This window comes from Oreochromis aureus, linkage group 23 (genome assembly GCF_013358895.1).
Source record: "Oreochromis aureus strain Israel breed Guangdong linkage group 23, ZZ_aureus, whole genome shotgun sequence".
Taxonomy (NCBI): Eukaryota; Metazoa; Chordata; class Actinopteri; order Cichliformes; family Cichlidae; genus Oreochromis; species Oreochromis aureus.
Window position 1 is genome coordinate 28,662,061 of NC_052963.1, and position 72,089 is coordinate 28,734,149.

Genomic DNA, 72,089 nt, shown 5'->3' on the forward strand with positions numbered 1-72,089 from the left:
GTGCCCAAGTGTTGTTGTAAAGCAAGCAAGTGATGAATAACTGTTTTCCAATTTGGTCTTGTTTTGTTGTGCAGCTATGTTTTTAACAAAATGAAATAATAATGCACAACGGTATATTATTTTGCCTTTGTCCTGTAAGCTTCGATAGTAACATGTAAAACTTGTCAGTTATAAATAAAGACAGTCCTGATGAATGACTTGTGCAACACTTACTTTATTTGTATTGGTTCTGACACTGTATATTAGTACAGTCTGAAAAGAAAGATTGCGTATGGACATAAAGAGATAATAATTTACAGCACAGCTGTAGAGTGCAGTGGTGTGAGACACATTTATTGCAATTTTAACACGTTATAATAATTCACTGTGCGTAACAGAACAACAGATAACAAACCATAAAGTGCAGAGTACAGGAAGATGTGTCCACCTTAATGTGACACTAAACATGAAATCACAAGAAAGTCCTTCAATATAAGAGTTGTCTCAGAATGTGTGTAACTGAAATACTTTGATTAGTTTTCTATGCAAGCTTTTGTCTTTCTTTTTTTTTTGTCACGGTGACATCCATGTAATGTGGCCCTTGTGAAACACTGGTTTCTGGATCACTGTAGTGATTGGCCAAGAGCTCAGGCATCACAACTTTGTAGAAAAAATCCTGAGCGACAGGCAACATTTTAGTCCACAAGTCTATATCTGGCATCACACGTGTAACAACACAAGCTTTTGTTGTCCACACAACAATGTCACAAAAGTGTGACTTTGTAACATAGATCTGTGTTTGTACCTGCTTGTAGTAAATGTGTGTCTTTTTCAACTCAACCTTCCATCTTTTAACCCCAAACAAAACCTGTCATCTTCACAGGCCTGCAGGAGGTTGTTGTTGCGGTGTTTATATGGGCACTTAATTTCCACATCCTTCACCACAACATTCACATTTTACGAGCGCATCAGGGTGGCACCTAATTCTGGGAATGCGGGGTTGATTATGAAACCACACTTATCAACTTTAAGTTCTCTATGCTGCACCTTTCCTGTGAGGTGTACCACTCGCGTGCTGTGTTTTCATTGTCTCTTCCCACTTGAATTGTTGCGGTTCTTGGTTGGAGAGCTGATGTGACAGTTTTGTGGGTAGCACACTTTCTTTACAGTTGACAACGCAGGACTGGCAGTGGAGGTGGACACAACCGCATGTATGTTTGACGCAGTGATTCTTCCTGCTCGTGCTGTGTGCCAAAGGTCACATTTGTGCTGCTCCCTGGTTTTCTCCTCCAGTGCCTCTGCCTCAGCCTTTGAGACAACGACACAGTGCTTCAGACGTTCACAGTGCTGCAGAAGGACAGATAGCTGACAGCCCTTCAACTGTGGGTCAAAGATGCGTAGCAGTGATTTGGGAGGACACGAGGCTGGACAGGGTCAGCATATAGGTGGCAGAAGTCCTCCATAACAGCGCATAGGCCTGACCGGTTTTCATGCATGAGATCTGTGAGAGACTTTAAATCGGCCAGTGTGCGCACTTGTAGTGAGCTGCCACCAGTGCGAGTCCGGATTTTGGGTTTAGGAGAACAGTCACTTTGTCCAGCACTACATGATTGGTCGAGTGCCCTTTTTCTTGCTGCACTGGTGGTGTAGTCAATTGTGTGGCCTGGTACTCCTTGCACTCTCTTGATGTTGGAGGGCATAATCCAGTAAGCTTTGACATCTGTCGGCGTGATATTACCTCGTGAGCGCACAGTAGTGTCAACTTTGTAAAGGAGAGCCGCTACATGCACACACTTCTCTGCCACACCAGCCATGCATGTGCAATGTGCACTTTCAACGTCCCCATTAGATTGCAGAATAACCCAGGGCTGAAGAGGCTTTTGGCTGAGGCGCATGGAGTGATTTACCTGAAACAGTCAATGCAGAAAAACATGTTTGTGAGGACAGAATGTACAGTAAATGTGTAGCTTTGCATAAATGGTAAATTGTCCTGGCAGAATATTGCGTATCGCTTCTGTTATTACCATGGTACATAGACAACAACATATACTTTTATTCACAGGATATATGACAGATTTTTGTCTCAGTGATTGCCCAGTACGATTACAGCATACAATATTATTATCACTGCTACATTTCTGTAATGCATACCATATATTCTTTGCACTACTAATTAATTACCGTGAGCTAAAAGGTCCTATTTATAAACGGTTCACGAATGTGTATTTATGAAGACGATTTGTGAGACAGGTAAACTTACCGTTGTGCGTCACGATGGTCTTGTGCTCAACACGGTGCATTTCAGGTCCTGTACCCATCCGTCCGTGAACTGCACCTGGGCCTGTTGCAGTGACCTGAAGTTACTAAAAACTTCATGAGTGTATGCACTCACTCCAAGAACCATGTAATTATAAATCTGAGCGTGGTTAAAGTTGGGCAGCACGCTGATGTCTTTTGTCCAGTCTGTGTGCTCGTAAGGGTCTAACCCTTTCACTCCTTTGATTTTTTCCAAGTACCTTTTCTTTGCCTTTTCCTCGAGTCTGTCTTTGTACGGACCGGCATTGTTCTCCTTCGTTTTGTACATTATTTTTTGGTGAGAAAAGAAAAAGCAAGACGGTATTGGAACGTGAGAAAAAACGTTTTGCGGTGCTGCAAATGCTTGCATTTGATGCGGTAATTTAAATGTCCTGCCTTCACCTCCCGGCATGCAATGCGCGAAAGTCACGTGGTCTGTCAATCTCTATAGCCTGGGAGCTGCTGAATTTGAATCCACCAATCAGAGAGGCTGTATACTTTTTCCCGCCAAAACAGGTGCAGCTGTTTTTACACACATGCAGCACAGAGACAGGATTTGTGCTGTCTATTTTTCATAGTGAGGATTCCCCTCAAACAAATGGCTATAATTTCCTAACCGTAGGGGCTAGAACAGTCATTCTTACACCGTTTTGTTCAGAAGAGATGGGGGGATCTTAACGTATTGACAATTTATCATTACAATATGAATTATTGAAGATATTTGACTTCTAATGTACCATAACTGAGTAGAGGCAAAGCGAAAACTGCCTTGACATGCCCTCAAACAATGCTTTCTAACTCTAAATCTATTTGGAGTATCGATATCATTCTTTCACCGTAAGAGACAGCAGGCTTTGGTGAACAATCATGGAAATTTTCAGGTCTGTGTGGAAATCCATCAAAAAGATATGACGAGAGAAAAAAAAGTGCCTCATTTCCAGAGTTTGAAATCTGAAGAAATCTGAGCGAGGGATGAATTTCCTACCCTCAAACAAACCCAATTCATGGCCAAATGGTAATAGGTGAGAAAGAAATTCTTGAATTGTGAGCGTCAGGAGTGTCTGAAGATATATTGGCACAAGCCTCATGTCTTAACTTTGCTGCGTTGAGATATGACGATTTGAAAATGCCTCTCATTAGAGAAATCCAGCGGTGATTTTGAACAAGCTCTCCATTGACTTTCTATGCAGTTTTCAGACTTTGTGTTGGTGTGAGGAGATTTGCCAAAATTCTATTATATAGAAATACTGTAATCAGCACATATACTGTAACATTTTTAGAAATTCCTCCACTTAGTAGTAATACTATAACATAACACAAATGTTATGATGAGTTGAGCGGCTGGTACTCTGGTGCAGTCAGCACAATCTGGAGCTGAACACTCTTAAAACTGTAGAGATGACAGTGGACTTCAGGAGACATCCCTCAACTCTGCCACCCTCATCATATCAGACAGCCCTGTGTCGACTGTGGAGATCTTCAAGTTGCTGGGTACCACCATCTCCCAGGACCTGAAGTGGGAGACCAACATCACCTCCATCCTCAAAAGACCCAGCAGAGGATGTACTTCCTGAGACAACTGGGAAGTACAGTCTTCCACAGGAGCTGCTGATCCAGTTCTACACTGCAGTCATTGAGTCTGTCCTGTGCTCCTCCATCACAGTCTGGTATGGTGCAGCCACTAAACAGGACAGGTGCAGACTGCAGCGGACTGTACGGGCAGCAGAAAGGATCATCGGCGGCCCCTGCCCTCCATCCAGGATCTGTACCTCTCAAGAACCAGGAAACGGGCAGGGAAAATCATCACAGACCCCTCACACCCTGGACACAGACTTTTTGATCTGCTGCCCTCTGGCAGACGGTACAGAAGCCTGCAGACCAGGACCACCCGACACAGGAACAGTTTCTTTCCCTCGCCATCTCCCTTCTAAACAGTTGAACTGTCACACTGCTCCCCACTGCCAGACTGCAACTGCACCTTATGTACATTCTGTAGTATTCATTCCACCTCATTTCATTTCTGTATTTTATGTATATACGTTTAGATTAGTTATTTATAGTTGGTTTACACAGCTTTGTGTATGTATGTGTATGCATGTGTAATGTATATATAGATACGTGTGTGTGTGGGTGCGTGTGTGTGTGTGTGTGTGTGAGATTTACATTGCTGTGCTCGAGAGCCACCATCTACCGAGAACGAAATTCCTTGTATTTGTCTGCACATATACTTGGCCAATAAACACGATTCTGATGATTTGGCACAAAAACCATGATTTGGCAAAAATACTATGATTGAGCAGAAATACTATGATTGAGCAGAAGTACTAAGATGTAGTAAAAGTACTTTGATTTAAGAGAAATCAATTATGGAGGAGTAATACTTTAAAATGGGAGAAATATTGATACACACACATATTCACAGAGCCTAAAGGGAAGAGTATTTGTGCCATGGAGTGTTAAGAAGAATCTGAGGTCCATATTAGAAAAGCTGGTAAAAGTTTGCAGAATTGTAATAAATGATGAATATGAATTAGTGGTCTGTGATAGTGTATTAATTTGTAGGGCAAAAACATATTGTCCAAGGTGGAGTTGAACCCCGACCTTTGTGTTGCAGACCTGTGTCATTACCAGCTGCGCCACTGGGAAAGACAGTGGGCTCTTGGGAAACAGGGTGATGAGCAGTCAGAATTAGATCGCAGTGAGAGGCAAAGAGCGCCGTTTTTGGAGTTACAAAACGTCGTGTAACTCAAAAACTAGGTGGACTAGAAGCATAATTCTTGTACTGGGTGAATCAGCGGACTTTGGTGTACTTTGACTGCGATTTTCATTGCTCTTTGTACATCCGTCGCTGAGATATGACGAGAGAAGAAACGGCAGACCTCAGATATGATTGGCTGGGGAGCTGGCAGAAATATATAGTAATAGTGTGATTAAGCATAAATACTACATTTAGCAGAAATACTATATTAAGCACAAATCCTATAAAAGCAGAAATACTATATTAAGCACAAATCCTATAAAAAGCAGAAATACTATATTAAGCAATATAAATATCCTATAAAAATCCTATAAAAAGCAAAAATACTGTAATATGATTTGGTAGAAAACTATAATTAATCAGAAATACTATATTGGGCAGAAATACTATATTTAGCACAAATCTTATAAAATAGCAGAAATAGTATGATTCAGCACAATAGTAATAACTTAAACAGAAAAATTGGAAAAGCAAAATGGACAGCTGAAAAAATGCTGAACATGCTAAGGGTCCTTCAAATGTACTTGTTAAATGAAAAAAAAACTCAGAAAAAAAGTGTAACAGTCACACAATCACAAATATGGACACATATGGAAACACACATGCACAGAGAGACACACACAGGATCAAATTCAGTCAACCAGTCTAAATATATTGAATTTAAATCATACAATAAGATGCTCCCATAAAAACTCTGTCTCGCCCTCTCTTTCTCTCTCTCTGTCACACACACACACACACACACACACACACACACACACACACACACACACACACACACACAGGGAGAGAGGAGCAAGTTTCTAGGTCATTCAAGCAGCCTGGGAGCTGCTAAATTTGAATCCACCAATCAGAGAGGCTGTGTACTTTTTCCCGCCAAAACAGGTGCAGCCGTTTTTACACACACTCAGAACAGAGAGAGGCAGGATTTTTGCAGTCTATTTCTCATAGTGAGGATTCCTCTCAAACAAATGGCCATAATTTCCTAACCGTAGGGGCTAGAACGGTCATTCTTACACCGTTTTGTTCAGAAGAGATGGGGGAATCTTCAAGTGTTGACAATTTATCATTAAAATATGAATTATTGAAGATATTTGACTTGTAATGCACCATAACTGAGTAGAGGCAAGCGAAAACTGCCTTGACTTGCCCTCAAACAACGCTTTCTAACTCTAAATCTATTTGGAGTATCGATATCATTCTTTCACCGTGAAGAGACAGCAGGCTTTGGTGAACAGTCATGGAAATTTTCAGGTCTCTGTGGAAATCCAAAAAAAAGATATGATGAGAGAAAAAAGTTGTTCATTTCAGAGTTTGAAATCTGAAGAAATCTGAGCGAAGGACAATTTCCTACCCTCAAACAAGTCTAACTCATTTCAGAACGGTAATAGGTGAGAAAAAATTCTTGAATTGTGAGCGTCAGGAGTGTCTGAAGATATACGGGGACAAGCCTCATGTTTTAACTTCGCTTCGTTAAGGAGATATGACGATTCGAATATGCCTGTCATTACAGAAATCAAGCGATGATTTTGAACAAACTCTCCATTGACTTTCTATGGAGAGTTTTCCGACTTTGTGTTGGTCTGAGGAGATTCGCCAAAATTCTATAAATCTCACAACAATGATGGTGACATTTTCTGAAAGCCAGCAAAAATACCTACGTTTTGATGTATAATTTGTGGAAGTTGAGTGAAAATTGAGCAAGTAGCAAGAAGTTGTTCGGACATGAAGAGAAGACTCATGAAACCTACAGTGGCACACTGGAAGCCAAGTGCATAGCAACCATAACAACGCATGTATTTTGTGAAAAATCACAAAAATGAAACTCAAAACTTAAAGAGGGATAAGATGAAAACGGTAACAGATATGAAAAAGCTGAATCATTCATGAATAGCCCAATAATTTGTGAACATTTTAAAATTTGAATGGTTGTTCTAGGCGAAAGTATGAGAATGTAGTTAAGTTTCAAAAATAAGCAAGTTTTAGCAGAATTGTGGAAGTTTCCCATTCATTTCAATGGGACAAATTAAAGGAAAAAAGCTTAATATTTTAAAAAGTATAATAGCATAAAATACCAAAAGTCATAGCCATCATTAGCAGAAATAGCAGAATAGTTTAAAATTTGAACGGTGAAAATCGGCTGAAAATTGTTAAAGTAGTTAAGTGCCAAAAACGTACAAAAGTGGCAACTAGAATAATAAAGTATAAAGAATAAAGAGAAACAGGAACTCAATAGTGTGGATGCTTAAAGCATCCACACAATAAAGTATAAAGAATAAAGAGAAACAGGAACTCAATAGTGTGGATGCATAAAGCATCCACACAATAAAGTATAAAGAATAAAGAGAAACAGGAACTCAATAGTGTGGATGCATAAAGCATCCACACAATAATAAAGTAGGATAATAAAGAATAAAGAGAAACAGGAACTCAATAGTGTGGATGCATAAAGCATCCACACAATTAAATCTTACATCACATGATATCTGATACAAGGTTGATATATAACAGTCCTGATTTCTGGGTCAGCTGGTAAGTGGAAAAAATGACCTAGTAATACCAAACATGTTGGAGGATCTCCACCTGTTTGCAGTTTCCTCTCAGCATGTTTGGAGCGTGATAATCTTTTAAAATGGAGTCAGCAGGACATCATATCCTTCCTGCTGTGACAAACTTGCCTTATTATTGTGTTTCTGGTGCATGTCAGCTTCAGGCATTCGTGATCTTGTGAGTTGCCTGGTGTGTGACAGTAGCTGTAACAGCTGGTCCATGTCTTGGGATCTTATTGACCTTTTGTTTTAAAGTGTTTGAGGTCTGGTTCCTGTTTTGATGGAATTTTTCTTCTTGTGATGTTACTGGTGTTTTTGTTCTTCTGATTGAGTTCTGGCTCGTACACTATTTCTACTAATATCACTGAGATTATTAAAGATGTAACAATGTGGTCTACCTGAACTCTTGCTGGACAATCTAAAAGTGGTCTTAATTGTGTTTTTGCTTTCGTTATTTTTTTCAAGACACTCTAAAATTAGTTATGGAGTTCCCCTGAGTTCAGCTTAGAGCTGCTAGATTTTTAGGTTTTCCTGTATTATTCAGGAGAAAGGGGAGGTCTTTTCTGTTTATTTTTGTGATAACACAGGAGCACTTGATGCTGTTTTTTAAAATTTAGTTTTCTTGTGCTTATGAGTTTCTGATTATGTTGTTTATTCGGCTGGTTAGGGTTAGGGTTTGCAAGTCTTTAAATAAATTGCTGCATTTTCCTAGAAAAATATATTGAAATGAAGGTGGACTCAAGACTTTTGCACAGTACTTTACATGTTTTACAACATGGTAGTAAGCCCTATTATGATCTGTGGCTAGCAGATAGTGGCACTGACAAAAAGACAGGAGGTTGAGCTGAAGATGCTCAGATTTTCACTGGGAATGACCAGAATGGATTAGAAATTAGTACATCTGCGGGACAGCTCACACTGAGAGAAAAAAAAAGTCAGAGAGACAAGGCTGAGATGGTTTGGACATGTGCAGAAGATGGAGAGTGGTTAAACTGGACAATGGATGTTTAACATCGGAAGGAAAATTAAGTCCAGAAGAGGGGGCTTAAACTGAAGTGATGGTAGGCTCATATTGGTGATATGCTAGCCCTGAAAGTACCTAAAAGGGCTGATCCAGTGCAGAAACATGACCCATGACTTAAGCATAAAACTGGAGTAAACTCTGTGACTGATTTGACCTGCAGGATAAATGAAGAAAAAGAGCTGCTGGTTTCTTGAACCAGGTTTAGAAAATTTCTTAAACATTTCTTCTATAAATGTATTCCTTTTTTGTTGGATTTTGGAGATTTATTCTGATTTATTTATTTTTTTAATCAGTACGTTGCTGAAGCCAATCAGTGTCTGTGTGTCGAGTAATGTGTAACTCGAGGGTTTTCCTCTGGATGAGTGACACTTTATTTTGAGGTAAACTGCTCCTTTAGTTTAAATGAAGATTAATGGCAGCCTCCAGCTTGCGGCTCCGTAAACCTGATTTACTGCCTAGTTTCTACTTTATTAAAACTCGCGTTCAGCCCGAGATGGATGTATTTATTTCTCCGCCAGCTTCATCGCTCTGATGGATGTTCTTTCTCCGTCTGAACGACTGGCTCCGAGTCACCACCGAGTTTAATAAAGCAGAAAGTCGAAGGAAAATGATTATCTCTGCAGCTTGCCCCATCATCACCATCAGCTTTGAAACATTTCACAAACTTATTTTCATTTTTATTTAACATATTAAACCCGCTCCGGCTTCAGCCGAACACATGTAACACATTTCTTCCACCGTGGCTCAGCGCACGTGCAACGCTGTTTGCTTCAGGCTCTTCCTTAAAGGATGATTTCACAAAGTTTTGGCCTTCAAATTTTTTAATATTTAATTTCTCTTAAATTCTATTTGCAAGTAGAAAAAAAGCTCCAGCAATAGAATAACTGTTGAATGCATAGAACTTTTTACTCAATTTGAACCATCGAAGCAGTTTCTACTAAACACTTCATACATCCAAGCACATACACACACATATTTATATGGTTCCTTTATCAGTGTTTAAGCACTTTTGACCTCTCTGCATTGAATCATACCTGTTATTAATCTCTGTCTCTCTTCCACAGCATGTCTTTATACTGTTTTCCCTCTCTCACCCCAACCGGTCGCAGCAGATGGCCGCCCCTCCCTGAGCCTGGTTCTGCTGGAGGTTTCTTCCTGTTAAAAGGGAGTTTTTCCTTCCCACTGTTGCCAAAGTGCTCATAGGGGGTCATATGATTGTTGGGTTTTTCTCTGTATCTATTATTGTACGATCTACTGTGCAATATAAAGCGCCTTGAGGCGACTGTTGTTGTGATTTGGCGCTATATAAATAAAATTGAATTGAAATTGAATTGAATTATTCACACTGACACTTTGATGGATGCATCTGGGGAAACTTGGAGTTTAGCATGTTGTCCAAGTATGCTTCAACACACGCATTGTTGGACGTTCTGACTGGTAGAAGACCCACTCTATCACCTGAGCCACAGCAACCCCCCCTAAAAAATTTGGTCCAAGGAAAATATGGAAAATACTAACATACTCATCATCCCTATGATTACACTTCAAATATGCTCTGAAGGTAAAATAAAAGCACTCCACCCCGAACTTACACTCCACAAAATTAAGTTTGACAAGCTGAATTAGTTCATGTGTAAAAGTAAACTAATATACAATCACTTGACTGAAGCAATGTGTAACCACTTTCTGCACTGCTGTGGCACGTGTGTAACCTGATCCTCCACCACTGCTAATACTCCTAAATCTCATCAAGCTGATCTGTTGTGTGTGCATGATGTTATGCACGGCACCAAAATGCTGCACATTTTAGTTGCATTCAGCTAATTAATGAAAACCAACCATCTGTTTTCTTCCACTTATCCAGTTCTTAATCATGGTAGGCCGGAGCCTATCCCAGCTGTTATGGGCTGATCAGTGGAGTTCAAAGAGACATACAATCATTCACACCCACAGCTAATTTAGAATCACTGATTAAAATAATCCAGCCCACCAATTTTCCTGTGGCACTGGAATATGACCACAAGAAATATGACTGCCATATACTCAAGGTGTTCATGCAGTGCAATTAGCTTCTTTAGCCAGTAGGTGTAAATCATATCAGGGCCTGGTGCTGTTCAACTCTTCATATTTGAGACTCTTTCCTAGATGTCGGCTACTGTGATGGTTACTAGAGCCTGGTCAGGGAGTTTTGCCGTGGTCTGCTCTTAGATCCACTAATATACAATCACTTGACTGCATTCTTCTTCCATATGCTCTTCTAGTGTTGCTCCATTGCCAGCCTTGGTGGAATTGTTCTGGTATTGTTCTCCTGCCACTGAAAGTACACCTTGGATGGTTGAGTGGAGAACATCTGGTTTATTCTCCTGGCTTGTATCTCTCTGGTGTACTTCTTCAACCAGTTAGCCAAGTCTGTGAGTCTTTGCGTGGCAGTTTCCAAGGTCACAAGTGTGGACAGCTTTTTGTACTTCTTAGGTATTCCTTTCTTTCTCTACACCGGGTTGAGTTGGGAATACTTATATATAATATGATTAATTTAAATGGCTCTAAAATTTTGTTAATTCTGTGAAATCAGACTCAGTCTGAGCTGTTTTCTGTGTGGTTTTTAGATCAGTCTTATTTTCTTTTTTCCTGTGTAGTTTTCTGCAGTTGGATGTCAAAGAGTTAGCAGGTGGAGTAAGTCACAAGTTTGTGTTTATCTCCTCTTTGGAGGCAATTTGTTTTGCTTTTTTTTTTTTTTTTTTAGCTTTGTTAAGCTTTTGGGATACCTGGACTCAAGGGTAGAGCAAAGTGGTAAGGTATGAAGGTGTTTATTGTAAAAATATTTCATGGCACGGTTTCTTTGTATGGCTGGCAGCAAGCTCCACAACTGTTTCACTATCCTTCCAGAGGAGGACCAACCTCTACACTTTCACTCTACAGCTACTGTCATTCTGGACAAAGAAGACTAATGTAAGTAAGTATGCATAACCAACAATTCTTGCAGTCACAAATTAGAATGTCAAATTTGTTTTACCAAATGCATTTCAACAATCTGGTATTGGCTGAGGAGAAACTCCAGCCTTTTGTTGTCAGGACCAAATCAACTCAACAGTGTGCAAGTGGGTGAGTAACAGCGCGGACCGATGAAACAGAGGACACAGACATGTCCGACAAAACAATACACTGTGTTTTTTACTTCCTGGAAGCAAGATGACGCCAGTGTGCTTGGCAAGCCATCTCTTTGAGCTTTGTCTACTGTTTGCTATCCTATTTTCTCAGTGTTATCCTGACGCCTTTGCACTTCTTACCTATGATCGTCATACTCTTCTGAATCTCCGGCCATTGAGTCATAAAACGCCTGATTTAAAGTGGCAATCAGAAAGGTTTTTTTTCGATTCCAACGGACATCCCTGATTACATACGTCGCCTCCCAGTTACCCTTCCACCTAGGAAACGCCAAAGGAGACGGGGCGGGTGGTATTCGTGTTCTCCTAAAGGCTTACTTAAACTGACTGGATGTGACCAGCTATCATGTATTTTTAAATACCCTACCTCCTTCCCATGCTCTCTGGGGCTGCTTCTGCTATATATTGCCTCGCCATCGCTGGATATGGCCTGTTGGACATTATGCTCACCTGGATTCCCCGGCTGAGTTTCCACATGTTTGGAGCTGGGTGTGGCCTTCCGGAGGTGGCACGAACTACAGCAATCTTCGCCTGCTGAGATCTGCTCCAATCAGCAACAATCTGATTATACTCCGGATGGCCTTGCTAAATATTAGCTCGCTGGCTAACAAGACTTTTATTTTAAACAACTTTTTCCTCTCATATGGACTGGATTTCCTATTTCTGACGGGGAGTCTTCTTCTTTTTCAGAACTTCTCCCCCCGGATTGTGCCTTCGCCAGCTCCCCTAGGACCTCTGGCAGAGGTGGAGGATTAGCTTTGATTTTTAAACATAAATTTCGGTGCCGGGAACTACCACCCGTCTTTTACACCAGCTTCGAGGTGCAGCTACTGGAACTGAACCGTGCCCCCTCGATTCTTTGTGCCGTGGTGTATCGACTCCCGAAATTTGTTAAGGATTTTATTCTCCAATTTACTGACTTACTTGGGAGCCTGATTCTACGCTATGACCGTGTTTTAATTGTTGGTGATTTTAATATACATGCCTGTTGTGAGGCAAATGCACTAACAAAGGATTTGCTTGCTCTTATTGATACGTTCAATCTCACTCAGTGGGTAAGTGAACCAACACACTCAAAAGGTCACTCGCTTGATTTAGTTTTGTCTTATGGTCTGGATATTCGTATTATGGATATCAAGGAATCTGGGATTTCAGATCATTTTTCGGTTATGTTTGATGTTACGCTACGACATAGGGAGCTGAACGGTGAGGGCTCCTTGCGTCAGATGCGCTCGATTAATTCTGTTACCACTGCTAATTTCTCCGCTCTTTTTACCAACTGTGCCCTTTATGACTCCAACCGTCCTGTGGATTTATGGGTTGATGGGCTTACCAATCTTTTTAATTCCACATGCTCTTATATTTTGGACACTGTGGCTCCTATAAAGACTAAACGTACTAAGTTGTTATGTCAACCTTGGCTGAATGAAACTACCCGTGCTCTCAGGCGCGAATGCCGTCGCGGTGAAAGGAAACAGAAAAAGGACAAACTTCATGTGTCACTGGAAATTCTTCGTAATTGTTTAGCAAAATATCAGAAGACTGAAAGCTGCTAAAGCTGCCTTCCTGTCAGGTCTTATTTTGACCAATTGTCACAAGCCTCGTGCCCTTTTAAACATTTTTAACTGTGATTAATCCTGATTAAGGAGGCCTCTCCGGCCCTTTGTGAAAATTTCGTAAGGTATTTTATTGATAAAATTACAACTTTAAGGGCCCCGTTTTCATCGGCTGACATCCAGCTCCAGCTTTTAAATGCTCTGCTGTTTTTCAGCAGATTGAGCCTGTGTCTCTTTTGGATGTAAAGGAAATAATTGATCACTTAACAATCTCCAACTCCCCACATAATATTCTTCCAGCCCACATTTTCAAGGAAGCGCCAAACACTATTGGACCTTGTATTTTATTCATATTGAATGCATCACTGTCTTCAGGCTGTGTACCGTCTGCCTTCAAGCATGTGTTGTACAACCTGCTATTAAGAAGACTAATCTTGACTCCAGTGTTCTCTCCAATTATAGGCCGATTTCTAAATTTCCCTTTAAGTCAAAAATCCTGGAAAAAGTAGTCTGTAAACAACTTCAGACCTTCTTAGATACCAATGGTATTAGTGAAAAGTTCCAGTCTGGCTTTAAGCCTCGACATAGTACTGAGACTGCTTTGCTAAGAGTTTTTAACGATCTCCTTTTAACTGCTGTTTCAGGTAGCTCTGTGGTGTTAGTATTACTGGATCTGACTTCTGCTTTTGACACGGTAAATCATAACATCCTTTTATCAAGATTAGATCAAGTAGTTGGTCTTAAGGGCAGAGCTTTGTCTTGGTTTGTCTTATCTCTCAGAGAGGTCATTCTCTGTCGCTGTGGGGCAATATTCCTCCTCTTCTGCCCCCTTTCACTGTGGGGTGCCTCAGGGGTCTGTTTTGGGCCCCCTGTTATTCTCTCTGTACATCTTGCCCTTGAAAATCAATTGTTTAATTGTCTTCATGATGTCAAAGTCTGGTTATCCCAAAATTCTCTTACTTTGAATGAGATTAAAACCGAAGTTATTGTCTTTGATAGCCATATCCCTCTGAACTGACTAATTGATACCCTCGCCCCTTGTGTTACTGTTGTCTTGATGTTGGTAAATGATTTTACTCGCTCCTAATTTGTGAAGCACTTTGACATTGTTGTTTTTAAATGTGCTATATAAATAAATTTTGATTTTGATTTGATTTGACTGACAGAGGGGCAGAGAGAAAGAGTGAAAAGTTGCCCAGAAAGGACCATGACAGCTTTGCTTTCACTCACGTTTTACTTTTGCTTAGCTTGATGACATTTAGGCACTAAAACAGTTTGGTTAGAGTTTGGAAAACGCTTGTCTATCATGTTTAAAGATGAATCCAAAAAATTCCTTTACAAGCTTCCATGTGGCATCAGATGGCAACGAGATCCATCTCACTATTATTTTATAGATGGAACACCAAAAACCAAAGGTCTTGTTTTGTGTAACCTTTAGATGTTACCGGTTTTGACAAAACATCAGTTTCTGATAATCAGGGAACAAGAGAGGACAAGGTCGAACTTCACAAATTGATTACTTGTGCAAATACTTACCAACCTGATTTTGTTTCATTCAATTGCATAAAATTGTAATAATCCAGAAGAAAATGCATCCATCATGGTGGTCGGCTGCTTGCACACACAATAAAATAATTCATTTTAATTTCAGTTTTATTTATGTTGTGCCAACAGTTGCCTCAAGATGCTGGATATTAAAAGGTGGAAACCCTAAACCCCAACAATCAGTGAATCAAAGATATGTATAAAAAAAACCCCACTGCTGTCAGTCCCATCAGGACCATGAAGTGCTCCTGCACTTTTCTTTTCTGATTAATTTATAGCCTTGCAAAAGAAATACAAAAAAAACCCTTCACCCATGTAAAACACTTAAGCAACACGAAGGCCACCAATGAAAACACACTAAAATACTTCCCCCATTAAGATTTGCTCTGATGCTTAAAAGATGTTGACCCTACAAAAATGTTCCCTATCAATCCGATAAAACTCTGCCACTAAAAACACATTTTCACAATCCAGCATTACGATCACTCTTTCCATTAAAGTGATCTCCATCTCTAAAAGTACATTTAACCCACACATGCATATGCACCTGCCAAACAAAGCATTTGACCTATAAAAGCACACCAAATATAATTCAATTCAGTTTTATTTTTATAGTACCAATCACAGCAGCTGCCTCAAAGCACCTTATATTACAAAAATACAGAGAAAACAGAGAAAACACCAACATTCAGACGACCTCCTTTGAGCAAGTGTTTTTGCGACAATGGGAAGGAAAACCTCCATTTTAACAGGAAGAAACCTCCAGCTGAACCAGCCTCAAGGAGGGTCGGCCATCTGCCGAGACTGGTTGGGGTTAGGAAAGGAAGACAGGACAACGACATAAATTTTAGTGTTTACTCATGTAGAAAAACATGACTTGTTACGTTTTTCTACAAAAATGTTTGATTTTAGAAGGTGAGAATGCTAATTTTTAAGAAAAAAAATCCTTTGTCCTCACTACAGCGCCTCTTAAGTATAAATCAAAGTTCATTTATTTGTCAGTGTGCTGGTTTCACAGCTTAGTGAGGCCTTGTTGTGTCAGGAAAGATGAAACCCAGAAAAATAAGTTTGTGTGTTTGAAAGCTGTGTAAAATGTGAGCAAACGGCTTCAGTTTTTCCAGCGAGGCCTCAGAGGAAATCAGTGAATCACATCGGATCCTTTTCACCTGCTTTATGTGGAAAAATGTGCTGAAACCCTCCCGCTGAGTCTGGATGTGAAGCTCGGAGCTCAGGACCAGTTTCTTTAACCTCAGTTTGCAGGTTATGTAATGCCGCCGTGAGGCTGATTCCTAGGATTTATCGATGTGGGGATGCTCTGAGATCGCTGGCAAGGCTGATGGGAGGTTTGGACTCTATGGCCAAAGGAGAGATTTGTAGAAAAGCTGTGATCCAACGCCTCAGGCTTCGTTTTGTCATGTAGAGTTGAAGGTAGGAGGTAAAGAGCCAGCAGCTCAGTGCCTTCAAGTTTGTCAGATATTTCACCTGGAGACGCATAACATTTCTGCCCACTGCATGCTCTACGTGTTTGCACATTGCGCAAGTTAAAATACCTTTAGCATGTGAGGCCTCAGACCACACACAGCTGTGTGAATATATGTTTGTACAGCTGATAGAGACACTTCAGGTTCTGATTGTTCAGATTCTTGCTCAGATACCCTGCCTGTGGGTCTTCTTCCTCCGTCTTCTTGAGAAATATCACAGCGAAGTGCCAGCTTTTAACCTCTAACCTGACCTACATCCCTGCGTTCTTCAGTCAAGAGTTACTGAGTTGGGAAGCCATTCTCTTCACTACTCTTTATGTGGGTTTTAAGTTTGAATCTTTACCTTACAACATAAAGTGCCTGGAGGTGACTGTTGTTGAGATTTTGTTGTGTTTTTCCACCATATAAAGAATTGAATTGAAATGTAATTTAAGGTTTTTAGGTTTTATGTGCATTGAGAAATAGTCATCACATGACAGCTGATGTGATCTGATCCATTTCAGACTGCATACAGTCTGTTTACCTGCATGCATCTGATTGGTTAAAAGAACAACAAATGGACACCTGAAAGTGTTGTATATCAACAGTTTCCTCCTCCCAGATTCTACATATTCATATGCAAGAAATTCTACAAAAGATTTAATACATGCATCTTTTCTAGAATCATTTAAATTGAACTTTAAGGCCATAAGCATTTAATCACTGGTTAAGAAGTTTTTCAGTTCTTATTTCAGCATCTAAAAATAAGTCTGTATTCCAAGGAAAAACAATATTCATTATTATTATTATTTTTAATATTACTATTATCAATTTTTGTGGGGACCCACAGCTTCAGTCTGGGAAGCTGGATCATTCTCATCCCACCACAGACTCCTGTTAGTGTACAATCTGCCTGGATGGATGACCCAGTCAGATTACACTTTACAGACAGATTGATTATTTGTAAGGCCTGGTGATATTAGTCCGTATTAGAAGCTTTTGGACCTTATTGATGGTTATTGTTACACTCTACACTGTTAAAAAAAAAATCCTAGAAAAACAGTAATATTCCGGCAGCTGGGGCGCCAAAATAATACCATAAAATAACAGAAAATAACTTTCTCATAAAAATACGGTTATTTTCAGTAATGACAATACAGTTTGTTGCCCTAATTTTACATGGGATTTTGCCTTTTTCAAGTGCTTTTAGACATTAAATTAGGAACATGTTAATGTGATTAAACAATGAAATTACCTATAAACAAGGTCAATGAATGTGGCAATATGAATAATAATACTTAAATGTACAGAAATATACAGTTAACAGTTGGTTTAAATAATAATGGATTGCATGCCCTGGGACAGACTGACAGAGGCGAGGCTGCCATATCGCACCATCAGCCCCTCTGGCCATCACCAGTAGGCGGTAGGTGAAGTGTTTTCACCAAGGACACAACGACCGAGAGTGTCCGAGCCGGGACTCGAACCGGCAACCTTCTGATTACAAGGCGAACTGCCAACTCTTGAGCCACGATCGCCCTAAATTTATGTAAATTTAATGATATTCTAGAAGAACAGAACAAAACTGTAAAATACACAGTAAAATACTTTTATATTAGGATTTTCTTTTACAGTGTAACCCTGTTACACGGTGACATGTGAGTGTCATTCATTTAATACTGATGGCGTCTCCAACACTGGGGTTGGTATTGAACCATTAAACTGCAGCTGCCTTTAAACAGCCTCAATAAAGTTCCTTCTCCATTTTTGATTGTTGGGTTTTTGCAACATATTGTCAGGGGTCGTGTGCGGAGGCGAGGAAGAGATGACCCACACGCAGGACTCTTGGTGCAGAATGAGGAGGTTTATTGGAAACGGAGACAAAAGATGACAGGATGGCTGGCTGAACTTAATGGACTGGTAGACTAGCTGGCTTACTGAACTGGACACGCGACAGGAACAACATCACAGGAACATCAATAACACGACACTGGACTGGTTGAACTGAGGAACATAAATACACAGGCTGAGTGAGGAGTGATTAGAAACTGGTGAGTACACAGCTGAACATAATGAACTAATCATAAATGGGAAGAGGACTGAACATAATGCACATGGACCAAGGTTAACACAATAAAACAGGAAGTGAAACAGGCAGAAGATAAACAATGAGGACGAACTGAAAATACTGGGTCAACGACCCAGAAACCCTGACACATATTGTGAAATTATTTTTTCACCAAATAAAATTTGTTTAAAATCACAACATTTCATAAACTTTCTATGTAGCTGTGAAATGTGTGCATGTCTTGCTTAACTTTTGGTGTGAACGCAGCAAACCTAAAGTTTTGTCGCAGAATCTGAACCTATAACGCTGCTCTAGAGTTGGTGAAATTACAGAGTGAGTGCTTGTGCAAACAAAACAGATGTGCAAATGGAATATGATGAATGACAAAGCTGCAGCAATGCAAATGTTTGCTTCAGTTTCAGCCAATCAGCAATTAGTCCTGTCCAGCAGTTTAGTTATGTCCATATGAAGTACCCACCACGATGTAAGAACTTTGCTTAGAAAACATTCTAAGAATAGAACAAATCATAAAACTTTGAAAATGTATAAGACTTCACTCAGTCATGGTGCTGCAGTTGTAGATGGTTGAGATGTGTTTTGTTTCCAGACTCCTCAGTGTTCTCAGATAGAAACATTTGACACTGATGAGATAAAAAAACAATTTGTCACTGTGAAAGAAGAAAGTGACTTAACAAAGATGTTGAGCATAATGACGTACCTTACTATGACTCTTTGCTCAGAGAGCAGTGTGTTTTTGTTGTCAGTCTTTATTTTCATGGACAGTTCCCCCTCTCATCACTCTTCCCTGCACATGTTTCCAATCTGCTGCTCTCATCACTGTCATTAGAGAGAAAATTAGATTACAGCTCCGAGCTCTGTGCAGACTGGGAGGCCACCGCCGAGCTCGGTCCTGGTCCAAACCGCTGGGATCAGCCTGGAAAATGCCACCGCCGATTGGCCCTCACATATATTAGCCACAGAATTGATTGGCTGAGAGTCTGGAGTTGGGGGTATAGGACACACAGGAACGCGTATGAAGATTCCCACATACCAAGCAAGGCACACATCGTTAATCAGTGGAAACGGCGACCAGCAGCAGGCTGGAGGAGGAGAACGCTGAAGCACATCACCCTCTTGAAAACCCATCAGCATTGATCTGCTGAAACGCATTTTATCTGAGTGTAGAGCAGTCAGCAGCTCAGGAGTGCAAATAGAGCTAAAATACACTACTTTGGTGACCTCTTGGCTAAATTTGTGTCATGTCATGTTTAGCTTCTGTGTCACTTTCACTTTTGAAGAGATAACCATCTCTCATGTACATCCAAAATAAACCTTAAGAAATACACCTACTGTAGAATATGGAGTAACTTTCCTAAGAATCTGTCTTTTTCTTTCAGTATCAGTGATCTAGGGATACTTAAGCTGTACATCCATGAAACAGTACAGAGAGGAGATGCTAACAGCAAGATAACTGTTGCAAATTGATGCCATCTTACCTTTTTGGAAGCACTGTAGGAAGTCAAAGCTAACATTAAGCTATGAATATATATTTGGAGTGAACACTGTCGTACTCTAGTTTAGCCATCTGTTAGCAAACGCCTTCTCTGGGGCGCGTTAAAGCCTAAAAAGTCAGGCCCGTTGATCCCAGCTTTTCCCTGGTGTAAATCCTACATGTTCAGTTTCCAAAAGCAGCGATGAACCTCGTAAAAAGATTTATGGCACTCGCTTGAAGACTGGAACTGAACTGTTAGCGATTTTACAAACAATAAATCAAGAATATTGTCTGGAGACTTTTAAATAAAAGAACTAATGAGCCCCTAGTTATTATTAAACTCCTTATTGGACTGGTGACCTGTGTTCCTCCAAAAGCTTGATAGGCTAGACTCCATTGCAGATGAAAGGAGTTTAATGAGACGCAGAAGAAGAACACAAGGTGCTAAATGTGCTGTTTGACAGTAAACAACATGTTCTCATATAAAATTGAAGAGCATCGTTTGTCCCGCTGGATTTACATCCCAGTTTGTATCAGACGTCTCTGAGCTTCAACAGAGCCACACATTAGTGGAAACTTGAGTAAAACCACCAGACAGATGAGAAGATCTGACTCTGAGCTCAGAGTGTGTGTGTGTGTGTGTGCTTGCTTTCTATGCGGTTAAATTCTGCTTCGAGAAAACGGCCTCAGTGCTCAGTGTGATCCGACTCCACACACAAACAAGTTCACGTCCAGCACTGGAGGAAAACCCCGCGAACAGGACTCATGAAGTCACCCAACCGCACATCTGCTTCCAGTCAGAGGAGGTCCGATCTGATCCCCCAGACTGTTTCTATGGAGGAGGTTTTAATCTGCTCCAGATTGCCCCACCCGCCCTGCCTGCTCACCCCCACAAAAGGAAACAAACCACCCTGCAACAGAGGGGTCACATCAGGATGGATTATGAAGCAGAGATGTCACAGATCTGAAGAGGTGTGCTTGTGTGAATCTACAGGTACACGACGTAAAGAATGGGATTTTAGGGATGAAATCTGGGACTAAATGTTCCCTCTTGTTTGTTGTTTACATTAAACGTCACCTCTGCTGATTTTATTGGGCCATGTGGAGCTTCATATGGCTCGTATAAAGAGCAATGACGCACTTTACAGACCCGATGAAGTTACATAACCACCATAAAGACCTGTTGTATTTTCCTTTGTAATGTACACTCTGTGCACTCTCAGTCTGTGGGGCTCAGTGTTTACAGAAGTCAGAGGTCAGAAACAGAACCAGAATTTCTTTCTTTGCGCGTACATGAGGTTGGAAGTGTTGATTTGAACTAAACTGAATATAAAGAAGACAACTTTAGTCATATTTTAGTCAAATTTAGCCAATAACACTTTATTTTTTAGTGAATAGACCATCTTTTTATTTCTGTTAAAGGAAACACAAAACATCAAGCGGGATGATTTTGATGTTTGGTGCCTCGCTTCTCTGTAGTTGGTCCCTTTTTGCCTTTTTGTGTTTGTACTGTGATTCTGGCGTGTCTGCGGTTGTTTTGTGCACCTTCTTTGTGGTAGATTGATGCCTCTTTGTGGTCGGGTCATGCCTCCTTGAGGTCTTCCGGTACCTCTTTAATTGGATCATGTTCCTTTGTGACGGCCTGGTGACTTTTTGTGATTTTGCATGCCTCTTCTTTTTAGTTGCAGTTACTTTGTATCTCTGCGCTTTTTTCTGTTTTTTTTCTGTTTTTTGGTTTTTTTTTAAGCTGAGTTCTCTCAGATCCCAGTGTCCTTACCTTACAAGCATCTAATAAGGCAGATTGAAATTCTCAAAACATTTTCTTTTAATTGTGAGCTGTTTATAAGTATTAGCTTTGCATCCAGGTAGATGCTTCTCAGCTTCCCTTTGACATTTGATGCTTTTAAATACTTTTGAGCTACTCAACAGATGTTGATGGACCTCTATAATGTTTAAAGACTAGCAGATGATTGGAAGAGAAATTAAATTCTTTGTATCTGTTTTTCACTGAATAATAAGAAATAAAAACATCATTTTTGAGTACTTTAGACATCTCAAGATTGAAGCTGCTGATGACAAAAACAAACTCAGATAAAATGTGCTCCAAACCTGCAAATACTTTGGGGTGAAATCAGCCACAGATTTGTCTTTTGGCTGATGAGCCCGTAGTGAGAAATGTCGGCTAAGGCTGCTGTGAAATTTCAGCCTCAGACCTCCTTCAGCTTTCACAGTTTGGTGGTAAAAATGTCGGCACGTGGCCTCTGTGTGCAGTCACGTGGGGAAGTGGGTTGGAGGCATGTGTGGTGAGAAAACAAAATAACTTCAAACATTTCTCACCTCGAAGGAGACATCTGTGTAATGTCAGAGCTGCTGCTGCCTTCACGGAACACGGCAGACTCTGGAGAAATCAGTTACCAATCGGAGATTCAAACAGGAAGCGAAAAGCTTTTTAAATCATCTGTTTCTCCTCCTTACTATAAATATCTAACACTAATTTCATAATATTCAGATATTTCAGATTTTTAAAAATGTTTTACTGTTAACCAGACATCTACCTCACCATTATCCCAATGCTAAATTCAACCCAAATCAGACACAGGCAGAAGGCAAAGGGGATCCACACTGAAGAGGCAAATGAAATGTGTGTCATAAAATACTCAGCAGCTGCTTAAGGTATTTTCATTTCATGCCAAGATTTATTCATTACAAAACATATAAACTGCTCGTATAATGTAATGCCTTATTATAAATTAACATCAGCAGGGAATGTGCGTGGAGCAAAACACTCTTTGGCTGCTAATATAAAGGCAAAGACATCGTTCCTCAACATGATTTAATCTACTAGAGGGCAGATTATTAGGGCTGCATCATTTCTGAAAAGAGAAAATGTTAATTTTTTTCACAACATAAACAGAAACTCACCTGTGTCTTCATGGGTTCTCTTCCGGTACTCTGGCTTCCTCCCACAGTCCAAAGACATGCAGTTAGCAGGGTAAGATTAATTTGTGGTTCTAAATTTTCCATAGGTGTGAATGTGAGTTTGAATGGTTATTTGTATTTCTGTGTTGTAAGCCACCTCTTTACATTGTCAGTGACTTTGCTGACTACACAGAAGAGAAAATGAAAGCAGACTAATTGTGGACCATTTCTCAGTTGGATGACTCTTCCTCCATTGTTGTACTGATTCAAACTACTGCTGACTGTCACTCTGCAGCGGTTGAACTGTATCTCTCAGACCAGTACCATTCAATTCTGCAGAACATGAAAGACAGCTCATAAAAATTAGCTGCTAATATGGAAAGTATGTATCTGCAATGGTGATCTCATAATAAATTAAAAGAAATATAACAGGTAAACATTCCTGCACAGTGTCTTGGCATTATGTTAGGTTGGTAAGAAATGATCTTGTTATATAATTTGATTTTGAAGGCCCTGATGTGAAATGAGGCCCTGACAAAGAGAAACACTCGATATTTCATACAGCGCCTTTGAATTTTCCTCCAGAGCATGAGTGTTAGTCAGAGTTCCTGGTGGATTTCTACACACATTATTTATTCACAGCGCCATTCGTACAAACTGTCCTGTCAGCTGTTGGGTTTCTCATGTATTTTGATGGTGGATTGGCTGCAGCTGGTTTGGTGTTTCCAACTCTGAGAATCCACAACAAACAGAAAGTGAGAGCCAAACAGTGAGTCAGCGGGAACCCCTCTGAGTCTTGAGACTTTCCCACACCGATGAGTCATGATAGGACTCAGCTGGTCCAGAATTAGGGAATCTCCTTCACCAAACATCGTCAAAGAACCAGCACACAAGACACACCCAAATGTGTTTCCAGCTTATTTGTCTTTGTCATCAGCTGTCGATGGATGCTGCCAGGCTGTTTCCATGGTCATCCTGTTGGATGACGCATGTGGGTGAATCTTACTTGGGTTGCAACATAGGAGTTTTACCTAATCAGAGATGAATAAGAGCTTAAGTAATGAAACTTTTTAGTCAGATGACACCACCGGGACCAATGATCATTTATCTGATTCAGATCCATTTGTTTAAGTTTTATTCTTTTCAAAGTTGGGCAAAGAGAATGAGGTAAAGAGGTCTTGTTGTTTATCTTAACTTGTTGGACAGTTTTTAGTGCAGAACCCTTCAGAGACCCGAGGATGACTCAGACTCTACAATAAGGGAGAAAGTATGATAAAACACTATTGTTTCTGCTGTCCTGGTTAAACAGGAAACATTTGTACTCATGCGGTTCCAAATGGACCATTAGTCCATCTTTTTTACATCACATTGTGATGAATATCCATTCGATAGAAAAGTGATGTCCTTCAAAGACCCTTGTCACATGTGTAAGGTCTAATGCTGATTGACTTGCAGCAGCATGTTAGGGTTCTTGTTGTTCTCTCAAACCTGTTTGGGTACTGCATCTCAGCACTGATTAAGGAATGCAAACACAAGTCATTACACAGCAGGTAAATAGAAGGAAATACATGTGGTCATTAAACCAAAAGCTAGAACAGTGTGTCCTCTGTAAAAGGCCACCTTCATATGACTCTGTAGGCTGTTTTGTTATGGTCAGAAATTCATTAACCAATCAGGTTCGTCCAAGATTGGGGGAGAAAAAAAATTATGCAGAGACGGAAAACGGCAACATGTTTGCTAGATTTTGGCAACATTAAAAAAGACAAATAATAATCAGTAACTTTAATATGACATCTTGATTTAGATATTGGCTCCCAAAAACTTTGTCACTGCTGGTTAGGTCAGCAGATTGATGGGTTTCTATATTTCTACCTATCTACCTAACAGGCAGTAGGTCCTGTCCAACTCTTTGAGATCTGGGCTACATTCTTGTTTTTGTGGTATCAGGCAGGATTATATTAGCAGCAAATGCTGCTTTTAACGCAGCAGATCCACAGCCTAACATGTTCTCTATTTTTTCTGGACATATGCACGACAAAAACCATCATGGTGAAAGCAACCACACTGCAAACAACCAGTTACCCATCAACAATGAGAAGGACCAGCCAGATACTTGACATATGATTCTTCTAAAACTGACTAACACTCCCTTCTCCTTGTAGTCCTGCTCTTCAACAATGTCGTCTTTAAAAAAACAAAAACAAAAACAAACAAAGATAAACAAGTTCTTTGTGCAAGCTAATATTGCAATCTATAGTCACATTTTGAGTGTGACCCCTAGTGGTTGTCTGAGAAATTGTGTGATGAATGGACTAGTTCTTATATACTGTTTTTCTGCTTAAGCACTCAGTACTTGGGATTGTTTATGCTGTGCTTTATGTACCATGCTACATTCATCTATTGATACAAGAACTTTACCTGTTCTTTTTCTACTTAATGCTTTCTATCTAATATTCACACTCCAGTGGATACATCAGAGAGCAACTTGAGGTTGCCTACAATTAGTAGATAAGCTACTTTGGTTGCCTGGAGATCAGGAAGTAATGTAATGTTTTTATCATGACCTCTGTGATGTATAACTCTGATAACTATAAAGCTTTCTCTGCTTGTTTAGCTTTTCTTAACCGAGTCATTTCTACCTTATTTCAGCCCTTCTTCCAGAACAAAATGAGAAGTTGGTGAGGGTGATCTTTGCTTATGCAGCTTTCTAGGACTACCCTTGGAAAAGCCCAGAACCAATTGTAACGGTAATCAAACTAAATCTTTACTGATATATACTGAGGAGTCATTAAGGGGAGGTCATCAAATTTCATTTTTGTACGGCAAAGAGTTAAAAACTGAGCTGTCTGAGATATTTAATCTTGTGAAGAGGTCAGTTTTTAAACGGGTGAAGATATTTTCCTTAACTCAACCAAAACAGTGAATGAAATTAAAATTAAAATGCTCCAGATTACAACTGGACTTGTAGACTCATGACTCTTTTCACATGGTAGGAAAGAAACTATGATTGTTTAGTTGGAAAACTTTGTTTCGGTTCTTCAGATGGTACTAATTCTTTTATCAAATGTCTGTTGACAACTTTGCAAAGACACTTTTCTTATTTTGTTAAATCTCTTTGGCTTGTTTTAAGTTTCCTCTACTTCTTCATGAATCTGGGAACTGTTAAGTGGTTTTTAATGCGTTTTGTGGAAAGCTAAGGAATGTGAATTTTGCAGAAGTTGAATTATGAGGCATCAATTGGTGACTTTTCAAGAAGAAATAATAGGAACCTTTACTCTTTTTACCTGCATTATGACACCACAGAGTCTTTTTAATTCAATTTGAAGGACTCTTTAATTCCTTCCAAAATGATTTATCAGCGGTGACTCTGGATCAGCTGCAGCCACTCTGATGGATGAACAGCTGCTGCTTCTTCCGTGGAAACCTGTTGTTTTCCCACATGTTGGATGTTTTATAATCTTCAGCCCTGGAAACAGTTTTCATAACTGCATCTGAATTTATGGAGTATTATTGATCATTAAAGTACTATTCCACCATTTTTGTGCTCATCTCCACACATTTCTTCTATCATTGTAATTATTAAAGCTGTATCTTAACATAAGGTTTGCATCAGGATTCAGCCTCCTGAACTCTCAGCACTGAGTTGCAGCTTTCCTCAGACTGAGGGTCCACACTGTAAGTGTAGGCAGGAGAACACTAATGACAGATAATAAAACGTGGACATGTGGTTGTTAAAGCCTTTAAAGACCCTCATCAGCCTTTTCTAACAGAAAGGCTCTTGTTTCAGAAACACAGACTGGACATGGACTCTGCATATATTTTTGTTCTTAATCTTCCGTTTTTATTTAGCTGAATAGAAATGTTTGAATTGCTGATGCTGATTTAGACATAAAACTTCACACAAATTAAAATAATGCAGAACACACTGAAACAAACAGTAAGAGATGACGCAACCAAAGCAAAGATCAGGCATATACAAAAAAAGGGGGGAAATTAAGAGTAATGAGGAATGTGAAATGGTTCCCTACTGCTGTCTGTTTGAGAGCAAACTGTGTGGAGGTTGGGTGCCCTCTAGTGGATCAGTGACGGCAGACACATACACAGGTTTAAATATCCACTGAATGTGTTACAGTATCAGCTACTGATAGCAAACATCAAGCTGTCAAACTGTTGCAGATGTACACAGATGAACAATGTTTAAAAAATAAAGCAAAAATAATGATTCAATTGCATTTACTGCTTTAAGCTTTGAAAATTGAAAAATTAGGTTAGTGGTTTCACTTTGTTGCCACAAGTGAAAGTAAAAGTCAGTAAAAGTTATTTTATTTTATTTGTTTTTGTTTTAAAAGACGAAAGATTATGGGAATCTTCCACGTCACTTTACAAATCATGAAATCATAAAACATTGATAATTGCAATAAAAAAACAAAATGAAATCACTATTTTTTAGTAACAACTGTCTATCCTTCACATCACCGTTGAGCAATTTTGGCCGACTTAAAGTCTGGACTTTGAACCATTGCAACATCTTGATTTACTGTTGTAGATTTTCTACTGGGCTTAGGATCTTTGTCCTGTTGCATGAAAAAAAATTCCTCCTCAGGTCCTACAGGGTTTTGCTGGTGGTCACTTCGATGTCACACAGATCCTTGTAGGTCTCTGATTGGTTCATATTGCAGTTCTTCCACTTTCTCTGCAGATTGTACTGTGTGCTGTTGAGCGGGATGTTGACTGAGGAAATGGACCGTGAAATTGTGGCTCTGAAAGCCCGTCTTCGGGCTGTGAAGAGAATGAAAATCTGTAAACCCTAAAAGACAGAATGGGAAGATGATGAGGATGATGAAATTCTTAAATTCTTTTAGCATTTTCATTTTTCACTTGATAAGAATAAATATAAAAATAAACAAAAGTTCCACACTTCTTGTAGAACTTGAACCACTTTGCTTCTGTCATAGTTTATTTTTGAAATATGTCTGTTTTATTTTTTGGAGTATTTTGACTTTTAAAAAATCACTACTGTTATTTTTTACAAAATACATTAAGATGTTTTCAGAAAATTACATTTAATAAAATCAGCTTTTTCTTATAATACATTTTATCAACTTCAGATTGCCTAATGTTACATAGCACTAAAGAAAACAGTTGGACACCCCAGTGCAACAAAAATGGTTGCCTCCATGTGCAGTAAATCCCTGTGCAGTTGCGTTGCCCTTGAAATTGCTGCTTTGAAGATGGGGACCAGATTTGCAGCCACTCAAAGTCAGTTGCTAACTTCAAAGAAACTCTGATGTGTCAGGACCGTTCATCAACCTATTGCTATTTAGGGGATCAAGTTGGCACTATATATAATATATTTTCCTGTGGAAGAAACAGGTTTAAAGAAACTTTCAACAATTACCTCTCGTTTGTTTTGTTTTTTTGTAATTTATGTGTTTATCTGAAGTCTGAGAAGCTCATGAAACCTTTAATCTCAGTTCTAAAATATGGTGGAAGGAGTCGTACCTGTGTGGTCGTACAGATGCAGAACAAAATGCTGAAGATCTGGTGTGTTTTTTCTGAACTGAGCAGCACGAAATATCCCAGAGTCCAGGACAGACCGAGTAACACCGCCAGAGACAAACTGATGAGGAACCTCCTCCTTAAAGACGACTTCTTGTTGCTGCAGTAAAAACAGAAAGAGTTAAAACCCAAACTGAAGCATGGCAGAAATGATTCACTTGTGGAATTTTTTACATCATGCCTATTAAGATGCAAAAATGGAGCATTATAGTGGCATTGTTTACAAACATTTAAAAACATTTATTTTACTTAAAATTGTGTATTCATGTATTTCTTCAATGTTACTATTTTGACAAAATATTGAAAATATCAACTTAATATGAAAGTAAAAAAACTTTCATGTTTTTTTTTTAACAATTTAAAAAACTAATTATTTACAAATTTTGTATTTCATGAGTTTATACTCAAAAGCCTAGTAATATTCTGACTTTTTCTTTCTTCATGGAATCATTTTTAATTAGCTGGAAGTCAGCAGTGAGAGGACGACAGCAGATTTAGATGTTACCTGGTCAGTCTGGTATCAACTTTGCATGTGGCCATGGAGGTGAGAACCAACAGGACAATGTTGTAAATCAGAATCAGGCCGATAGGAAGAAGGAAAGCCCAAAACATTGGCTTCCCAAAGTTGAACTGTTGCTTCTTATCCAACGCTGCCAGCCAACAACTGCAATGAGAGGATAAAAGAAGCATTAAGAAAAATACTTCTTGTCTATGTTGATCAAAACTTTATAAATACTTTATAACTGAAGATGTTGAATTTTGGTGCTCTGGTATGCTAATGCCACATCACACCTCAACAATAAACTGTTCTATAAATTAAACTGTGAGGTGGCAAATTTCATAGAAATGTCAGAAACATTTGGACAAGGCGATGACTGAAGTGGTAATCAAAGCAGATATTAAATAGATAAATAATAAATAGAAATGATCACAGAAATGATTACCCACAATTCCTCTTGTCTGTATCCCAGAGGATTGTGCATCCTGTAGCTCACCCCCAGTGTGATGACCATGAAACAGGCTGGCACTCCTAACAGGACACAATAAATCAAAACAGCAGTTGAAATAGATTTAAATTCAACATTTTAAGTGTGCCAGATATTAAAGTCAACATTGTTACTCATGTTTTTTTTTTTTTATAAATGTATTACTTTTTCTTTATTTTTTATGTAAATATTGAAAAAAGAACTTTAACTTTTATTTGGGGTGTTTTGATTTTATTTTATTTATTTATTTTATTTTATTTTATTTATTTTATTTTTTTGCATGTCTTGTTTGGTATTTTAGCAATCAGAATTATTGTCTAAAGGCTAAGAAAGATGCCCACGGATTTATTGTACAAAGTGGATCATTCTAGCTTTGCCGTATTGGTCCACTTGATTTACCTTTGTTATTGTTTTTTTTTTAATTATTATTTCATTTTACTTTAAGTTATTACAGATGGGACAGACATGACTGGGGGATAGGAAAGGGAGAAAGAAAGAAAGGGAGGGAAAGAAAAACAGAGGGGAAGAGGGACAGTGAGAGAAGACAACAAGCAAAAACAGAGCAACACAATAGGGAGACTACAGCAATAACCTAGATAAGTGTAACTAAAAGTAAATACTAAATATTGAATGTTATTGAGCAGCACCAAGTGCATGACAGCACACGCTGTGCTTTGAGGTAGCAGCCAAGGAAGAAATAGTTTGTGTCTGTGAGCACCCGTGTGCACACCTGTGTGCGTGAGCGCGCTTGTATTCAAAAGGTTTCTCCATGTAACAATCTGCCAGAGGGTGTAGGGAGCCATAGCCCCATTCCCCAGGGCATGAAGCAGGCATGGAGGAGATCCAGAGGCCCCCAGCGAGAGCCCAAGGAGGACCATCGCGGGGGCAGTCGCGCCACCTTCCTGGAAAGAGCTGAGGAGAACCCTGGACATGGGGTCACCCAGCAGACACTGTGCAGAAGCCACAGCAGTGATATGCCCACGAGCTCTGCCGGCAGCCAGCCATGCCTGAGCGGACCGAGCCCCAGGCCCAGAGGCCTGAGGGCCCCCAGGAAGGGGCCCGACTGAGCCACAGGCACCAGGTCCTGCCAAGCAGCCAATTCACTGATGCCTGAGGGCATCAACAACCGGTAGGGAGTGTGGTGGGGGGAGATAGGCCCCCACACCTGAGGGGGCCTGAGATGCTCCCAGAGAGGTGGAGTCTAGGACCCGACCTAACACATAGACATAGACAAACAGGCACACAGATACAAACATACATTCCCACCCTCATGCACACATATACAAATACTTGACATTTGCCCAACCTGGAGCCAAACAGAAATGGACACGGGTGCTCCACAGGGGTGCGTACTGAGCTCTCTCCTGTACTCACTCTACACCTATGACTGCACAGCCACTAGCAACTCTAAGATCATTGTGAAGTATGCGGACGACACTTCAGTGGTGGGTCTTATCACCACAGGTGATGAGACGGCTTACAGTGAGGAGGTCAGCGCCCTGACCCACTGGTGCCAAGACAACCATCTTACCCTCAACGTTGCAAAGATAAAGGAGTTGATCATGGACTTCTGGAGGTGCAGACAAGCACACACCCCCATCACCATCAACGGAGCTGCTGTGGAGAGAGTGAGCAGCTTCTGTTTCCTTGGTGTACATCTGGCTGAGGATCTTACGTGGTCAGTACACATAAACAAAACATTGAAGAAGGCGCAGCAGCGCCTCTTCTTTCTCAGGAGACTAAAAAGATTCGGCATGAGCCCCCGCATCCTCAGGACCTACTATCACTGTGCCATTGACAGCATCCTCACTGGATGCATCACCACCTGGTACGGCAACAGCACCACTTACAACCGCAAAGCTCTCCAGAGAGTGGTGCGGTGTGCAGAAAGGATAATTGGAGGTGAGCTTCCCTCCCTCCAGGACATCTACAGGAAGCGGTGCCTGAGGAAAGTGGGGAGGATCATCAAAGACTCCAGTCACCCCAGCCATAAGCTGCTCAAACTAGTTCCATCAGGCAGGAGGTTCTGCAGTATCTGGTCCTGAACCAGCAGACTGACAGACAGCTTTTTCCATCAGGCCATCAGACTGTTGAACACTTCATAGACACCTTACTGGAACTCCAACATTATGCACATTATACTGTACACAAATGCCACTTGTTTTGCACATTTCCAACAACTGACCTCTGTTTATGTTTATTTCTATTTAATTTTATATATCTATATCTATCTATATAGATATAGATAGATATAGATATAGATATTTAGCATACATATTCAGTAATGCGCATACACTCTTAAATTTGTACATATATTTATTGTTATAATCCTCAGATTACCCATTCTTATATTCTGCTCGTTCTGATGTTATTGTATGGCATTTTGCACACCTCTGTTGCTTGTGAAGCTTGCACACAAGAATTTCACTCGCATGTGTTGTACCAGTGATGTGACAATAAAAGTGATTTGATTTGATTTGATTTGTACACACACTCACACTCCCCAAACACACTCTATACCTCAGGTCCAGGTACCATTGCCATCAAAAGGGCAATCCACCCCTAGACCCATGAGATTTTACCCTTTTCCCTGGGGTGAAGACAGGCAGACCACCATCTGTCCTGCAGCAGAATGTTTGCTTTTAAAATCAGTTTTGTTTCGGTTAGCTTCAAGAGTAGGTTTACTATGTTTTGGTTTAGGATTTTTCACTGGAAAATGTTTCATCTCACTTCAGTTTTTATTTTGAATTATTAAACATAGATGTTATTTGTCAGTGCCAGATTTAAGACTCTTAGATAAGTCAAATAAGGATTCAGGTACAGGAAGATGGTGACAGATTGTCTGAAGCAGTTAGAACAAGACAATGCTATTGAACGAACCTCATAATACAGGCTATACCCAGGGGAATCTACACCAAGTCTGTATGGTTTACCGAAGATACATAAATAGGGTGCACCTTTAAGACCGATTGTATGATCAACCCGGTCACCTATAACATCTCTAAGTTTCTGGCTTCGATCCTCAACCCGCTGGTGGGCAGCTCTGAACACCACATCCAGAAAACCTTGGATTTTGTTGAGAAGGTGAGAGATGTCATTATGGAGACAGATGAAACCATGGTCTCGTACGATGTTAAATCTCTCTTCACTTGCATCCCAGTCACGGAAGCGTTGGAGGTAGTCCGTAAGAGACTACAGGATGACCCCAACCTCAGCAACAGGACCACTCTCAGCATCGACTAAGTGTGTTTGCTTTTGGAACTGTGTCTTCATTCCACCTATTTCACATACAACGGTCAGTTCTACAGGCAGAAACATGTGTGGGCCATGGGTTCCCCAGTTTCATCCGTCGTGGCAAATTTGTACATGAAAGAAGTGGAAAGGAGGGCTTTGTTATTCTACGCTGGAACACCACAAAGTCACTGGTTCAGGTAAGTGAATGACACCTGGGTCAAAAAAACAAATCTCAGGACGTACCACATTTCACAAATCACATTAACTTAGTGGACCGACACATCAAATTTACCAGGGAGGATATGAAAAGTGACAGGTTAGCCTTCTTAGACTGTGAGATTTCCATCAGTAATGGGGGACATTTAAAAGCTGACGTGTACCGTAAACCTACGTATGCGGATCAGTATCTAAGATTTGACTGTCATCATCCACTGGAGCATAAACTGGGCGTCATTAGGACGCTACAACACAGAGTGAGCACCATCCCCACTAACACAGCAGCCAGGGAAGCAGAAGAACACCACATCAAGAAGGCCCTGAGTAAATGTGGTTATCCCAGCTGGACATTTGTCAAAGCTGGAAAGGTGCCTAAAGAAAGCTCCAGCCGATCCAGGAGAGAAGAACAACCATTTCGTAAGCAAAAAAACCTGTAGTGATCCCATATGTGTCAGGAGTATTGGAGCAGTTGAGACGCATTTTTTCCAAACACCGCGTCTCTGTGGCTTTTAAACCCCAAAACACGCTGCGCCAAAAATTGGTCCACACCAAGAATCGGGTCCCCCCCCCAACACAAACATAGTAACATAGTGTACGCAGTTAAGTGCCAGGAGGATTGCCAGGATTTATACATCGGGGAAACCAAACAACCTCTGGTGAAGCGGATGGCACAACACAGAAGAGCTACCTCATCAGGTCTATTTACACCTACAGGGCACTGGACACTGTTTTTTCCTCAATAGTTTCATCACGTTTACTGTCCAAGGACAGCGCTAGCAAGCACTCTCTGCTTATGACCAAAAAAGAAAAAACTAAACAAAAAACACCCCTTTCGTGTTGGTGGCAAAATGTACCATGTCGACCAATCAAAAAATGATATGTCAACATGACATTTGGTTGTTTAGGAAGAGGGGGAAGTCATACACCTGCTGCAGTCAGACCTGCAGGTATCAGGCTGTGATGTTTTCCTTTATAGTGGACAGAAATTATTTTTTTGGAGTGGTACAAATAATTTGTGTGGCATCTTACTGAATGCAGAACACCTGATTGTTATGTAAATAGTTTGAAATTTTTTTTTAAAGGTAAATGGCTGCACATAGCTTTGCTTGCAAAACGTACTCATATGATTTTAAAATTAAAAATGTATATTTGCATTTAAAGTTATGTTTCAATAAATGTGTTTGTGGTTGTTACAGTAAAAAATATAACTTTTTCTTCTCGGATTTTATGTTTTTTGTCTGATTTTAGATCAATTCTGTTAATACAATATGTTAAAATGAAACATAACTGTAAATTCAGACACGTGAGGTTGTGCTGAAAAGAATGATACCAAACAAGGCAAAGTAAATCGTTTTTAAAGGTGAAATGTAGAGGGAAAATTTAAAGTAGTCAAAAACAGCCAATTATACCCTTGTTGTTTTAATGTATTTTTAAAAATATTTCAAATTTGGCATTTTTGTTTTCTTTCTGAATGTCCTACCCCATCCCAGAGTCACACTCAGTGGAGTCCAGTGTGTTGGCAGGCTGCGGCGCATTGACCGGACCAGCAGCACCAGTTGAGTGCTGTATACACTGTTCCACATGAAGGTGGCCATCAGGAGGAAGTGCAGCAGAGCTGCTACAGCCGTACACGAGACACGGTCCGGTTCTATGTGTTCATCAGATTTCGGGATTTTGTTGGTCCGATCATCACTTTGCACCTTAGTGTCATTCTGTCTGCTGGAGTTTTGGACTCCAGAGAGGAAGGTGATGATGAAGGCCAGCAGGCTGAGGTAGATGCACAGCAGAGCCAGCTTTGAATTCAGGTTACTTTGCTGCCCATGAGACTTCCTGAAGAAGCTACAGAGAGAAAAAACAACAAAGTTTTAATATTTTTAAACTTTTGTATTTCTAAAAGAAAAACACGAAAATCAAAAAGAAAAATGTAAGCCCATTTGTAAAGCCCGTACAATCAACGAAATCATATTTGGTTTTAAGCACATCTTTTTGCTTTAAATGTAATGAAAAATATTTGTTATTATAGATATTTTTCTCTATATATTTTGATTTTTTGGTCAGTATAATATATTTTCATATTTTGAATTGACATTGCAACTTCTTTCTTTGATATTAAGGCTTAAAATCACACAAACATTTTTTTCTTTTTAGCTGAAAATATAATCATTTTCTTACTTAAACAAACTAACCTTAAACAATAAAAATTTATTGGTTACTACTGGTTTTCAGGTCTTACAAGTGGGAAAACATACCCCAATTATCCCTCCTAAAATTCTCCTGAATTTAAAATACTGCTTTTACTACAGACTCTACAGACACCGGTTTTACCAGTTTAGGACTTTAGTTAGTCAGATAAAATAAGAAAATAATCGACCCTTATTGTTATTATAATTATACTGTTTGTTGGATCCAAGCAAGTTTCAGTTTGTGAAATAACAAGTGATGAGTGGTAAATGTGATTAGAGAATTTAAATGCAACATAATTAAACGTCATTTCTAATCTGTGAAGTAACCCAAACTTACTTTTCTTTAATGTGATAAATGATCGTCACAACCAGACCCAGAATAGAAAGAGAAAGTCCCACAATGGAGATCACATCCAGAGCTTTTGCATACTCGTAGTTCTCTCTGTATGACTGAAAAACAAACAGGATTTAATCATGCCATAAAATATAAATAGTTTACATTTGGAGCTAGTTCATGACAAGGTTAAGCAAGCTGTAGCCTTATAGCTGTGAACCTGTAAACTTGTGACACTCACCCAGAGAGCAGCAAAGTTGGTGGTGTGGTTACAGAAACATCTCATGAGTCCATCTGAAGTGTTTCCTTTAGAGCAGCCGCTGGTGCTCCAGTCCTTCTGACTGTAGTTCCAGAAAACACAGGAGAAGTCGTACAGAGACATCCCACTGATGTTCTGAAACAGAAGCACACAGGTTTAGAAATCCACAACTTTGAGTTACAAAGTGTCTATTCTGGGTTTGGTTGTAACAATCATCCATCATATTTTTCAAATTCAATTCAAAAGTGAGCTAAATCTGACTAACGCCAGGGGAAGCAAAGCTCAACCCAATGCACACTGGACAAGAGACTATGAAAATAAGACAGGAAACAGAGACCCAGACTCCAGACATACAGCTTGATGCAGGGAAGGATGCAAACGCATAAAGCGATGACACTGAGATGAGACTCACTTAACACTAGTGATGGCCAAAAATTCTCTTTGGTGACATCAGGTGGCCAAAAATATGAAGAGTAGATTAAATCTACAACTTATAATGAACTTCTTCATTATGATTTCCCACTCTACAGAACTGAGCCAACAGCTTCTGTTTAAAATCATGTGACAGTTCTGTCAGATATCAGGTTGATGTGGTGCTTTGAACGTATTTTTAGTAAAAAATAATGTTATGTCTGTGTTAATAATAAATCACTTTGATGAATGGTCCTAATGTTTTTTTAAACATGTGCCATGGTGTGTTCCTTTTTTCTTTTTAGATCTCTTGATGTTTTTTTTACTAATAATATCTATCTATCTATCTATCTATCTATCTATCTATCTATCTATCTATCAAGAGCGAGCGAGCGAGCGAGCGAGAGAGAGAGAGAGATAACAATGTACAACACAATCTTATAATGGATTGGGATTATGCTTGTGCTGTGCTGTGCCCCTGCCTCCACGTGATTATGTAATAAACCAGCGGACAGGCATGTTTATATATAATATACTATAACTTCTATAGTTCTAACTATATGTATAGTGTATTTCTTTTATACATTTTTGACCTGGGAGCAGAATTGCTGATGAACTACTTTTTGTTTAGGAATAAGCAGAGTGTCCTCTCTTCCCAGCTCCATGTCTCTAATTATATCACACACGTTTGCTCTCTCGCACAAATCACCAAAATACAGCACAAATCGCACCAATGATTCAGTTCCTTAAATTGAATCAGGTTGTCACGGTCCCTGTGTCTACCCAGCTGGTTGTGCCAATAAACTGATTGCTTGTATTTAAACTACTATAAATAAGTTGTTGGTCTATAATATCTGAAACATATGTCAAATCCATCCCTCATGAATTATATCAAGTATTATTGAGCCACCAACAACATTCCTGTCACAAGTCAGAAGCTGCAGTCAGTTTTGGCAGTGACTTTTTTATATCCTTTATTTATACAGTTAAAAAAATGTCTTCTTTAAGAGCAGAAAAAAATGCAACAAATAAAACAATAGTTTTGTAAACATATTTTAAGTGGCCAAAAAGGACCAGATTGGTTATAATGTAGGTAACACAGAGTTATAAAGATACTTGAAAAACAGGTAATTGTATATAAAACCCCTTTGTAAATCCTGAGTTAAGAACAAACTCAGACTACTGGATCAAAGACCAGTTGGTCCAAGGACCATGAAAAATGTTTTGTTTTTAATGTGAGACAATGACATTGCTTAAAGTGAAAAAAAAAAAAAAAAAAAACTTATTTCATGTATAAGGAAGTTATGTGGTTTAGAAACACACATTTGGATTTAAAGCAATCCTCCTGAGATACCCAGGAAATATCAAACTGATAGCCAGAGGAAAAAAAAAACAGTAGTCAATAAATGTTATCACACTTTAATTATCATAGAAATGCTGAATTTCTTACTATTTGCCTGAATAGCATCTCCACATGTTGTGGCACCAGCTTGGGCCCTCTGACTCTGGCTGACAGGACCCTGATGGTGGCCCGTCGCCTCGTGTAGAGTTTTGAATGGAAGAAACGATCGTTCTGATAGAGAACGAAACCCAGAGAGAGGTTTGAATCTGTCTGACGGCCTCTGACACCTTCGCCTAACATAAGAGAAAGAAATCCACTGTAGTTAGTAAAAACTAGTTGAAATTTGAAGCTTTTGTGTAGGTGTAAGAAGATCTAACAACGTCTGAAATACAGGTGATTCATTTTTACTAATAACAAACTAAAACAGCTCTCTTAAATACCCCTTACTAATACAATGAGCTTCTTCAAAAGTTCTGTTGTTCTCTCCCAGGAATGCAGTAGGTGGAAATGCAGAAAACTCACCTTTTGGGAATTGTATGTAAATAAGGGCATCAGCTTCGAAACCGTTTCCCACGACAACCTGTGTTGCATTTGTGTTCAGCTGAATTCTGTTGGCTGTAAAGCTGTCAGAGTCCCCTGTTGCAAAAAAACAAAAAAACAACAACAACAAAAAAAAACTGAGCTGTTAGTGATCACATAAAATCAGGCACAACCTTACCACTGGATCAATAATTTTAAAATTCCAAATGTAAGCTTTAAACCAACAAAATACTATTGTAGTAGTAGTAAAAGGCGTAGTGTAAGGTTTAGGTGTACTAGGAACTGGTATGTAATAGTATTCAGCCACAGCAAAGAATACCTAAATACTAACTAATAAATAATAAAACTAAAACATTCCAAACACAATGAGTTCACAAAAGGACTATAATTTCAAAATGCTGGGTCACAGACCCAGACCCCTGACACCGCCATGCACATAATTCCTCAAGGTGTCCCTTCATTTCTCATGTGCTTGTTGGAGGTACTGAACCACATCAGTTTCATATGCGCATTCACTGAACCCCTCTTTAGTGAAAAATAAAATGTGATTTTTTTCAAATTCAAGACATACATATGTTTTTTACCGGTGCATAAAATGAGCCATGCATGTCACCGCAGAGGCTCTGCCGAACCCCTGAGACCGACTCACCGAAGCCCTAGGGTTCGATTGAAACCACTGATCTAAACCCTCCCTCCTTGACACAGTTATGCAAGACAACTCTCAAAGGTGACTTGTGGTTCTGACAACACCAAAAATGGTAGTATCATCTTCTATGAGGTTCAGCCGCTTGGTGGAATTCTATGTCAGGGGCTGGGTCTGTGACCCAGCAGTTTTGAACTTGTTTTCTATTTCTATATCTTATGTTCTTGTGTTGCCACTATTAGTTAGGATTTAGTTGAGATTTTTTCTAGTTTTACTTCTTCTATAACTCCTGATTTATAAATCTTTTCTTGTCTTCAGTGTCAATATGTCGTGTGTTTCTTGTCTGCATACTTCATGTTGTCAAGTTTGTGTGCCATATCTAAGTCTCTCATCGTTTCTTGTTTTATTTTTATAAGGTCTCGTGTTCATTGCGTTTAGTTTCGCTTCCCCTGTGGAATCATTATGTTCACTCTAATCAGGTGTTTCCCCAGGTGTTTCCACTTCCCTCATTACCCTTCTGTGTATTTAGCCCTCTGTCCTCCTTTGTTCAGTGTCAGGTCATCTGTTGTGTTTTGCGCCATGTCTCCATGTGTTACGGCCCTAGCAGGGCCGCCTCCTGAAGTTGTCTGTGTGGGCGTGTCCGACCATCTCTCTTGCCTTAGCTGCCACCTTTTTTCTTTTGTGCAGCTAACTCTCGTCAGTAATTAAAACTATGTAAGCCCAGGGAAAGGTGAGCTCTGGGCCAGAGTGCCATTAGTGTGGTTACAGCTTGTGAGCTGAGTGTTTGTTGTGTTTGCAGCTAGTGAGCTGTGTTTTTGGTGGTTTCCAGCTAGTGAGCTGCATGTCCGTGTTTGCGGCTAGTGAGCTGCTCTTTCTTTTTGACTTACTTTTTACTGTATTGACCAACTCTTGAGTTTTGTTTGTTTTCTTTAAATGGTGATAGCGGCTTGTCCATCTCTTTTAGTTGAGCCACCTTGGCAGATGAGTTTAAGCTGACTCATAAAGCAAATCCTGCAGGACACGATATCCCTTTGCGCCATAGTACCTCTGGGAGAGGTAAGAGTGGGCCAGCTAACAAGGCTAATGCAGTTGTGGTTTCAAGATCCAAAGCAAAACTGTGTTTCTTCTGCCACAAGCCTGGCCATGTGGTTGCTAATTGTGTGAGACTGGCACTTAAACGCAAAGCACATCCGAAGGGAAGAAGACCTGATTTGAAAACAGTCAGTCGTGGTTCTCAAACTGACAAGGTTGTCAGGCCCAGCAAAGGACCACACTTGGGGCATAGTTGCTTAAGGGGCTCCTGTGGTTAGTGTAAGGGGTCAACTAGCTCTGAGCTGTTGCTGGTTGACAATTTCCCAGGCACGCCAAATGACCTGCAGTGGAACAGATCATGTATAAAACCACCACTCAGACCTGCACCCCTTGCTAACAAACATGTCTGTGCTTCAGTAAGGCCCCCTAGCTCCCTGCTGGGAAGCCCTGGCTATCACATGGAACACTGTTTCGAGGGTCTGGGGCCACTGTCTGGCAATGTTGTGAACCCACTGAGATGGGATTGGCAGCTTCCGCAGGCGATGCCTAACCGTTGCTATGGGGTTTGGTAGGTGGAAAGCCTGCAATTTGGTGATGCAACGGTTACGGACTTGATTAGTTGTTTTGGTTATCATAATCATGTGACAAACCACGGGTTTGTATTTAAGGGAGGGGGTGTTACAGCCCTAGCAGGGCCGCCTCCTGAAGTTGTCTGTGTGGGCGTGTCCGACCATCTCTCTTGCCTTAGCTGCCACCTTTTTTCTTTTGTGCAGCTGACTCTCGTCAGTAATTAAAAGTATGTATGCCCAGGGATAGGTGAGCTCTGGGCCAGAGTGCCATTAGTGTGTTTACAGCTAGTGAGCTGTGTTTTTGGTGGTTTCCAGCTAGTGAGCTGCATGTCCGTGTTTGCGGCTAGTGAGCTGCTCTTTCTTTTTGACTTACTTTTTACTGTATTGACCAACGCTTGAGTTTTGTTTTCCTTAAATGGTGATAGCGGCTTGTCCGTCTCTTTTAGTTGAGCTACTTTAATAAAACTCTTTAATTTAACCCTTTTGCCTCCTTGACTCCTTTTTCTGACCCGAACACTTTTTGTTACGTCCCCTCACCGCCTAGACCCCTCAGGGGAACGTAACACCATGTTACATATATCTTTGTATCCACATCAAGTTTCATGTTTAGGGTTTTATGTTTTTTAGTTTTCCCAGTTATTGTTTATTCTCGTCTTTGTTTGCCTTGTGCAATGCTTTGTATTTCTCCATCAGCCATATTAAGTGTCTCGCTTTTTGTTAATTCAAGTTTTGTTCCACGTTCCTTTGTTTCTGCATTTGGGTCCACTATTCACAATACATACAGCCTGCTTCTGCATACTGTGACATTATACTTGGCTCTCTGCCAGTTTTGTGGGTTATAATTATGGAAAGCGGTTCTCCTCTAATCAGTCTTTCAGTTTAACCAATGCTTCCAAAACTGCTTACCATCTCATCTGTTCGCTTCAGAAATCGGCACATTATGGCTACCGTACCCAAAGTTAATTAACCAGCTAGGCACCCCCTCTCCATCTTCTATTCAAACACAACTTCATGTAAGCATTTACGAGCTGTCAAGCCATTACCTCAAGTCTTAAAATCCCTGCATGCGTCACTGTCAGAGCTTCAGTTCAGAGTCAAGTCACGTGGCTACCTGATCGAGGCTTACCCTCGTTCATCTATCAAGGTCTTTTGTTGTCCGGAATATCCTTTGATCTCTTCTCTTGCCATTTATTTCTAATTTTCCAAGCTTATCTACTCTACTCCATGGAATTCTCAGTCACCTTATTGAGGCCATGGCTACTTATCTTCGCTAGCCTGCCTACCGGTTATATTACTGCAGAGGTCTTTGACCTACATAACACAGTTACTACTACTTCTAAGGCATGCCTTCTTTGGGGATCTGCCAGGCCAAAAGCTGGCACCAGTTCCCTTTGAGGCTTTCTCCAAGCTGCAGCTCATTCATGTTTAAGCTATTTGCCTTTATGTACTTAAAATATGCTTTCAACTCTAAAATGAAGACGTTGGCCCAGCTACACTGCAAAATCTCCAGTGTTAAATTGACACTAGAAAATGTCTGTATGTGTCCACTCTTTTGAGTGTGAAATTAACACTTTTGACAGTGTTATAAGCCCACACTACTGAAATGCACTCACGCACACTACTGAAATTTTATCTCTCACACACACTACTGAAATGCTCTCACACACACTACTGAAATGCACTCACGCACGGGAAAAGACCCAGGGAAACTTAGTTAACAATATAAACGATATAAAAATAACGATAAAAAAAATGATAAAAACCCTGAAAACCATAAATGTCAAACCGGAGCCTCAACTCTTGCGGCCCGGTACCAAGCGACTCACAGACCGGTACCAGTCCAGGGCCCGGGGATTGGGGACCGCTGTGCTAGTAGCCTAAGTGAAGAAGCCGCATTACTTAACAATATATTAGCTTCAAGGTGCAACGCGGAATTCGCAAGGATGTTGATCAAGAATTCTAATGACATACAAGGAATATCAATTTTTAATAAAGACTTCAAAATAAGTCAATTCGCAGATGATGCATCGATTTTTTTGAAAGATAAATCAGTGGTAGAGAAAACTCAATTTTCTCTAAAGCTTCTGGTTTATCTCTTAATATCAAAAAATGTGAACTACTCCCCGATTTATACAAGCTCTGACTCCTCAATAGCTTCGGTTAGAGTTGAATCTAAAGTTAAATATTTAGGGCTGATAATATCTAAAAACCTAATTAGAAGAGAAGACACCAATATTTCTAACCATATCATGCAGATGAAAAAATCACTTAGCCACTGGTTAACCAGAGACCTCACTATTTTTGGCAGAAACATCCTATCTAAAGCTAAAGGCATCTCCAAATTGATTTATCCTTGTCACTCTCTATATATCTCCTCTAAAAACATTAATAAGGCTAACACAATTATTTTCCAATTTTTGTGGAGGAATAAAACCCATTACATTGAAAGATCTCAGCTTGTGAAGGAATACAATAAAGGTGGTATCAAAGCTCCACAATTTGAATCTATGGTTGGCACTCTTAGAATTAAATGGGTAAAATCCTGTCTGTCACAGCCAGACTCTATGTGGTTCCACATCCCACGATCCCTGTTTAATAAACAGGAGGATTAGACTTTATTTTGAAATGTGATTTTGAGGTAAATAAAATCCTGATCAAGATATCGAACTTTCCCAAACAGCCTTTGCAATGATATTGCACAAGTAAAATGTTATTTACCCACAACTTCTCTCCTCATAATTCAACCTTATGGAATAATAGGGTAATAAAACTTAATCAAAAAAATCAATTTTCGAGAGCGACTGGTTTAACAAGAAGATTATATTTATAACAGATTTGTTGGATGATAACGGTGTCATTCTAAGTTACACTGACTTTTCAGAAAAATATTGTCTAAACTGTTCTCAAAGAGAATATAACAAATTTGTAAACTGATCCCACTGCCTCTGCTTCATTTGATTAAAAACTTTATGATATACAATAATTTCTCATCAGTGTTTTCTAATTTATTGCTAGGACAATGTCAGCCTTTTGATAAAAATGCAGTAATAAATTTATTAGTAGTCTCTTCAAAGACAAAATATGTCATAGTTATGACAGAATGGTTACATGGCATGGTTCTAATTTAGTTATTTCAGATACACTGGATAAATCATACTTGAAATTTATGAAATGGCCTATTCTACCTAAAGTTAAAGAAAAACACTTTAAAGTCATAAGCAAAATTAATTCTGTGGCAGAATTTCTAAAAAAGAGATTTGGCTTTGAGGTGGATCAGTGTTCTTTTTGTACTGATACAAAACTACTGATACTGATATTGCCCGTCTCCTGCTATTCTAAATTTTGACTTATGCTGAAGCTAATATATTGTTAAGTAATGCAGCTGTTTCACTTAGGCTACTAGCAGGTTGCTGAGTGGACATCTGTGTAGTGGTTTGTTTGAAATCTACCACTTTTTTCTTCAGTTTCCTTGTCAGGAAACAACTTCCTGTTCAACTGAAACACCTTCCTGTTCAGCTGAAACGCCTTGGTTTTCAGTGGAGTGTGTGAGTGCGTTTCAGTAGTGTATGCAGTGTTGGTCAAGTTACTTGAAAAAAGTAATCAGTAACTAATTACTGATTACTTCCCCCCAAAAGTAATCCCGTTACTTTACTGATTACTTATTTTCAAAAGTAATTTGTTACTTAGTTTTTAAAAACATGATTTACAAACTGAATAGGTGATAAAGCGATAGATCTTTCAGCCCAGTTCTACTTTCTGCCTAATCCATCATATAAAATGTAATCAAATAGAAAAGTCTCTTTTTAAAATTTGTTTTATTAGTTTTAATCTTTTAACTTTATGCATCAAGCAAAAACTAAATTATATGCAACATTCTCTGACTGGAAGAAATTTGTTTAACATTTAAACCTATTTTCTGCACATTCCTGCGCATAAAATAAAATAGGTTTTTGTGTTTACACTCAGTCTTTCAAATAGATGCAAGTAAAACACAGCAGAAAATAAATAAAATCAAAGACTAGCGGTCCTGTTGCTCTATTTTCACCTGTAAAGCAGAAGTGGGGCAGGCGGAGGTTTACCCTGGTGCAGGTGTGCCGCAGCGGTCAGTGGAAGAATCCGCGAGTTTGTCTGTGAATTTCCCATTCCGTGGCAGCGTACTCGGTGCTTGCTTGGAAGTTAAGGGGTTTTTTCACTGTAAAAAAAAGTTTTCTTCCCACACAGTGAACAGTGGACACTAATGTTTTTGTCTCTTTTTATGGAATCAAACTCAAAGTAAGGTCAGTACTTCCACGCTTTAAACGCTTCACGCTCATACTCTCTCCGCACTCGATATATTATCCATTGTTGATCTGCACACAGCTGTTGCCACGAACGTCGCACTCGCTTACGTCATTGTCATGAGACACTCTCGCAAAAAAATCACGGTTTTAGTAACGCAGTAACGCAGCGTTCCTACGTGAAAGTAATGGTAATCTAATTACCTTTTTTGCAATAGTAATCCCTTACTTACGGTATTGTTTACCTGCTACTGTAAGGTGACCTTGAGGGTCTGAAAGGCGCCTATAAATAAAATGTATTATTATTATTATTATTATTATTATTATTATTATTATTATTACTTTACTCGTTACTTGAAAAAAGGATTACAGTAACGCGTTATTTGTTACTTGTAACGTGTTACTGCCCATCTCTGAGTGTATGTGAGAGATAAAATTACAGTAGTGTGTGTGAGATCGTTTCAGTAATAATGTCCCTTACGGCACCTCATAACCTGCAGTCAGCTGAGACTGAAGAAGTCACATGGATGAGTGATGAAACATTTATCCCACTGAAAACGCTACGTCCACATGAAGAGAATCAATCTTTTGGGATTGACTTACGTGGATGATTGAGCATGCATCAAGACATATACGTCCTTATATAGGAATTCAGAACAATTCTTACGTAATCATTCATGTCAATAAAATATTCTCAAATCATTATTGCTGTAAAAAAAAAGTCCCATAAAATCTTAAAAAATCACTGGAGGACACTCCAGGATCTGGTTATGAAGGTCACGCTTTAATGTTTTGTCTGTTTCTCACATAAAAGTCAACACTATGCTTTTGCTTTCACAGTCATCTCGTTAGAATTGAACATTTTACTAACTGCTATCATACATGCAAGTCTATGAGCTTCTCCATTTATCACGTTGCTGCTAGTGTCTTCTTGTTTGTAGAAGCCATTACTGTGTTAATCGTTTAACTGTATAACACCCAACAGGTACAGAAAGGACAGATAATACTGACATCTGACGATATCCAGTGACTGGTTGTGAGCACGACTGCAGTTACTGTTGATATTTGGTCATTGCATAGATTACTCTGGTGTGGTTCGGACTGTGCAGCTGTGCTTATTTCCAGCTGTAGAAGAGCCTGCTGTTTTAATCTGTGTTTCTTATCAGATACCACAACAGAAGCTTGAATAGAACCTTCAGCTAGAACAACTATGTGCATTCAGTCAGAGTCACACCTCTTAATCAAATACAGCCTGTCTCAGAAGAAGTCAGTGAGAAAACTTTGGCCGTTTCTCAATTCTCAAGTACGCGAGTACGTACTTGCGTTCTCGGTGAGTACGTACCCGCCGAGAACGCGAGCACGGACTCGCGATATGTACAATTGGAACACCTGCGTACGTGATGATGTCACAGGTCCGAAGTTTTTACTGCCGTCCCCTCTTAATTTAACTGTGAGTAACATGTTATGAAGCTTAACTTTAATCACAGCCAAACCGGTTTACTCAGGAACAAATAAAACACTGAAATAAACCAAACATTAACATTTAGAAGTGATCTAAGTGACTTATATATCATTTTTAACCTCAGTAGTGAAACCTCTATTAATAAAAATAGTGTACATGTACATACGTGTACATACCTTAATAAAAACAAGCAGGTGAGATGTTAGAACGCTTTTATTTCTATTTTAGTGGACACTCAATACTATAGACAGCTGCTGGGGTTTCTTTAACCTGAGTAGTGAGAAGACCGCGAGCGGGGGTTGGGGGGGGTTGAAAACGATGTGCCGGGAGTCCACTGTTGAGTTTTGGACGAAATGCATTCTGGGATATTTAGCTGTACCAAGTCTACACCGATGCATGCTCGATAAAACGGGCGGAGCGAGAACACATCCGGGACTTTTTCGCGTTCTCGGCTTGATGCGTACTTCGAATTGGAACAGTACTTGGTCTCCGACTGATGACGTATCACGAGTACACGAGAACGCAAGTACGCACAAGTACGCATATTGAGAAACGCCCTTTATTGAGGCTGCAAGGGAGGAAACTTGTGCCTAACCCCTTCCCGTAGTCATAATAACTAAGAGTGCAATCCAATAAAACATAAAAGTTTATCATAATACAGCTCAGACTTTCTCCGTGGGTCAGGCCTAGGCATCATTGTTAAGTTAAATATTTTTAGTTGGTTGCAACACTACATAGTAGACCTCAGAATCATTGGTCTTGTTCTCCACAACTTACCGAAAAAACTTAGTGTTACTCAAAAAATCTCTTGGTGTGACATTTCATCAGCTCCACACAAATACATTTCAGTATTGGGTACATTTTAGTCATTTTATGCAGAGCTTTGTTTCAGACTGAAAAACGTTGACCGTTACTGGTGAAATGAACTGTAATGACTTGAGTGGTTCTGATTTCACCTGTACTGTCACCATCAGATCATCATTATAATATACAGTTACTGCAAAAATCTCTGAATCAGCCTCAGCTAGTGGCTATGTTTAATACTACCAATGAAGTATCTCCACTAGCTTGGCCAACATCCTCATTTTAGGGTTGACAGCATTTTCAATGGATGAAGGCAGATGGCTTGAACATGAATTAAGGCTGCAGTTTAGGGAAGGCTTAAGAGGGGACTGGCAGCAGCTCCCAGGCTGGGCACATCTCCAAATAAGACATCCCCTAGAATTACTAAGGTCAAAGATGGTTGCAAAAATATAACTGGTAGGCAGGCTTGCAATGATAAGTGACCCATGCCTAAATAGGGTGGACAAGGATTCCACTAAGTGGACCAGATGAGCTGGGAAAATTAGGAATGAATGGTGTGAGAAGAGATCAAAGGAAATTCCAGATGATGAGAGACCTTGACAAAGGAGTGAGAGAACCCTAATCACATAGCGACATGGCTTGACTCTGAACTGAAGCTTTGGAGGAATGAAGACCATATGGTTGTAAAGAAGGATCGTGAGCTGTAAAACTTAGCCATGTGTTACTGGAAGTTGCCCTGGTACCCCGGTCCCAAGAGGTCTGCTGCTGCATTTTCAAAGGAGGGAATGATGGAAGAGAAACTGGCAACCCAGTGACAAGAAACATTTGCTGCTGTTTATTGGAAAGAAGGGCTAGTGGAGCGATTAACTGGCAGCCCAGTGGCAGTAATGTTCATAGTTGCTCCATTTTGTAAATGATAGACAAATGGCAGATAAACCAGAAAGCCAGTGCAAGAAAGGTTTGCTGCTGCACTCTGCAAAGAAGGAAACAATATCGTAGAAAGTGGCATCCCAGTGTAAGGAATGCTTGCTGTTGTGTTTGCAAATGAATGGCACAGGGGAAGAAAAAAAGAAAGTTTGATGCAGAGATGGAGAGAAAATTAACATCCCAGTGATCGAAAAACATGCTTTTGCATTTTGCGAATGAGGGAAAGAGAAAGAGAACCTGGCATCCATTTGTTGCTGCGTATTGCAAATGAGAGATAGTAGAGCAGTTTTTTTGGCAAATGATAGATGGCAGACAACCTGGCATTCAGGGGACAGAAAAGCATGCTGCTGCATTTAGGTAAGGAGGGATACACCAACTGGCAACCTACTGTCCATAATTTTTTTTGTTTTTGCAAACAATAGATAGATGGGACTGACATCCTGGAGGCAGAGGGGTTCACTGCTGCTTTTACAAAAATAGATCCAGAGAAACTGGAAACTCAGTTGTAGAAAAGCTTGCTGCTGGTCATACAAGGTCAACTAGCACCTCCATATCCACAAAATCAAACAAAATTGGTGTCAGTCAACTGTGCTATGTTTGTGCTGGTTTGTGCTGCTAAAATTTTTGTTTGTGCTGCCATCATTTTAAAGACATTAATTAAAGTTTATACAGGTCATCCAACATCAACCATCCCCTTTCTTTACTGTTGTGAGAAATAAACCAGCATTGGATATTTTTTTTTATCATGATCATACTCTTAAAACTAAAAAAACTAACATATAATAGTTGAAATAAACTGCATTCTGTTGGAGAGAAAAACTTCGATTTGACCTCAAAATGATTTATTAGTTGCGAACCGTGTTTCCCAGGTGTTTCCTCTTGCCCTGTTTCCTTCTTGTATTTAGTGTCTGTATTTCCCTCTGTTCGGTATCACATTCTCCCTCATCTCTGGCTGTCTGTTCTATTTGTCAGTGAAATTCTTAGGTTTTCCCACTTTAGTTTCTATTATTTATTCTGTCCACCAATAAAGGTGTGGTTTTGAGTAAAGTTCTGCCTGTTGAGTCTGATTTATATCCTGCCTGGCGGTCACAGTGACACTTGACAAAATCAAGGTCCCCATTTGTAACTCTGTCACCACTGTCCCATAAAAAAATACACACAGACACGGCATTCAAAGTTTTACAGTTTCAAGACTCCCTAAAACCACAATTGTTCCTTAATTTGACACACACCTGTGGATCTTTAATCTATCTGAACAGATATGCCCTCAATGTTAAATTTATTAAAGTATTCTTACTGCTGTCAGAATGTGTCAAATTTGACTGAAACTGTATGTTAGGGTTACCTAGTGGAATATGCTGTGATAAAAAAGCAGCACACTTTGCTGGGTTTTTTGACACACAGTTTCTCACTGACCTTTAAGAGAAGTGAACTGGACTCCCTGAGTGCCTGCAGCAGAAATCTGTGCTGACTGGACCACCAGGTTTGGCTGAACTATCTGAGATTGAGATGCATTGAGATTGAGGCTGAGGTTCACAGAGAGCTGGTCCAGAGTCACCGTCAGCCTGGAGATAACATACAAAAAGCATTGTCATTTCTAATGTTCAGCTGCCAGTCCCTCTGAAATGTAATACCTAATCATTTTAAAGTACCAGGTTTATTTTTAGCTATTCAAAAAAAACAAAAAACAAAACAACAAATACACAAACAAAAAAACCAAAACAAACAAAAAGAACAGTTGTTTACAATTAGATATCTATACACTTTGAATCCTATCAGCAAATTACGATACAAAAAAATCACTTCTTTTAAAACGGATCGCCCCCAAAATTGTGTAACTTTGTTTTCGGTTGATATATTATGGGTTTTGTTGATTGGAAGTCAAATAACCAGTCATTACAACCAGGGTATGCAGAAGAACACGTTGGATGCCACTCCAATCAGCTAAGAACAGGAAACTGAGGCTACAATTCAAAAACTCACCAAAATTGGACGACAGAATGCTGGAAAGATCTCATTTGTTTTGATCAGTCTTGATGACATTTAGATGGCAGGGTCAGAGTTTGGTATTGCTACTAGTCATGACCATCCCTTTATGACCATAATATGCATATTTACCCTAAGTACATAGTTTCCTCTGGGTCTAATAAAGTGTTGTGATTCTGATGTACCCGTCTTCTGATTGCTGCCTATAGTAAGATAATGTGCAAAGCTCAATTCATTCAGTTCTCTGTACTCAAATGGCCTCCACAGTCACCATACATCAAACCAATATTGCACCTTTGGAATTTGCATTAAAGGTGTGAAACCAAAAACTCTTCACCAACTTTGTGATCCTGTCATGACATCATGGGCCAAAATCTCCCGCACCTTGTTGAATCTATGAAGTTCTTAAGACCGTCCAACCTGGTACACTCAAGCTGTACTCAATGAAATGTCCAGTGACTGTAGTTGTTTAAACAATTGTTCCACAAAAAGAGAAAAGGGTCTAATTTAAACCAAACACAATAGGAAGCTTCATATAAGTAAGATAAGATGACACAGATACGATGAGACATGAGAACTTAGGAACCTTGTACCCATCGATATAGATTTTATTATTTGTTTGGTTTACCCCAGAGTTGCGTTTTTTGCCTTGGTATCATCTGGCACAGTGGCGTTCAGCAGCTGACTTACTGTTGCTACTGCTGCCACCCTGACGTTCTGCACAAACACAAATATGAACTAAGATTAACATATTACATGATTATAAAGCATGACCAAACCCTTGTTAACACTGATTTAAATCTTCATTTCTTTTTTTTATTAAGATTTGTTGAATGTTTGTACCTCTGTGGCGTTTGCAGACAGCAGCAGTGTGTTGGCGATCTCAGCTGCTGCTGTAACATTTTCAGCCGTCAACTCTTCTGGGCTGGATGTCAGAATCTGAGTGCTGGTTGCCAGCATCTCTAAATCAGCTGGACTTGTGAGCTGAAAGAAGAAAGACATGATTTTATTCTTGTTGTTCTGAATCTGGATTCCTCTGCATGGGATCTCAAAGCTGCATTTCCACAGGATTGCCTCAAAGCAATATTCTTAAACCTCAGTTAAGACTTTCAATCTACCTTCACATGAAAAAAAGCTGCACTTCTTACATTTTGTTGTATGTCACTGAGTGTCAGGTTACACTGGAAGATCTGTGGATGGCTGAAATTTGCTGATCCATTCATGAACAGGCATCTGGTTAAAGCCTGAGGTTTACCAGCTGAGTGGGAATAGTAACAGAAAGAGAAGCATCACTACACCGTGCTGTACCTGATAGAGTGATGTTGGACTGAAGGCATGACTTACCGCCACTTGTTCCTACGTCACACTTTTCATTAGAATATGCGAACCGGCCACTGAGTGTAGAGTCGAACGTGAATTGTCCTAACATCTGTTTTTTGCAGGAATTGTCTAATACAAATCAATAAAAATACAAACTGTGTTTTAGAGAATTATGTCTGATTCTGAAAAGAAAACAATACGTAGTGATTTATAAAAAAAAAAAAAATCACAACAAATGGATGATGCATGCTCAAGAGCAAAAGAATATTGGCATTCAGATAACCATCTGTCATTGTTTGTTTACAACTGAGATGGGTCTGTGCTAGTTTAAAAGCTGTGTCTCACAATAAAGTCAAGACAGTGCAGTTGACAAGCTGATGGTGGTTTCCTGCATCCTCACATCACTGAAATAAATAATTCATGTAAAGTTTAAGGAAACAACATATTAAAACTGCTTCATTGGTACTGTTCTCTCAAATATCAGATCTGTTATAAAACCATGTATTGGTCAACAGAAAAACCTTTCAATAAATTTGGCTGCAGATTAATCCAAGATGACAGTAATGTAATCAGACTGAAGGGATTTTGAGTCATTTTTGTAGCATACGCTTTGGATAAATGAGATTGAAATACAAACACAATATAATTTGTTACACTACACGGACTTTTAATTTACAAATCACAACACCTTGCAATAAAAGACGTAATTTAGTGCCAACAACCAGTTTCCAAATATTTTTAATAATGACACCAAAGTTATTGTCTATTGTCACCTTGTAACAAAATTCATTCTTTGTTATTTTGTTCTTACTTTTTGAGCATGTCTCTCCAGTCCATTCATCAGGACAGATGCAGACACCATCCAGGTTTTTCCCATTAGAACAATTCAGGAAAGTGGTGCTAAGAGGGGTAACCGTAGTTGGAGATGTAGTAGTAGTAGAAGGTATAGTGTGAGGTTTAGCTGCACTAGTGAGAATTGTTGGGGAAGCAGTATCAGGAGAGGTGTATGTAGTAGTATTTTCATGAGTTACAGTAGTATTAGCTGTAGGAGTTAAAGTCGTGTTAGTGTATGGACCTGTGCTAGAAGTAGTATTAGTGGGAGCATAGTAAGTAGTAGGCATTTGCTCAGTCATGGGGTTAGAGGTAGTATCAGGGCTGGTAAAATCTGTGGTTGTAAGAGCAGGACTGGTAATGGTAGCAGGAGTAGTTTGTGGATGTTCTGATGTGACAAATTCTGTTATTAAAGTATGCTCTGAGTCAGCTGTTGGATCAGTGCCTGGTGGACTGGTACATACATTAAAAGTATTACATAAGGTGGTATTGTTAGGAACTGTTATAGTTGTACCCTCTGTTCTAACCGTTTGTACTGTGGTAATATTTTGTGTAGTAGTAGAATGATCAGAAACATCAGTAGGAAGGATTGCAGTAGGCGCAGTATCAGGGATGGCTGCTGTTGCAGTGAACTCTTCTCCTGCTGTGAAGGAGGCTAAAGGAACAGCTGTGGGAAAAATATCAGAATTACAATGATCAGTTTGAACCTAACAATATTAACATGCTTTGGTTTAGCATGTAGAATATTTACTGTACTTGGCATGAACTTATACTATCTCATCTGTAGTATTAAACACAATACCCAGCTGAGGCTGATTCAGATAGTTTACAGGTACTGGACATTAAAATAATGATCTGATGGTGGCAGTGCAGGTAAAATCAGGACTACTCAAGTCATTACATTTCACAGTATGTCAATGTGGAGCTCCTGAAATGTCACTGTAACTTGTGGAGAATGAGACTAATGATCCTCAGATTTTCTAAGTGGAATTGCAACCAACTAATAAAATTTTACTTAATGATGATGCCTGGGCCGGACCAATGGAGAAAGTCTGAACTATATTAAATGAACCTTTCATGTTTTATAGCATCGCATTGCTGGTTATGACTATGGGAATGGGTTAGGCACAACTCTCCTCCCCTGCAGTCTCAATAAAGTTTTCTCATTGACTTCTTCTGAAACAGACTGTATTTGATGAAGGGGTGGGACTCTGACTACAGGTGGCTTTCATGTGAGCAGTGATAGTTGTTCAAGCTAGAGTCAAATTCAGCTGTATTGTCAAAGACCATATGTACAGTCATACACAGGAATTTGAAATTGCCATAGCCCTCAGTGTACACTAAAATAATGTAAAGATAAAAGATAAAAATAAAATAGGAGTCTTATGTACAACACAATACAATACTATACAATTATATAAAGAGCAAGTTCATGTGCAAGTGGGTGGGGGTGGGGGGGGCAGTCAGTGAAAAGCCAATAGTGGTGGTTCAGTTTTGTATGGGGGTTCAGAGGGAAGAGGTGAATGCAGGTCTCGAGTTTATGTGTGAGAGAGGAGGGAGAGAGCCATGGTAGCATTACAATTTCAAATTCCTCTGTATGACTTGTAACAGCAGTCTGGCGAAGAAGGAGCGGCTAGCAGGTCCAGCGAGCGTGTGGTGTGGAGGTTAGCCGAAAACTCGAAGCCAGTCAGTTAAATCAAGCAACAGACCTTTATTCGTTGTCAGAAACATAAGACCATACAAGCCAGGTCTCCACGGCTCTACTCCGTCCGTACATACATGTCGGTAGTCGCCGGCGCCAGGCCGTTACAATGGTAAGGTCTTTCCTGAGAACAGAACACGAGCTGCATGAAAAGGCTGCCATGCTATACTTACACACACACACACTAGGAGACTCCCCCAACTACTACAATAGTAGCCCCCCCAGTGGTGCTATAACACAATAAGGGTTGTTGCAGACTGTATATATGGTCTTTGACAATTAAGTTGACTTTGACTTTAAAGGTTCTGTAGTGGAATCATATCAGCAACACAGGTTAAAACAGCAGGCTTGCTACAGCTGGAAATAAGCATGAAAGCATAAGCAGAAACATGCCCTACCTCCACCCTGATTGGAGGATAACTGCACTGCCAACACTCATGGACATTACACCTTATTTATAAATCGTATTTCTGTTTATACTTCAATGCAAACAACACCCCTACCTCTTTAAACTGTATTTATTATAACATTATTTAGTATAGTTCCAACAGCACCCCCACCCCACCCTCACTCAGTGTGCAATATCATCCCCCGCACACACTCAATGTGCAATATCACTGATCACACTGCACCTCTCAATGCACCTGCTAGTTAGATGGCATGTATGTGTATGTATATAGATGTAAGCGTGTATGTGGAAATATGTGTGTGTATGCATGTACGGATGCAAATATGTATATATACATATATGTATGTATGTGCGTGTATGTTTGCAGGTGTATGTATAACTTGTACATATCTTTCTTGTGTAAATGTAAATTTGTCATTGTGTAAATACTTACGCTATTGTGTACTTCACACACATGGAGAGATGCCAAACTGCCTTTCACTGTTCTTGTAACAGTGACAATAAAAAGCTATTCTATTCTATTCTATTCTAAGCACAGGTGCACATTCTGAACCACACCAGAGTAGTCTATGCAATAACCTAAATGTCAACAGTACCTGGAGTTGTGCTCACAAGTAGCAGCTGGATATTGTCAGAGGTCAATATTATCTGTCCTTTCTGTGCCTTCAGGATGTTATAGAGTAAAATGATTAACACAGTAATGGCCTCTATAAACAAGGAAACATAGCACCAATGTGATAAATGGAGAACATCAAACATCAGTGAAGCTCACAGACTTGTGTTGACTTTTATGTGATAAAGAGGGAAAACATTTAAGTCAACCTTCATAACCAGATCCTGGAATGTTCTCCAGTGATAGCAGGCAGCTGTAAACCGATGGGTGATGGGTGCATTACTTTATGTGCAGTCAGTGGTCATGGAAAAGAAGTCCATAAAAAATACTCACTGTTCTAGATACTTTGATCATTACAGTATGATGTCACTGCTCCAAATTAATTGTATGCAAAACTATGAATGTTATAGACATAGTGCATGTTTGTAGGTTGTCCTCCTAGTTGAGTGGAAAATCTTGATGATACTTTATATAAACATTGCCTAGGGCACTATGAGCGCCAACATCTATATGCCGTATAAAATAATATAATATAATATATACAAATGTCACGATCTTATAAATTTGCACATTTGACAGTTCAAACAAGCACCACTTTGCTGTTGTCTGCTGGGTGGGACAGCATCAGTGCCAAAGATACCAGCAGGATCAACAAACAAATCCACAAGTTTGGAAACATCATTAATTAGAATTTGGAGGCATTTGAGAGAGAGGTCACTGAACAAACTGCTCTCCATCATGGATAAACCATCACACCCATTGCACTCCACACTCTCCCTCTGACGGACACAACCTCACTGCCAAAAAGAACACTTCAGGAAATCATTCCTACTATTTTCTACAAATCTGTATAATAACTTTTCATTCTGTTACAGGTGAGCACACCTGTCAGGCATAAGGTCCTAAACATATATTTGTATTATACCTTGAGCTGTTTTTCTTACATTTATACTGTACATATTATTCATTAATGTAATTTGCACTTTCCTCTTGAAACGATGTCAGTCTTACTTGATTACTGACTGTTTTTTTACTGTTTTTCTTTGGGAGGGTTTTATCACTGTTGTAAATATATACTGTAAATTGCAGCACTCTCTCATTGTATAGTTATCATTTGTTGTGTTTTGTTGACTTTAATATATGTCCATTGTGGGAACAAAAAGTAACTGTTTATCTATGAAAAGGTATGTCAGATTAGAGTGATGTGTTGTAGCACAATGTATCATAGCATACTAATACTACTACTAATTATAAAAACAATGACACAGTAAAATAACTAAAACAATGAAATTACCACTATTAACATTCTCTTACTGAGATAATTATCATTAAAAACTGTATTATTAAGTCTGAAAAAACGATGACAAAGAAAGGCAATGCATTTCATAAGTTATTTGATACGTTGTGTGTATATTTCAGTTGTTTATGCGCATTAATTCAAACTTATCTATGAAAAATTAAGGAGAGTCGCATTTAAGTTAGTTTAGTTTTAAGTGATGAATTAAGGAACTGCCAGCAACAATCAGAAAAGCTCAGTTTTTCTTACCCAGAGCGAAAACAAGCCAGCCATCCATGATGATGAGCAGCTGCACATCAGGTTTCCTATTTGTCTGGTTTATAATATTTTAAAGACGCCACTGTGTGAGTCTGCGTGAAAACATTCAGCTGAGTTACTCTGCTTTACAATAAGCCATCAAATTATACAGCGCCTGATTGTTTTACTGCATGTTTTCTTCAAGAAAAGGTTCCTTGTCTTTGTTCATAAGTTACCTATAAAGGAATTCAAACTGCAGTCCAGCTTTGTAAAAGGTGCTCAATTAATAAATATGGTGTGATTTACTGTACAGAATGTGCATTGAGTGAAACCTGAACTGTCACTGGTAAATCTAAGCTTCTCCAAACTTTTAATATTGTTTTTATTTTTATTTTAAAACTGCCATCAATCACCAAAAAAGAAGCAATCAGAGCCATAAAGGTAAAAGTAACACATGTCTCGCAAAAAAATTAAAGTCTGCAGCAGAAATATCAAAGTCGTTTCACATTGTGTACCACGCACTGCCCACTTTGACTTTAAGTGGGCCACATCAGTGAAACTCCCCTTTTTCTCACTGTACACAAGTTTAACTGCACTCCATGAGATATCTTAATATGAAACAAAGAAGCATAATTACAATAATATGCCATTGATGCTCCTGTAATGAAAGAGGTCTGTAAGCACAACACTTTGGGGTTAAACTTTAAGAAATCAACGTTTAAAATTACAGAAATGTGGCAGCTCACTGCCAAAACTGTCTCTTAATGATCAAACTGAAAGGTTGTTGTTAATTAATTGATTCTCACTCTAAATTATTCATTAGGGGATGTTTTGTTTTAGCTTATGAAGGACAGTTTGAGCCAGTATTCATATGTAACCACTTCCCGCGCCCCCCATGTGTGGCAGCCTGTTGCAGCAGCTCTGCTCATTCTGAGCTTCTTTCTTATCTCACAAACATCCTCCACTGCAACCACTAAACATTCAAGGCATGGACATTGAGGCTGTGACAGCTACAGGTACCTTGGTGTTCATTTGAACAATAAACGGACTGGACTCATAACTCAGACGCCCTCTACAGAAAAGGGCAGAGCAGGCTGTACCTGCTGTGGAGACTCAGGTCTTTTGGAGTGGAGGGCCCACTCCTGAAGACCTTCTATGACTCTAGTGGCCTCAGCCATGTTTCACGGTGTGGTCTGCTGGAGTGGCAGCATCTCTGCTGGGGACAGGAAGAGACTAAACAGGCTGATCCGCAGGGCCAGCTCTGTTCTAGGATGCCCTCTGGACCCAGTGGAGGTGGTGAGTGACAGGAGAATGGCGGCTAAGCTGTCATCCCTGTTGGACAACATCTCCCACCCCATGCAAGAGATTCTGACAGCACTGAGCAGCTCCTTCAGTGGCAGGCTGTGGCACCCACGATGTGGGACGGAGAGATTTCGCAGGTCTTTCCTCCTCACTGCTGTCAGACTCTACAACAAAGACTTCAACTGATCAAACACACACATCCACACATGTGCAATAACACTAAGTGCAATACTCTTTTTCTGACAACGTTGTACTTTACTTAGTTGTATATAGCATTTGTATTCTATTTTATTCTATTGTATATAGTATTTTATTTTATTCTATTGTGTACAGTATCTTATTCTTATTCTTATCCTATTCCAGTGTTTTTCTAATTTTTGCTATCTAAATTTGCACTGTCCACTTTCTGCTGTAACAAAACAAATTTCCCACCTGTGGGAAAAATAAAGGTTTTCTTATCTTATCTTATTATCATAGAGAGATAACATTCAATAAACTAGTACTCAGTGTTTGTAATGTTAGTTAGCAGCAAAAACACGCTGACCATGTTAGTGGTTTCCCACTGTTTCATCAGCCATCAACCCTAACTTATAGATCTCTTCACCCTACAGCAGGAGAAGGAAAAATGTAAATTATTTTAAATACATGCTGCGAGTGTTTTTATCTCCCAATCTCACCCTGAGACATAGTGATTGATTTCCCCCTGAGCAAATCAGCTGATCACTGATTAACCTTTCATTCTCAGTTTGTGTTTGGAGTTTACTGCTGTCTCCACAGCGCCCCCTGGTGTCCACAGTTTGTTGGTCATGACCCAAACAGAGTCTGTTTCCCACAGCTGAAGCTCACAGGGAATTATCAGGAACTTATAAACAGCAAACGTGAAATTAGATGTCAGCTGCTGTTGTTAATTTATTATTAAAAGGTTGTTCTCTTTGCATTCTAGCTGAATGCAACATGTGGACATTAAAATCCATTACTTCAACTATGAAAACAGGCACACACACCAAGAACTGGACAGTTAAAAGAGTTTCAAATTTCAGATTTTGAAAGGATTGCCATAAAACAACAAATTAAGTTTGCATCTTTTTTTTATTTACATCATCTCATTGACTGGATTACTTCATATCAGAAGTGACAAAAAGTGAAGCCCAAATATAAGTGAAGGACAGTGTCACATCGAGATTTTTTTTAGCTGCGGACATACTGATGGATGTTATGATTTCCAATCATCTTCTGTAAGAAACTGTTATGTTTGTGGTGTGATAACCTGTTATATAGTGAACTGTTTGGTTGTGTTCCTGCTGTTGCCTGGAAACTTTTACAGAGCTCAGAGGGAGAGGTCCCCCCTACATTTAGAACAACCAGATATTTTATTAAACTCAAAAGGTAGCGCACGTCGGGGGTGGGCATGGCCAAAACAACAAACAAAACACTCTAGCCATGAAACAGAACTGACTTACCTATAATGAGAAACCCAAAAGAAAATACGGGCCTCTTACCTGTCTCTCTAACCTAAACAGGAGAAAAACGTTCTAAAAGAAAATGGCTTCCCACCCCTACAGCTACTAGTTCAACAAAAGAGGTCTATTCATACTATTTACAGTATATACAATGCAGCCAAGCTCTTCTCATCCCAGAAACACGTTCACACAGCACACCACAGGGCAAAGGGCTAAATGCACAGCTCGTTTGAAGCAGGATGTAGGCGGGGCTGCCGGTCTGGACAGGCCTTATTCAGTCTTCCACCAATGGTCAGTCTCCACCTGGAACTTACACAAGCACAAACAAGACAGAGAACAAACAATGCCACCCTCAGGTGTGGCGAGCAAAAACAACACAAAATCATGACCTGGGTCATAACACTTTCATTGAAATCAGAGCAAAGCTTCAGCACCTTCTCTATTTAAGACATTTTGGTGGGGCAGGATCTGTGGCGCAGCTGTGGGGAGGCAGACACAGCGGAGCTGCATCAGCTCATCACGCTTCCCCTGCATTTAAGTCTGTACTGGGTCCTGACTGAAGTTGTTGTTGGTGTATGTGTGGCTGGCAGCTGGAACGCTGCAGCCGAGGAATATTACAGAGAACAGCAACCGAGAATAAAAGTGTTACAAAAGTGATCATGTCTGACATGCATCGTCTACAGACATCTACTGGAAACTGTGGATTGAGGAAATCCTTGCCCCTGGAGACTGGGACTCTCACAACTAGTGATAGTGTGATGAATGCCTGTGAATTTTTTTCCCATCGAAAGGTAACTCATACAATGCACGATGTACTGAAATCTGCTGATCATTTGATATACAGCAGTACTGCTCTTATATTACTACATACCAGTGAATATGTAAACGTAAAAATGTATTGATTGCAAAATACCCATATAATATGGGTATTTTGCAATCAGAATTATTTTTCAGAATTATACCATAATTCTGTATATATATTGTCACAATTAAATGTTTCAGATCATCAAAAAATTAAATATTAGACAAAAATAACACAAGTAAAAAAAAAAAAAAAAAAAAAATCCAGTTTCTAAATGAAGGCATTTATTAAGGGCCCTGTGTGAAAAAGTGATTGTCCCCTAAACCTAATAACTGGTTGCACCTAATAACTGGTTTTAGTACCAAGGACTGCAATCAAGCATTTGCAATAACTGGCAATGTGTCTTACAGCACCGTGGAGGAATTATTTAAATAAATAATGTTTTTACTAATAACTTTAGAAGATTTAGAAATAATTTAGACCTTTTAAAATAAGAACATATAATGCAAAAAAGAATATTTCTGCCATTTTCATTAAAGAACACTGAAAAACCTGTTTATGCCAGTAAACTGTTAAATCATGAAGACCAGATTAGAGTTTAAAAAAGAAAATAATACAGAAAGCAAACAAAGTAACACAAAAATTTATTTAAAGTGGAAATCAGTTTTTAAAGAGAACTATGTTCACCAATTAAGTGTCATTTTTCTGTCACAAAGTTGTTCAAAACAAAAACCATATCAAAAACTTCACATTTCATATTAAACCACAAGCTGTTGGATTAGTAGCCAACAGAACAAAATAACAATAAGCCACTGAAGCCAAATCTTTTTAAATTAAAATGACAAATTAAAGGCTCAAAAGTTTGAGTAGAAGTGCAGAGTGGCTCCTTTCAAAGTGTTGATAATACCTTTTTAGGCTACAATTCTGAAATTAGTGGACAGCTAAATGTTTTCAGACACAAGCCAAGCCAAAGTTTAAAATACAAATAACTGCAATTCATTAAAGAAAAAAAGTGCAATTTAAAAATTGAAAGGGTTGACATTTCCAACATTTCAAAAGCTTCCAGTACAATTTAAATGATGATAAACATTATTCTCTGGTAAAATAAAACGTTTATCATTCAGCTCTGCTGTGAACTTTGAAGTCAAAACAAACTAACTGTCGCCACCTGGAGGCAGCAATGATCACTGCTTTGTCCAGCTGGGTCACCAGTTTTTAAAAAGACACATTCACCATCATTAATCACTTCAGATCAGTATGAAGAGCTGCTTGGACACACGCACAGCACCGTGAATTCATAATGAATCCAGAAACAAGAGTTTCTGTGGACATAAATAACAGCACAAAAACAAACACTAAAAATAAAAGTGCAGCAGTGTCACGACTGGGGCAGCAGTCGTGTGATGAATAAATGAGGACCCAAGATGCAGACGGTGATGGACACAAACCTACAAAGTAAAACAGGAAACTCACAGACTGTTTTACACAACCAACTGGGGACACGAACAGAACACAGAGGAGAGATACAGGTAGGGATGAAAGAAACACACAACTCAAACCCTAAGAACAAATATCTTGATGCATTCTCAATCATCCAGGAAAGTAAATCTCCAAAAGTTGAATCTGTTCATCTGGAAGTAGCATTTTGTGGGAGAAACGTTTCGTCACTCATCCAAGTGACTTCTTCAGTCTCAGCTGACTGCAGGTTTCCCCAAACCTTATAAACAGTACATTTGCATAATGACTGAAACCAGCCCACTGAAGGAACAATGGGCTGTGAGGTCAGTTCCTTAATCATAATTATGCAAATTCCCATGACCATTGATCAACAATCACTGACCAAAACCCACTGCTCAAAGAACACTGATCAATGGCCATGAGTACCATTCACAGAGAGTTGGGGAATGGCTGCAATCACAGCATTGTAAGATGGCGAAAGATGTACCCTTAGGCCCCCTCCTTGATTCAGAGATGGTCTTTCCCTTTTCACGTAAATGGCCTCCTTGACTCCGCGCTCAAACCAGCGTTCTTCCCTGTCCAGGATGTGTACATCCTCATTATTGAAAGAGTGTCCACTGGCCTGTAGGTGTAAATAGACTGCAGAGTCCTAGCCTGATGAGGTTGCTCTTCTGTGTTGTGCCATCCGCTTCGCCAGAGGTTGTTTGGTTTCCCCGATGTATAAATCCTGGCAATCCTCCTGGCACTTAACAGCGTACACTATGTTACTCTGTTTGTGTCGGGGGACCCGATCCTTGGGGTGGACCAGTTTTTGGCACAGCGTATTTTGGGGTTTAAAAGCCACAGAGACCCGGTGTTTAGAAAAAATGCGTCTCAACTGTTCCGATACTCCTGACACATATGGGATCACTACAGGTTTTCGCCTGGGCAGCGGTTGTCCTTCTCTCCTGGATCGGCTGGAGCTTTCTTTAGGTGTCTTCCCAGCTTTGACAAAAGTCCAGCTGGGATAACCACATTTACTCAGGGCCTTCTTGATGTGCTGTTCTTCTGCCTCCCTGGCCGCTGTGTCAGTGGGGATGGTGTTCGCTCTGTGTTGTAGCATCCTGATGACACCCAGTTTGTGCTCCAGTGGATGATGAGAGTCAAACCTTAGATACTGATCCGTATGCGTAGGTTTACGGTACACGTCAGCTTTTAGATGTCCCCCATTACTGATGGAAATCTCACAGTCTAAGAAGGCTAACCTGTCACTTTTCATATCCTCCCTGGTGAATTTGATGTGTTGGTCCACCGAGTTAATGTGATCCGTGAAATGTAGTACGTCCATCTTACAATGCTGTGATTGCAGCCATTCCCCAACTCTCTGTGAATGGTACTCATGGCCATTGATCAGTGTTCTTTGAGCAGTGGGTTTTGGTCAGTGATTGTTGATCAATGGTCATGGGAATTTGCATAATTATGATTAAGGAACTGACCTCACAGCCCATTGTTCCTTCAGTGGGCTGGTTTCAGTCATTATGCAAATGTACTGTTTATAAGGTTTGGGGAAACCTGCAGTCAGCTGAGACTGAAGAAGTCACTTGGATGAGTGACGAAACGTTTCTCCCACAAAACGCTACGTCCAGATGAACAGAATCAACTTTTGGAGACCTAAGAACAAATACAAAATCAGAATAAACCAGAAAAAGGATAATAATAAACTTAAAGCGCTGGGTCACCGACCCAGGACCATGACAGTAACCCCCCCTCAAGGGCTGGCTCCCGACAGCCCCAAAACACAAATGAACCACCAAGCCCAGGCGGGCGGTGGGAGGCCCAGGACGGAGGGTCCGGACCAGGACCAAAACGGAGGCCCCAGAGTCCCAAACAAAAGGTTCACAAACACACAGGGGAGCAGAGTCCGAAGCATAGTTCAGGTGGCCGGCCTGGGGCCCAATAGCACAGAAGGCCAGGACGGGACAGTTCAGGAGGCCGGCCATGAAGAAGGCCATGTCGGCGCGCAAACAGTTCAGGAGGCCGGCCATGAAGGCGGCGGAGGCGGCCACAGAAGTCCGGAGGCCGGCCACGCGGAAGGCCGTGGTGGCGACAGAAGTCCGGAGGCCGGCCACGCGGAAGGCCGTGGTGGCGACAACCCCGTTCGGGAGGGCATCCACAATGGCAGTGACGACCAGCCAGCGGCCTAGAAAATGGCTGGCGAAAATGAGGTGTTAGACGTGGACCCGATGGCGGCATGCCAGCAGCGGAACTAGGCAAGGATGAGGAGAAGGATGAGGCAGAAACTGCTGCTGAAGCCAAACCAGGCAGGACTGGAGCTGAAGCAGAGGCCGGGCGAGGCGACGCTGAAGCTGACGCGGCGGGCGTGGATGAGGCTGAAGCGGCTGCTGCGGCGGGCGAGGATGAGGATGCTGAGGCGGCGGCTGCTGCGGGCGAGGATGAGGATGCTGAGGCGGCGGCTGCTGCGGGCGAGGATGAGGATGCTGAGGCGGCGGCTGCTTCGGGCGAGGATGAGGATGCTGAGGCGGCGGCTGCTGCGGGCGAGGATGAGGATGCTGAGGCGGCGGCTGCTGCGGGCGAGGATGAGGATGCTGAAGCGGCGGCTGCTGCGGGCGAGGATGAGGATGCTGAAGCGGCGGCTGCTGCGGGCGAGGATGCTGAAGCCGATGAGCTGGCTGGGCCAGGCGACGGGGATGCAGACACGGAGGCTGGACCAGACGAGGATGCAGACACGGAGGCTGGACCAGACGAGGATGCAGACACGGAGGCTGGACCAGACGAGGATGCAGACACGGAGGCTGGACCAGACGAGGATGCAGACATGGAGGCTGAAGCTGAAGCAGGTGATGCTGAAGGCTCTGAAGCTGGCCCAGGCGAAGGCACGGAGGCAGAAGCAAAAGCTGCAGCTGGCAAGGATGATGAGGCTGCAGCTGGCGAAGATGAAGAGGCTGCAGCTGGTGGCGCTGCAGGCGACGGCGTAGGAGCCACAGGCGGCGGCGCTGCAGGCGACGGTGATGGAGCCGCTGCTGCAGGCGGTGATGGTAGCTGGATGGGCTCCTCGGTCCCCCCAGCGAAAGCAGCAGGCTGAAGCAGTTCCTGAGACCCCTCAGTTGAAGCTGCTGATGACAGTGAAGGCTGGACGGGCTCCTCGGTCCCCCCAGCGAAAACAGGCATGGGAGCCCCTGGCATACACAAAACAAAACCAGCAGGCTAGTGGGCCTCTGGTACACATAAAGAGGGCTGCAGCTGCGCAGAGCACTGACCCTGCTCAGGCAGCGACAGCCGGGTGCAGTCCCTAGCTGGCATCTCGGCCTCCAGGGGTCCAGAGTTAGCTGAGGGTTGTAACCCAGCCTCTGGGGAAGCCCTGGAGTGAGTAACAGTCTCTAATGTTGTCAGCTTTAGAGGAACAGGTCCATTTTGAAACAGTTTGTCTCCCTGCACAGAAACAGCGGTGGAAACACAGTCCTTTAAGGGGTGCATGGGCATAGCTTCCTTTAGAGGGGCGAGTGAAGATTGTGACTGAGCCATGGACTGAAATGTGGGTCCTAGCCATGCTAGTGGTGATGGTAGCTGAGTGGCTGGCAGAACAGGTAATTGTGCTCCTAGGGAGGCTAACGATTGAGCTACAGAATGGGAAGCAAATGGCTGTGCTACTGACTGGGGAGCTAACGGCTGAACACAAAACTGAGCTGGAGAGTGGCAATAAAGTCCAGGCTCGGATGGAGCAGCAGAGACACGGTCTTTAGGTTTAACCGAGGGTTTATAGACACCCACTTGGGACGGGTCCGTTACCACAAAGGTAGGTAATCTACACAGACTGTCTCTCATCCCACTCTGAATAGCCCCAGAAAACAAAGTCCCGGAATCTGGGGAAGCCAAGGTATCCCGCTCACTCACCGTATCTGGCTGCTCGAAAGTGAATGCAGATGGGGGAAGTCCTAAATCCAAAAGAAGAAATTCCTGCTCCCACGGATATAGCGAGCCCAGAAGCCATGGGAGACCGGTCACCAGACGCTGTAGCCGTCTCTCTATAGCGCGTTGGGACTTGTCATCCGGGTTTTCCAGCCACAGGTCGATGAGTTCTTGTGTGGCATTGATGAGATTCTCCCGTAGCTCCTTAGAAGGGTTAAGTGTTGCTGGGTCCATCTTGTGGTCGCGTCGTACTGTCACGACTGGGGCAGCAGTCGTGTGATGAATAAATGAGGACCCAAGATGCAGACAGTGATGGAGATGCGAGTGGAGGTTTATTTACAGTGAAAATAACAGAAGTGAGGGCAGGACTGAACATAAACCTAAACTGGATGAAACTAACAAACAAACCTGGAACATAAGGTCAGCGGGAGAAACTCAGAGATGGCAGATGAGGACGGCAGAACAGGGAGACGTAGAGAAACATAGGGAATGAACACAGATGACGCGACGAGGAGTGCAGGCAGACACACAGTATAAATACACACACCAGGTAATTAGGAAATGGCAGACAGGAGGGGACACAGCTGGAACTGATGGACATAACGAGACACAAACCTACAAAGTAAAACAGGAAACTCACAGACTGTTTTACACAACCAACTGGGGACACGAACAGAACACAGAGGAGAGATACAGGTAGGGATGAAAGAAACACACAACTCAAATCCTAAGAACAAATACAAAATCAGAATAAACCAGAAAGGATAATAATAAACTTAAAGCGCTGGGTCACCGACCCAGGACCATGACAAGCAGTATTGTACAAAAAGCATGAACAAACCTCAGCGCTTTTTCAGAGCCTTCAATTTTTTCTATGTCTAATTTAGAGGTGGAAAGTAAAGAATTGGACAAAATATGAACTTTACCACCTGACAACAAATATTTATTTATGTTGCCTATTGATGCGATGAACAAAACATTGTCTTCTACATAAGATACAGTGAACTTACAGATAGCAGTGAAGGAAAAATGCCAACTTGGGATCATAATTTTGGATAAAAAGTGCGTAGAAGAGCAGTCTTTATAATCTATGTCATCTCTGTCGGCTATCATGTAGAGAGCGAGAGACTGTCAAAGCAGTCAGGAAATCCAACCGCTTCTTCCTCTGAGTGCAGAACAGCATGTTGTAAATTCTTGGAAATGCAGTTCAGTCAGTCAAAAATACACTTAAAAAATCAGAAGCTCATCCAGGACACTTCAGCAATATTCCCAGCCATTAGCTTACACTGAAAAATATGAATTTTCATTGTGATGTATGCATGTAATCCTTGTCAACATGACAAGTTTTTACTGCAAGAGGCTTTTTTGTATGTCCTCCTCAGGTACTACAGGGTTTTGCTGGTGGTCATTTCGATGTCGCTCAGATCCCTGTAGGTCTCCGACTGGCTCATATTCCAGGTATTCCACTTCTTCCACAGATTGTACTTTGTGTTGGTCAAAGGGATGTTGACTGAGGAAATGTACCGCATGGACCGTGAGATGGAGGCTCTGAAGGCCCGCGTTCGGGCTGTGAAGAGGAGGAAAATCTGTAAACCCTAAAAACAGAATGGGAAGATGATGGTTACTCTCTTTATTTTTCTTAGTAATGTCATGTTTGAATTATTCTTTATAGTTATTAGTAAAGTACCTGAAATTATTTTGCTAGATTTTTCCTATTACTTTGAAAATAAAAAAAAGAAAAGAGGAAATATGATAAAATTCTTAAATTCTTTTAGCTCTTTAAAATATTCCTTCTATAGATGACACTCCTATTTTTTTAGAACTGTCACTGTGAAATCATGTGAAAACAGTTTTTCTGAAAGTCAACTGTTCCCCTTAATATTGTGTATGATTATGTATGTCAGATTTCTGACACTTTTCAGACCATGGTCCTAATACTCCATCAATTACTTAAAAAGAATAAAAATGAAATTAAAAAAAATTCCACATTATTTGTAGAACAATTTTCACCACTTTGACACATGGTTTATTTTAAAAATATTTTTGAAACATTATCCATTTTATTTTTTGTAGTAGTTTGACTTTTAAAAATAACTAAAGTTGTTATCTACAATGTACATTTATATTTTCTCAGAATATTACATTTGATTAAAAAAAACAGCTTTTTCTTTTTTTTCTTTACAACTTCTGGTTGCCTAATGTTAGAATCAAACTAAAGAAAACAGGACCACAGGACAACCAGAATTGTTGCCGCTGTGTGCAAGAAACTTGCAATTGTGTTGCCATGGAAAATGCTGCTTTGAAGATGGGGAAGAGGTCTGCAAACACAGTTAGGTGCTTTCTTCAAAGAGACTTTTGGTGTTTCAAGACCAATCACTGACTTATTGCCATTTAGTTATTAAGAGTTAACAATTACATGCAATCACTTTGGTGCAATATGATGATTAACTGTGGCAAGTCATCAGAAATCGCAAATCTGTTGCTCTCTACATACCCAGAAATTCATATTAAGTAAAAAACTCACATATTAGCCTGAACGTCATTTACTTGAAACGCTGAAATTGTCAAGGTGTGTGCTGTGGAAGGCAGGAGGAAGGACCCAAATGCAGGGCTTGTACACAGAATGAAAACTTAAAGTGGCAACTTTATTCCTGGGAAGATTTTCCATAAAATAAATTCACAAAGAAACAAACCTAAACCCCGAAAATGAAAACTACAAACTAAACTGGAAACTAGGAACTGAGAACTACAACTTAGCCAGGAACACACAATGAGAAACACAGCACGATGAGGGTAAGACACAACAAAGGGCAAAGGAAAACACAAGGCTTAAATGCACAGGCAGGACAACAAGAGGATCGGGAACAAGTGGAAACACAGCTGGGACAAATCAGACATAACGAGACAAAGGTAGCAAAGCAGAATATACTGACATAAGACAAGAACTTTCAAATTAAAACAAGAAGCACAAGACATTCGCAAAGACACAGACTCAGAGACAAGAGCTGTATCCCAATTCATCCTTCAGAGGCCGCATTTGAAGACAGATTATGTCACAGCAACACAACGAAGGCTGCCCAAATTCGAAGGCATGTATTTATAAGTTAGTTGTGTTTGAATCCTGCAGCTTATCACACATTTGATTTCCATGTGTGACAACTGCAAGTGTCCAGAGTGAGGACAGACTGAGGGACCCACTGCTGCACATCATCTGTGAGGCTTTGCACCCCTGATGATCCACCAGGACAAACTCAGCAGTGTGTGAGGAAGAGGAGGAGGAAGAGCCAGCAGCAGCTGACAGATGGAGAGAATAGACAGACTGTTCCCTGTTTGTGAAGGACTGCTAGGAAAGTTTAAAATAATTAATTGTCTGTCCTGAATCAGTCTTATTAGGAAATGTTCAAATAATTTGATCATTCCAGTGTTTTCAGTGTGGGAGAAAGTACTCAGGGCCTTCAAGTTACACACTATGAAAGGCAGAAACAAGTTTAATATTCAGAAACCTAAAGTATGTATCAGCAGCAGAATGGAGCTAAAAATAAATGTTTGTTTCAGTTCTATGAAGCTTTGAGTATTTTGGATTAGTAGCACTGCTGTGTTTGTTGTATCATATTGCTGTAATTGTTTATATGCTTTATATATTCTGAGGTAAGTTGATCTATAGTGTTACATCATATTCTATAAGGATGTTATGTGTTTGTGTACTTTCTGCCCAGTTTGACCCATTTAGCAGAAGTCGGCCTGTTTAAGGCTCTGATATCTATTCTGTCTGACTTAAAGCAGTTATGACATGGTCTGATTTTCTCATCCAATGAAGGAATATTTAATATATCAGTCTGATCTTCATTCTATCAGAAACAGTTATCACAGCTCGTACATTTTCTTTTTGCACATATATGTAAGGATTCAGACAGATTTACTAATGCCAACATATAAAAAGAACAATATTTGTGTCACACCTATATATACACTGTCAAAGATACTTGTCTTTGAGTGAAGATTTAAGGTGACAGGAAATATAAATAACTGCAAACTGAAGCTCAGTATTTGACACAGAGTTCAAGTTCACTGCTGTAATAAATAATAATGATTAATATAATAATAACTTTAATATTGGCCATATTATATTTACATTACCACAGTGAGATGACTTTAGTCTCATGAACAACATTAGCTAATTGTTATTTACCAGCTAATCTTTAAATGACTGTTCAGTACAGAAATGAAGCCCAGCAATCATGTTTTACAGTCCTGTGGTCTCAGCCTCAGATACTTACCAAATCACACAAAGCTCATGTAAAAACAAACAGAGGAACAAAAGAAATTTCTCCTTCATTTCTGTCAAACAAAGTTGTATGAAACGTTTCCAGCGGTTAGTATCATGATTCCTAGGCAACCTGAGCAGCGCGATGGAGGCCAGACGGTCCCATTTTACAAGACTGGCACTTCGGGCCTTCTCGGTCTTCGGAAGACCCAGCCCACGTAGACCGCGAAGGCGGGGTCCTCCGAGGATGCAGACCCTGAATTTGGATACAGCCAAGGACTTGACACTGAGACATGAATGACTGGATATGCAACATGGAGAACAGGGAAGACACAGTGACCAAAAGTAGGAGCTAGATATATTCCCTTCGATATACCATAAATGAAATATAAAACTTTCAACAATCACCTCCCGTTTGTTTTTGATTTTTTGCATTTTATGTGTTTACCTGAAGTTGGAGAAGCTCATGAAACCTTTAATCTCACATTTAGAATGAAGTGGAAGGAGTCGTACCTGTGTGGTTGTACAGATATAGAACAAAATGCTGAAGATCTGGTGTGTTTTTTCTGAACTGAGCAGCACGAAATATCCCAGAGTCCAGGACAGACCGAGTAACACCGCCAGAGATAAACTAATGAGGAACTTCTTGCTTAAAGACGACTTCTTGTTGCTGCAGTAAAAACAGAGTTAAAATCCACATGGAAGCTAGTCAGAAATGATTCTGTGTAATTTTTACATCATATAGTGAAAATGGAGTGTATGCATTGATACACATTTCCTGAAGACAAGGATGGAGCATTATTGTGTTATTAGTTATTACTGTTATTATTAACAAAAAGAAATAAAGTCATTTTGTTTTGCTCACAGTTAAATTGTGGTCAAAGTTTTTCTTTTTTATTTCTCATTTTTAACATTTGTTTTTCTTAATATATTTACATCTGAGAATTGCACCTTTTTACACCCCCTTAAATTTGGGTAATTTATTTTTAAATATTTTTGAAAAAACAGCAGCTTTAGATGTTACCTGGTCAGTCTGGGTTCAACTTTGCATGTAGTCATGGAGGTGAGAACCAACAGGACGATGTTGTAAATCAGGATCAGGCCGATAGGAAGAAGGAAAGCCCAAAACATCGGTTTTCCAAAGTTGAACTGTTTGTTCTTATCCAACGCTGCCAGCCAACAACTGCAGCGAGAGGAAAATCAGAATCAGAATCGGAATCAGAATACTTTATTAATCCCAAAGGAAATTAGGGGAAAAGAACATAAAAGACCATAAAAAGAACATAAAAAAACACTTTTGTCTATGTGTTGATCAAAATTTTGTAAATACTTTATATACTGAAGATTACAATTTTTTTATGCAGTGGATGTAATTTCTGTGGAGGAGCACAAGAGCCACCCGCATCAAAATAAAAAATTCTGTGCTTAAATAATGAATTGTAGAATAAATTCTGCATTTGTAAATTCATTTTTGAACTCCACATTAAAAAACTGATTTTTAAAATGCTTTTTAGAAACTTCATTTCAAAATCCATTTTCAAATTCCAATTTAATACAATTAAGATTATTGTTTCTCCTGATGCTCCTTGTGCACCAGTTTACTCAACGTCTGACTGCAATGAGTTTATGAACTATTTCACAAATAAGGTCACTGCCATGAGGTCAAATATCTCTCCTTCATCTTCTCAGTGTCAGACTTACAATTTGCTCACCTCTGATACTTGGTCCTCTTTTACTCCTGTTACATTACAGGACATCAGAGTCCTACTTTGTCATATAAAACAGACTTCAAGCCCCCGTGATGTCCTACCTGCCTCACTTTTCATTAGCGTGTTTAATTCCATTGGCCCCTGTATTGTGGAAATTATAAATATTATACTAATTGGCATTCTTCTTCTTCTTCTTCAGCAAAATGGTGCATTACCGCCACCAACTGGTGTGGAGTGTGGACCAAAATGACAAAAAAAATAAATAAACAAATGCATAAAATAAAATATTCAAATCCTCCCGAACAAATGGGTCTGCCTTAAAAACCAAAATACAGCCTGATAACTTTTACTTATAGAGCTCATGCAAAATAAATCAATCAAGTCCAACTTCACTTTCATATCATTCAGCTTTTTGATCAGTTGTCTCCTTTCAATATCATACTTCTGACAATGCAACAAAACATGTTCTATTGTTTCCTGTTCCCTACTGCAGTCACACTCGAACAGTGTTTACCTATTAAAAATAATGTGCTATTTAAACCAGTGTGTCCGAATCTCAGTCGAGATATAATCGTCTCCTCTCTCCTGTTTCGTCCTGTACTTCTCATTTCCCCCACTTTCCTTTGGATTTTGTAAAACCATCGCCCTGTCCTCTCTTCCTCCCATTGCTTTTGCCACCTTTCCTTCATTTTGTGTCGTATTCTGCTCTTGAGCTCCATCCTACTCACACTAATAACCATGTCTACCATCAATCTCCTTGTTGCGACTTTTGCTGTCCTATCTGCCATTTCATTTCCTTTAACTATGATGCGCTGGTACCCATAAGAATGTGACCACAAGCCCCATCATAATAATTCTGAACAATGTTTGCTGGATCTCTATCAGAATGTCAGGTCTGCAGTCTGAGTGACTGTCTTGCAGACTGGCCAGTGATGAGCTCGAGTCTGAACATATCAGAGATCTTAGTGGTTTCGTTTCTTCAATCCACTGGACTGCTAACAATATTGAAACCATTTCACCTGTGTACACTGATAAATCATCACTGATCCTTTTCCCTACCTTGATACCAAACTCAGGAACTATAAATGCTATCCCACTTTGGTTGGCTGTATTCTTTGATGCATCTGTGTACATTTTGACATAACTATAATACTGATTAATATATTCCTGTGCTGTATGTGAATTTAAGATAAAACCCCTCTCCTT

The 72,089-nt window shown here is 40.1% G+C and overlaps 2 protein-coding genes and 1 pseudogene across 3 annotated transcripts in view; 1 reads left to right on the forward strand and 2 right to left on the reverse strand.

Annotated features, from left to right (window-relative positions):
• Positions 1-212, forward strand: part of LOC116329944 — a 1,859-nt pseudogene extending 1,647 nt beyond the window's left edge.
• Positions 213-26,646: 26,434 nt separating this feature from the next.
• LOC120436049 (adhesion G-protein coupled receptor G7-like) lies at positions 26,647-56,004 on the reverse strand. The gene is made up of 17 exons (XM_039606355.1): positions 55,995-56,004; positions 54,432-54,498; positions 51,705-52,391; positions 50,918-51,022; positions 50,722-50,831; positions 50,417-50,557; positions 50,202-50,290; positions 49,004-49,152; positions 37,856-37,969; positions 37,442-37,626; positions 35,563-35,715; positions 35,325-35,437; positions 34,285-34,643; positions 29,317-29,398; positions 28,874-29,032; positions 28,312-28,468; positions 26,647-27,616 (listed from the first exon to the last, which is right to left on the reverse strand). Exons 3-17 carry the CDS (start codon positions 52,024-52,026, stop codon positions 27,416-27,418), a joined length of 2,439 nt encoding a protein of 812 aa, XP_039462289.1. The 5' UTR covers positions 52,027-52,391; positions 54,432-54,498; positions 55,995-56,004; the 3' UTR covers positions 26,647-27,415.
• Positions 56,005-65,219: 9,215 nt separating this feature from the next.
• The window catches only part of LOC116329195 (adhesion G-protein coupled receptor G7-like), a 15,625-nt gene continuing 8,755 nt past the window's right edge, over positions 65,220-72,089 (reverse strand). The window contains exons 13-15 of one of the 2 annotated variants that reach the window (XM_039606356.1): positions 70,199-70,357; positions 69,688-69,844; positions 65,220-66,505 (exon numbers count right to left, since the gene is read on the reverse strand). In XM_039606356.1, the coding sequence (XP_039462290.1) occupies positions 66,296-66,505; positions 69,688-69,844; positions 70,199-70,357 (526 nt within the window). In that variant the 3' untranslated portion in view covers positions 65,220-66,295. Of the gene's footprint in view, positions 66,506-69,687; positions 69,845-70,198; positions 70,358-72,089 lie in introns of those variants that run through there. The other variant, XM_039606357.1, reaches the window with a different exon arrangement.

Coding starts and splice junctions, on each gene's coding strand:
- LOC120436049 (XM_039606355.1), bottom strand. CDS start 52,026: ATGACTGAGCAAATGCCTACTACTTACTATGCTCCCACTAATACTACT. Junction 35,716..37,441: donor AGATGCTATTCAGGCAAATA/GTAAGAAATTCA, acceptor CTTCTGTTTCAG/AACATCAGTGGGATGTCTCT. Junction 28,469..28,873: donor GTTGATACCAGACTGACCAG/GTAACATCTAAA, acceptor TTTTTACTGCAG/CAACAAGAAGTCGTCTTTAA.